Consider the following 72,089-nt stretch of genomic DNA (forward strand, 5'->3'; position numbering starts at 1 on the left):
TGTGTCACTAGGGCACTGTGTCCCTGCAGTCAGCTGTGCTTCAGGTACCGGTCAGCATCTGTACCCGTGAATCTGTTGTGTGTTTCATCGGTGGGTCAATTGTTTACACAATGACTGAGATCTGACATGTGATCTGTGTGTGCCCTTGAGATGTGTACCAATTGCTGGTCTGACTCGCAACATGTGGCTGGGGTATGCCAAACAAACCCATGCAGCAGGGGACTCAAATTTTTGGGCCTCAGGAGTATGTATATCAAGTATGTCACACTTGCTTAGCCACCTGACTACTGTCCATGGCCAAACACTGTTTCACATAGTCCTGGCCAGTCATGCCCCTCAAGGGCATTTAGAAACACTTTGTAATCCCACTCCTGTGTATGAAATTGCAGGTTGTGCTTAGTGACATGTGCCCTCAGGTGTCTGCCTCTGTGTCATTAGGGTGTGGCTTGTTGTTATGTACAACTGGGGTGTCCATGATTCAGAGGGTCAGCATGACATCTTCGATGTGACTGTGAGAGACAAGACCTGTGTGACATATAGGTCTGTGATCATCTGACAGCGCACAATGGTGTATGCAACTGTGTCCTTCATGCAGCTGGGTTACATGCCTGGCAGACTGTGATGTGTTAATGTACAGGGATTTGTGTTTGCTGAGACTCATATGTATGATTTGCATGATGTGGGGTCTTCTGGGTCCTGGATATGTTGTTTGCATGGGATGGGCAAGCGCGCCGGTCATCTGCAGAGTTAGCTTTACCCCTGAGCTAGGATTGTGAGTCAGTGCATATTGTTGTTGTCTGGATGCCCTGCCCCTGTGACAGGAGACAGTGTTGACTGACTTTCAGGGCATCCCAGTGCCGTGGCATTTAACTTGCTATGAGTGAGCCTGCATTGTGTTCAAGTGTGCACCAAGCACTCCATTGTGGCATTGCCCATCAGGACATGAGTACATCATAGTGTGTGTTGCTGGCATGCATCCCAAGCATGAGAAATTAGTCTCTGCCCATCCCTTCATCCGGACACCTGTACTGAGTCAGTAGCAAGAGATGTGCTGTGTGTAGTGACATACTCCTACATGTTCACTTGCATGTACAACTAATGTGTGGGTGGTGCATGTTGGCACATTGGGGTGTTGGCATCCAACATGCAACGGACATATGTGTGAAAGTCAAGGAGGGATATGTGTGCCATGGTTGATGTTGAGAATGACAAATGTCTTGTCCTAAACAGTGTTGGCACTTTGAGCTGTGTTCAGCTGATAATGCCAGGGCTTGCCCTGTGATGTGATGTTCTTACTGTGGTGTGTGCAGTCGGTGCAGGTGACTGATGTTGTTCTCTTACTTCCTATTCCTATCCAGAGACATCCACGGCCACAGGAGGGGACAGCTCCACGGACCAGGAGGAGCCACAGAGCCTTACAGGGACAGAAGGAGAGGAGTCGGTGGACCCAGTGGCACGGAGGGCGAGTAGAGTCACACAGAGGAGTTGTCAGCACCATCACCCCCAGCTGAGGGCCACAGCAGCTCTGAGGATGACTCCCTTGTGGAGGTGGGTGTCAGCAGCCACCAAACCCCAGCTAGTGAGGCTGTCCCCGCCCCCGCCACCGCCACCACCACCACCCCTCTCCCATCGGCTCCCATCCCAGAGGTCCCTGTGGGCTCCCGTGTTCGTGAGCATGTCTCCTTTGTGCCAGGCACCGCACCCCCTGCCCCTGTGTCCCCTGCTGCCCTGAGTGAGCAGTCTGTGGACTTACTTCGACAGATCCATGTAGGACCGACATCGATGCTGAAGGTCCTCCATGCACACACAGGTCTGTTGACACAACTGGTGTTATTCATGGAGGGCATATCCTCGGTCATGTCTGCCCTACAGAGGACCAATCAGCCCGTGGCCTCCTCCCTGACGGCAGCAGTGTTCCTCCTCCAACAGTCCTGCACCCCTCCTACCCCTGCACCACCCACGATTCCTAGCACCCTACCTGTCCCAAGCACAGAAACCCCCAAACCAAGGTCTAGACGTGCACACAAGCAAGCGCAGTGGACTGATTCCACACTCACAGGGGCTGGTTTGCAGACACACACACAGTCATCCACAGCCACTCTGCAGTCCTCCGAGACCTCTCTCTCCCAGCCCCCTTCCCTTGCTTCACCTGCAACCCCATCCCCCCAGAAGCTCTTCCTCTGTGACCTTGGCCTCTTCCCCACTGACCCTGTAGATCCTGATTACAAGGGGAAGAGGAAGTCCCCACACACAGAAGGGAGTGCCCCTCACACCCAGACACCCTCCCCCAGGTGCAGTCAGACAGAGACCCCCACCCGCAAGTCCCCCCGGCGCCAGAAGAGCAAGACCCCCCCGCCACCACGCAGCTCCAAGGCAAAGTCTCAGTCCTCCATCCCCCAGGCCACCACTCCAGAGTTTCCTCCGCCACTCCCTGCCCCGGGTTCCCCCACCCATAGATACACCATACCCAAAATGCTAAGGCCATCCCCCCGGCACATGCTCCTCCACACCTGGACAGACAGTTAGTGCCACTGATGTGGTGACCGTGTCCCCCCCTGCCCTGCCTACCTCACCTGTCCCCCATTCCACTCCCATGGATGTAGGCACTGCTTCGGTGTCCACGACCACCCCGTCTGACTTGGGCACTGCAGTGGTGAGCCAATCCACTCCATCTGACCTGCCCACTGGAGTTGTGCCAGCACCCCCACCATCTGATTTGTGCCCCACAGTTGTGACAGCACCCACCACTTCAGTCAGCTCCACTGCAGTTGCAAGTGTCTCACCTGCATCCCCCACCTCTTCACTGCCTCCTTCTGCTGTGCCCTGATCCTGTCCCTGCGGTGCCTGGCCTGCCCCCATGTATGCCCCTCCTGGGGGATGACCCCGGTCCTTAACAGTGCAGGCAAGCAAGGTGTGACAGTTGTCACTCTACTTCACTCCTTGGCATTTGGACATGGACTGGCCATTGGCCTTTTGTTTGCACAGATGTTTAACTTTTAAAATGCTGAATAAAGCTTTTTTCTTTCTCCCTGGGAACTAGATTTCGCTGTACATTATGTTGATGATGTTTAACATGACCTTGCACCTGTGATGCTTTGTTTACAGTGTTGAATTCTGATGTGTTACTGTGAGGTACTCCCTGTGGTCCATGAGATATGTATCCTATTCTGGTGGGTATCCATGTCATCCTTTGCAGCTACCTGGGTGTGTCAGGATCAAATATGTGTGGACATCTCTCTGTGAGCATTTCATTTGCATGGTCACATCTGTGGCTTGCACCCCTGCACATATGATGTGCTTCACATTGTCCAATTTGTCACTTCCACATACTTTGTGCTCATCAACACTGGACCTAAAGGTGTGGGCATCATTGTAATAGGAGCAACTGGGTCCTCTGTGCAACTTGCTAGACATGTGTTTTGTGTATGTGCAGATGACTTAGGGGACACTCACGTACCCAGGCTGTTGTGACCAGAGCCTTCATTGTGTGGTAACTGATGGCTGACTGACCAAGTGTTCTGTAGACATGAGTGGGACTTGCGGTGAATATGTTTGGCACAGCTGGGCTCCCACAGGAGTTGGGTCCCCTCAAGTGTGTTGTCCAGTGACATGACCTTGGCCCATGGTGTGTGTGGTATGAGCATGTGTGTGTGTCCACATCCCTGTTAATACACAGACAGTATTCCCTTGATACGTTCCTGTTGTTGATGCTTGCTGAGTGGTACTGGGTTCATCCCACTACTTTTCCAATGGGCTACCAGATGTGTGGGTGCATGACACACTACTGTTAATTGATGTATCATCATTGGGATTTGTCAGTTCTGAGTGGTGATGATTTTGTCAGACACAGATGGGACACAGTCAGGGTTCCTCAAGGCACCTGTCTATTTGCTAAATCATGTAGTTGTCCCTAGGTGGTAGTTTTCAGTGATTGAGACATTTGTATGTGTGTGTGACTGCTCCCACTTGTCGGGTTCATGGCTGCGATGCTGGCAGGTGTCAGCATGTGTGCCTTGTGGTTCTCCCTGGCATCTGCATTGTCCTGGGGCTGTGGCAGGGATTCTGAAGGTTACGTGAGCTTTGAGGTCATGGCCATGTACTGCATACTGCGTAGTGTGTCTGCCATTCCCCAGGGTTGTGAACTGTCCTTGTGTGATGTGTCTGTGCACCTTGGTTCCTCCCAACATTCCTGGGTTTGTCATGGGTGCATGTGCAATGTCACCTGTCCATGTGAGCTTCACAGATGCACATTGTTGCAGTTCAGGGTGTGTGGTGTTGAGGGTGGACTGATGTGAATGTTTGCATGGGTGGTCCCCTAGCTCCTGTTTGTCCATGGATGAGGGACCATGCTGAGTGATTTGTGTTTGTGTATGTGTGATGTACGTTTGTGGCACAGGACACATGTCTGGGTTTCCCAGTTTGTACGACATCTGCCTTTGTCATCACAGTGGAGGTGCCATGCATGCTTGTGTCACCCCAATGTCTGTTCCCTGGGGGTAGTGGTGTTGTGTGTCAGTCTCTTGCTGTGTTAGTTGGTGTTCATTCCAGCTTGTGTCACATGTGTCTGTTGTGCTCCCTCTCATCTCCCAATGCCTGATTGCCCACTGAGGGTGTCCCATTGATGGTTTACTTTTGTATGGCACTGTGTCCACATCTGTGTCACTGTGGTTCAGCCCCCCTCATTTGCTGTGTAGTTGCCTGGGGATACTGTGACACACACACACACATGCTGTGTCAGATGTGCAGTGTGAGTTTGCCTGTTTGTGTTTGTGCATCTGCACCAGTGCATTGGTATTGCTGTTGTGGGCCTTTGTCTGGATGCTGTTTCTGTGATTTTGCATGCTGTCCCTGTGAGTCATATCACATCATTGTGCACATTCATCCTGGTTGTTAGGTGCCATTGCTGGCATGGAATGTGAGTTTGGGATCTGACAGCTACAGTCTACACATGTTGTTTTGATTGGTGTGTCTATTTTCGAGATGTGTGCATGCTTGGTGATGGTCACTTCTGCTGTTGTGTCATTGTACGCTGTATGCATTGTCAGCCCCCATGTGTGGTGCTTGTCTGCATATGGCCGAGAGTGTGTTATGTTTTTACAGCACTGTTAGCCTCACCACATCTCTGTGTGTATGGGACACAACCACTAGTTTGCCCCAGAAGTGTTTGATGTGTTGGGAGCAGGGATCATGCATGCTGTTTGTTATTTGCAGCTTTGACCATGATAACACTTACCTTTTGGTCACTGTGATGAGGGGGGTTTAGTCCCCATCACCACAATGCTCAACATCTGCTGCATTTTGGAAGCCCCCACTTAACTTCTGTTCTACACAGTGAGGGGCTGTTCTTTTTACATTGCCACAGTGCTATGGTGATGCTTGACTTGTGTATGTCACACTCATGTGTTGGTCACACATGTGCTGTTACTTACATTGTATGCTCGTAGCCATAATCACTGTTGTGGATATTTGTCGCAGACTACACACTGTTGACATGATGTTAGGGGGGATGTATTTTGCGGACATACCTGATGTTGGAGTATGCTGGATGTGTTGTGCATCACTCATCCTATGTGTGGGGGTGGCAGGGGTGATGGGCAACATCAGCCATACGGGTGGGGGCGGCAGGGGTGATGGGCAACATAAGCCCTATGGGTGGGGGTGGCAGTAGTGATGGGCAACATAAGCCCTATGGGGGGGGGCAGGGGTGATGGGCAACAGGTCCCCTGTGAGTGGGGGTGGCAGGGGTGATGGCCAACATAAGCCCTATGGGTGGGGGTGGCAGGGGTGATGGGCAACATAATCCCTATGGGTGGGGTTGTCAGGAGTGATGGGCAACATCAGCCCTATGTGTGGGGGTGGCAGGGGTGATGGGCAACATCAGCCATATGGGTGGGGGTGGCAGGGGTGATGGGCAACATGAGCCCTATGGGTGGGGGTGTTAGTGGTGCTGGCCATGCAACCCCTATGGTGGGCTGTTGTTAGTGGCCAGGATGTGGATCCCCTTTGTGTGTGTGCCATTTTGCGGGTACGTGTCGTTTGTTTATGTGGTAGGTGTCTGACTTACCGCCTGCGCCGTCGGCGTCGGTTCCTGATCTGGTCATAGATGTAGAGTACTGGTATGACCTGCACGATGGGATTCATGATGTGTTCGTGTCGTACACGCTGCTTGTTGCTCCGTCTCGTACCCGCTGCAAGCTGCTCCGTCTCGTAGCCGTGGATTGAGTTATGGCGCGAATGGTAGCTGATATGCTTGTTTTCCGGATGCTGTGACGTGCCGTATGTGACGACCCGTCCAGCACGTGGGAAGTACGCATCATACTTGTTATGCCGGAAACTGCTATGGATACTGCTTCCAGGCGACTCGGGTCATCGTTAGGAGTTACGGCTCGGACGGAGAATGGAGCTTGATTCACAGCCTACGTGTCGGTCGTGTTTTTGTCATTTATGCACATCGTACTTACTCTACAGGACGGACCAGCTCCGGGTACGTGTCGGTTGCACGGTAAGGCTACAGACAGCTGTCCGACCGGCTATCGGAATCGGCCCCTCTGTATAACGTTCCATTGAAGCCTTCATGGCATCTTTTATGCTGTATGTTAGACCTGGCACCATTGGCGTGGGTCTCCCCTGCATTTTTTGCCTTTTCCTCCTGTGTTTTTGCTGTGTGTTGGACTCTGTTTTGCTGGTCTAGATGCCTTGAGCACTGTGCCACTGCTGTTCAGTCCCAAAGTGCAAGTACTCCCTTTGTAAATTGTTCTTATGGATTGGTGTTTCCATGATTGGCTGATTTGATTTACTGGTCAGTCCCTTTTTTACAGTGCACTGTGTGTGCCCAGGGCCTGTAAATCAAATGCTGCAAGTGGGCTGCAGCACTGATTGTGCCACCCACATAAGCAGCGTGTAAATGCAACTCTGTCCAGCCATTGCAGAGCCTGTGTGCAGTCTGGTGGTACCGCCATGTTGACCTGGCAAGTGCACCCACTTGCCAGGTCCTTACCTCTCCCTTTCTTACATGTTAGTCACCCCTAAGGTAGGGCTTAGGTACCCAATTTAGTTTTTTACTATTGCAAGGCTACCTGTTCCCATAGGATAGAATGGGGAGTTTGTTTATAACATCCTATAAATATAACTACCCCTGGGAACAAGGTGGGAAAGTAAAGTTTGATTTGCCTGAACTCAGAATGTTAAAATGCATCCTTTAGTGAGGGTGATTTTGAAATTCTGGGGCCGATTCCGATCCAGGTCGGAAAGCAATCCGACCGAGTTGAATCCGGAGTGTTTTCTGACCGAGCCGGACCCCTACAGTCCGACCGAGCGAGTACGATGCGCACGTATGCTGTTGGACTCGGTTTGGTCGGACTCCCATAGAAGTCAATGGGAGCCGGTCGTATGACGCGTACATGGGCTCTCATTGACTGAATGGTTATGTCTCGAACAAGTGCGCCCCCTACAGTGGGTACGCATCTGTGCCATCCGCACCGTACATGTCTGTGTTGGGGAGACCCATAGGTCTCCCCCTGTGTCTGAGTCGTAGGGCTGCGGGTGTTAGGGGGCCCGACGCGGACCCCCGAAGTCCGACTCCAGGAGCTTTTGCGAGCCAGACACTCCGGCTCGCACAGGCTGTCTGACGCATGCATCATACTGGCTCGGTTGTAAATCGCATCCATTGCACGCCACGGTTAGCTTTCGACTTTCATGTAGCTTACATCGTACTTGCTCGCTCAATACAGCTGTACGAGTCGGCCGGAAAACACGCGTACGGCTCGTAGTTTTTCTGGCCAGATCGCGTTCGGTGCCCTTCCGACCTGGATCGGAATCGGAATCGGCCCCTCTGTGTTTGAAAATACCACTTTTAAAAAGTAGGTGTTTTCTTGCTGAGCTATCCAGTGTGCCTCTGCTAGGTTTGTGTATTGCATGTCTGGCTTTTGGATGACAAGGGCTGGGGAGTAGCAGTGGCTCCAGAGAGCCTGATGAGTCAGGGCTGGGCTGAATAGACCTGGCTTGCATTTAGAGTAGGGGGGAGGAGATTTCCTTTCACCTGAATGGGCCTGGTCTGCCTTTCACAATACTGTCTCCACCTCCTGCCGGGCAGCTGCACCAGAGAGGACAGAACTGGTTTTGACTGAGCACAGATCTTCTCTGCCACCAGAGAACAAAGGATTTTGTAGTATAAATATTGGGGCCCAGACCCCAGAACTTTAGATCGGTGAAGCTGAGGAGGAATACTGACCCTCTGCTGTTTGCAGTGTGGGGTTGGCCTGCAGTGTCTACTTGCTGCCAAGGAAAGGAGAAAATGACTTTGCTGTTTGCTGTTTCCCCTGCTTGAAGAAGTTCTCCAAGGGCTTGAAACTGAGCTTGCCTCCTGTTCTGAAGTCTCAGGGACACAAAGACTTCACCACCAGCTCCCCTGAACTGCCTTGCTGGGAGTTTTGACCTGCAAACAGGGGCCTGCTGTTGTTGTGGACCTCTAGAGACTGTTTTCCGCTGGGAGCTGAAAAATCAATGCAACATCGAGAAGCGTGACGCATTCATACCTGTTTCGATGCATTGCCGAAGAAACCGTCGCAGCGCCTGCCGCGGCTCAAGAAATCGCCACATGCTGCATTGAGTGCAGAGATCTTCGAAGTCTGAGATCACCGCACCTATTCCGATGCAAGCCTTGCTGTGGGGCTGCAAGAATCCACTCATCGTTCCAGATTGTGGCATCGCATCGAGGCACCAAGTCTGTCGCATCGTTGGGGGACGCAGTAAGAAACCGACGCATCACCTCCCCACGCAGTAGGAAACCGACGCATCACCTCACCCAGGGAGCAAGGAACCCACGCATCACCTACCCTGAGTGTAGGGAACCGATGCATCACCTTTCCTGCGGCCCGTTTTGTTTGTTTGCGTGACGCACCCAAGGTACTTTGTGTGAAAAGCATTGCATCTGCAATTTACTTTGAACTGAACTATTTCTACCATCTGAAAGTCATATTTTTGTTACTGTATTGTGGATTTTTGTAATTTGGTCTTGTTTTGGTTTAGATAAAGAATACTTATTTTTCTAAACTGGTGTGGTGTCCATTTGTAGTGTTTTCACTGTATTACTGTATGTGTTCACAAATGTTTTACACACTGCCTCTGAGATAAGCCTGTCTGCTTGTGCCAAGCTACCAAGGGGGTGTGCAGGGGTTATTGTAGAAGTATATCCCCCTTACCCTGACTAGAAGCAAGGGTGCCTCTTTGGACAAAGGTACCTACCTCTGCTAACTAGAAACCCCCATTTCTAACACTGTACCACATAACTTCTTAGATTATTTTTAAATAAATCTTTTTAACTTTCCCTTGATCTAGAGGTCAATTATTGAGTGGTCTAAATTATTTATTTCTATTATTCTGCTGAGTTAATGTTGGCGATTGTGCCTCTTCGTGCCTGGGGGAGAACCATCTGAAGTGAAATTTGGGTAATCTGATTTTTGGTGTGTGCCAAATATTGGGATAGGATTATCCTCCCACCTGGTGTGCCAAAAAAATCGGGGAACAAAATACATTGAGATGCATCCACCCTTTCTAGGTGCTGCCATTTTGTGCCAAATACAAGAGATGACCTTAGAGGAAGAGACTCTAACACTTTTTAGATTGGGAAGTTCACAAGATTTTCACAGGTAAGACCAACATATTGGATTTTACTCTTTATATGGTTAAGCTCCGCTGTCCCATAGGAACACATGGCGTCAATGATCCCAAAAAGAGAATGTCCAATAGGCAGTCGCGATTACTTGGGCTGAGTGGATTTAAATGACGATATTTTGTCATGGATTAAAAGAGATCAATAATAAGTTAGTCTATACTCAATTCCCACCTCATTTCTGAACTAGCCCAATTCATTAACCAGCGACTCCAAGAGAGATGCAAGAAAGGATAGAAATATTAAGGCTTTTTTTCAGACTCAATTAAAACCAACCCCCTTCAAAATTAATAAAATAACTGTGATTTTTCACCTCAAGAGAAACCTTTGAAATTAGAGGCAGTAAGGAGCCCTTTGACAGAGAATGAAAAAGAACAACTCAGACAGGCATGTGCCTTTACTGCAGTGAGTCTGGACATTACATCCTTGCTTCCTGTTCGGCCTCAAAACTATTAAACTCCAAACTTTAAATAAGACCCAATGCTCTTCAAAGGAGGGAAAGCTAGGGACCTTGGCAATACATGGTGGAAGGTAAAAACCCTATTCTGTTGCTCAATTGTGTGCAAAAGTCTTCGAGGTGCATTCAAACATCTAAAGATTTAAGTGAAAAAAGTACACACACTCGATCAGAGAAGAGAGCAGGATATCTAAGAAAAAAAGGAGTTGTGGCAAGCAAGATTAGTAAACACAAAGTGAGTCAGAAAAAAAGTGTATGAAAGTGAGTCAGAAAAAGCGCCAATAAGAGAATGTAAGTATGAATAATTTTAAATAAGTTTGAGAGAATGAGTAAAGGAGAGTAAGTTAGAATCAATGAATGAGTGACGGTAAGAGTGTGATAGTGAGCAGGAGTGAGTCAGAGGCATAGATATCAATGGTGCTGTAGGTGCAAATGCACCAGTTATCAGAGACCTGAGAGGTCTACTGAACTCTGTTTATTAAAGCAGAGACCCTGTACACCAAGAGTTCAAATCAGAGGCCCTGTAACCAGAGCCAGTGAGTGTGAAGAATTTATTTTTTTTATTTTTATTTTAGCGATTTCTAGAGCGCCTGGTGACCCAAGGGCATCCCCGCGCTATGTGACTTGAAGTCCTGTAGAGGGGAAGGAGAGGGAGGGGAGAGCAACAGAAGGAATTTATTTAGGAAATAGGTGAGTCTTTAGTTTCTTGCGGAAGACCAGATAGTTGGGTTCTAGTCTGAGGGAGCGGGGGAGTGCGTTCCAGCCCTTCGCCGCTTGAACGGAGAATTGTCGACCTCCTGTACGGGTTCTTTTGAATCTAGGGGTGCTGGCAAGGTTCTCATTCTGCGATCGTAGGGATCTGGTTGCTATGTAGGGAGTGATCATTTTACTAAGGATCGCTGGACCAGATCCGTTGAACAGCTTGTGTGTTGTACACATCGCTTTGAATTGCACCCTCTGGCGCACCGGGAGCCAGTGCAGGGCTTTGAGGGCCGGCTTGGCGGACGTTCTGGAAGGGGTGTTAGTGAGCATGCGTGCCGCCGCGTTCTGTGTCCGCTGGAGTTTCGTGATGGTGGACTCGGGGGCTCCCAGATAAACCAGGTTGCTGTAGTCCAGGCGGGACAGCACTAGTCCCTGGATGAGTAGCTTCCTGGAAGTAGGTGACAGTAAGGGCAGGATTTTGCGGGTCGTGCGCATGAGCCCGAAGCAGGTGCCAGAGATTTTAGTGGCTTGAGTTTTCATCGTGAGCTGTGGTTCGAGCCACACCCCGAGTGTCTTGATTTCACGTTTTGGGGGGGGGATTTCTCCGAACACATCGGGCCAGAGTGTTGGAGGGATGGTCGTCCATTGCTTTCCTAGCAGCATCACTTCCGTCTTTGTCCCGTTCAGTTTTAGTGATGAGTTATTCATCCAGTTATGAATTCCTATGAGGCAGTTAGTCAGATTTTCTGGATGGTCAGTCAACTGGGACAAGGAGACGACTAGTTGGGTATCGTCAGCGTAGCTCACCATTTTTATGTTAAATGGTGTTACCACGTCCTCGAGTGGGGCCATATAGACGTTAAAAAGCGTCGGGCTAAGGGAGGAGCCCTGGGGGACGCCGCTAGTGAGTGGGAGGGTAGATGAATGATGATTGTCATCCCACACTTGGAAAGTGCGCCCTGAAAGGAAGGATTCAACCCATTTGATTGCTGTCCCGGTAAGTCCTGCAACGGCCAGTCTATGCAGAAGGATACGGTGGTTGACCGTATCAAAGGCTGCGCTCAGGTCCAGGAGGATCACTGCCACTGATCCTCCTGAATCCAGTATGCCCCTTGCCTCCTCGATGACTGCGAGGAGTGCAGTGTCTGTTCCATGGCCCGGGCGAAATCCGGTTTGGGATTGTCGAAGCAGGTGGTTGGTTTCAAGGAACTGGGATAATTGGGTGTTTACCAGTTTCTCAGTGACTTTGCTGATACCAGGGAGTAGAGATATTGGTCTGTAGTTAGACAGGTCCGATGGGTCTAGCTGAGGTTTTTTTAAGAGTGCTTTAACCACAGCACTCTTCCAGCTGTCGGGAACGGTTCCGTGGGCGAACGAGCTGTTGATGAGATCCGTAACAGTGGGTACGATTACTGAAGCAATGGTCTTGAGGAACCTGATTGGTGCTGGGTCCAAGGGAGACCCACTTTTCATTTTCATTAGGGTTTGCTCAACCTCTAGGGGGGTGACTGGTCGGAATGTTGGTAGAGTGGGGCGTAGGTTACTTTCAGCCTGGTTGAAGAGTATACGGCTTTCCGTATGACTGGGGGGTCCGGGGGGTGGGAGGGAGACCAGGATGCGGGTGATTTTATCGTTGAAGAAGTTCGCTAGCTCATTGCTTCTATCAACTTTAGGGGTGTTCGAGGGGGAGGTGATGGGGACCTTGGTCAGCTCCTTTACGATTAAAAAGGATTCTCGGGCTGAGTTAGATGCTTCTTGTATCCTCGAATCAAAGTATGAAGCTTTAGCTAGTTTGATGGCCTTTTTATAGAGTTTGACCGTAGACTGGTAGGCCTCTTTGTTGGCGTGTTGCCAGTTTTTTCTCCATAGGCGTTCGGCTTTTTTACAATTTTTACGGTGTATTCTGAGATCCGCTGTATACCATGGAGCTGAGCCGGGTTTACCGTTTTTGTCTTCCCTAGTTCTAAGTGGGAGTACTAAGTCTAGGGAGGAGGTGATCCAGTCCCTGAATCTTCTATCCGCCGTGTCCGGGTCCTCTGCGTGTGCAGGGGTGGTGCTTTCAAGGGTCTTGGCCCATTCTTCCGTGGGGAGTCTGGACCAGGTCCTGTCCTTACTGTAGGTGGGGGGTATTCGGTGTTTCCTGAAGATACCAGGTAATTGGAAGGGGACAAGGAAGTGGTCTGTCCAAGGGAGGGGAAGGGCCTCCTTCGCTAGCATCGAGGGAGAGCTGGTAAACACCGGGTCCAATAGATGGCCCTTGATGTGGGTGGTTCCGGAATTTAGTAGGCGGATGTCGAGGGCCGCTAGGTCTTGGATCAGATCATTGGCTACCGAGTTTGTCGGGTCTTCTAGATGGATGTTCAGGTCCCCAACTATCATAAAATTTGATAGGGAATGGGCCTGGGTTGTAACTAAGTCTAGAAGGGAACAGGTGAAGGGACCTGGGAGGCCGGGAGGGCGGTAAACAAGGAGTCCTGTTAGTGAATTGGTTGGGTTGAGTTTAAAGGCGAAATGCATACTTTCTGCATCGATAATCTGCGCATCGTGGGTTTTGCAGAGGAGATGTTCTCGGTGGATAATGGCTACACCGCCACCTCTGCCTAGAGGGCGGGGTAGGGACTGAATACAGTAGCCCCGTGGTGTTGCTAGAACCATGTCTGATTGAGAGTGTGGACCGAGCCACGTTTCCGTGAGGAAGAGTATATCTATCTCCTGATCTTCTAGGAGATGGGTAATCTGTGTCGCATGTTTCGGAAGTGAGCGACAGTTCAGTGAGGCTAGTTTAAGGGTGGCAGGTTTGATGGGTTTTGTATGGAGCGTGAGCTGGGCTGGCTTGCATAGCGAGCAGCGAGTGAAAGGTCCATTAAAGTCATGGATGTAATCACAGGAAGGGGTGGGGGGTCTAAGGCTTAGTAGTTCTCTACGAGAGTAGCTTGCATAAGGGTAGGATGTTACAGGCAGGGGTTCTGGCCCTGGGCCCGGTCGTGCGCGGACGGGCGCAGACGGGCTTGGCTTTGGCGCGGCTTCGGCGCGCAAACGGCGCTCCCGCTGCGCTCATCCTCTGCGCTGGTATGGCCGGCCCATTTGTAGTCTCTGTGGGTGGGCGTGGCCTCGCAGTGGGCGTGGCTACCGCCTTTGGGCGTTTCCTGAGTCAGCGCTGGTCGCTGTGTCAGGGGTGGTCGGGGAGGGCTGTGAGAGCGCGTTTCAGGTCGGCGCTTCCAAGCAGGTGAGCTCTAAGTTATATTTTTAAAATTAACACAAGTGAAAACAGTGCAGTTTTAAAAAATCAGTGGGAACACAGTCCTCCGGCTTCCGCCTCAGAGGATACACAAGTCAGATGTCCAGTCCGCTTGTGATTCGCGTATTTTGTAGTCTCTGTGGGTGGGCGTGGCCTCGCAGTGGGCGTGGCTACCGCCTTTGGGCGTTTCCTGAGTCAGCGCTGGTCGCTGTGTCAGGGGTGGTCGGGGAGGGCTGTGAGAGCGCGTTTCAGGTCGGCGCTTCCAAGCAGGTGAGCTCTAAGTTATATTTTTAAAATTAACACAAGTGAAAACAGTGCAGTTTTAAAAATCAGTGTGAACACAGTCCTCCGGCTTCCGCCTCAGAGGATACACAAGTCAGATGTCCAGTCCGCTTGTGATTCGCGTATTTTGTAGTCTCTGTGGGTGGGCGTGGCCTCGCAGTGGGCGTGGCTACCGCCTTTGGGCGTTTCCTGAGTCAGCGCTGGTCGCTGTGTCAGGGGTGGTCGGGGAGGGCTGTGAGAGCGCGTTTCAGGTCGGCGCTTCCAAGCAGGTGAGCTCTAAGTTATATTTTTAAAATTAACACAAGTGAAAACCGTGCAGTTTTAAAAAATCAGTGGGAACACAGTCCTCCGGCTTCCGCCTCAGAGGATACACAAGTCAGATGTCCAGTCCGCTTGTGATTCGCGTATTTTGTAGTCTCTGTGGGTGGGCGTGGCCTCGCAGTGGGCGTGGCTACCGCCTTTGGGCGTTTCCTGAGTCAGCGCTGGTCGCTGTGTCAGGGGTGGTCGGGGAGGGCTGTGAGAGCGCGTTTCAGGTCGGCGCTTCCAAGCAGGTGAGCTCTAAGTTATATTTTTAAAATTAACACAAGTGAAAACAGTGCAGTTTTAAAAATCAGTGGGAACACAGTCCTCCGGCTTCCGCCTCAGAGGATACACAAGTCAGATGTCCAGTCCGCTTGTGATTCGCGTATTTTGTAGTCTCTGTGGGTGGGCGTGGCCTCGCAGTGGGCGTGGCTACCGCCTTTGGGCGTTTCCTGAGTCAGCGCTGGTCGCTGTGTCAGGGGTGGTCGGGGAGTGCTGTGAGAGCGCGTTTCAGGTCGGCGCTTCCAAGCAGGTGAGCTCTAAGTTATATTTTTAAAATTAACACAAGTGAAAACAGTGCAGTTTTAAAAAATCAGTGGGAACACAGTCCTCCGGCTTCCGCCTCAGAGGATACACAAGTCAGATGTCCAGTCCGCTTGTGATTCGCGTATTTTGTAGTCTCTGTGGGTGGGCGTGGCCTCGCAGTGGGCGTGGCTACCGCCTTTGGGCGTTTCCTGAGTCAGCGCTGGTCGCTGTGTCAGGGGTGGTCGGGGAGGGCTGTGAGAGCGCGTTTCAGGTCGGCGCTTCCAAGCAGGTGAGCTCTAAGTTATATTTTTAAAATTAACACAAGTGAAAACAGTGCAGTTTTAAAAAATCAGTGGGAACACAGTCCTCCGGCTTCCGCCTCAGAGGATACACAAGTCAGATGCGTGTGTATTTGTGATTGTGAGTGTGTGAGTGAGTGAAAATTAGTGAGTGTCAGTACGTTTCTGTGTGTGACAGTGAGTGGGAGTAAATATGAGTGTGTGAGTGAGGGGGCATGAGTCAGTTAAAGTGAAGAGAAAGTCAGTGAATGAGAAAGGGAGAGAGAGTAAATGAGAGTGAGACAGAGTAAGAATGTGTTTTTTCTAGTGTGTAGTATGTTTCAGAGTCTACGGTTGGCCCTGTCATTCTCGGGAGAATTCTTGGCTTATGGGGATACCCAAGATAACATGCTGTTACTGCATATTGGAGGTAAGTCTGGGATAAAGGAGGACAACTATGGAAAAATGGAGGTCCTAACATACTGGAAGTAATTCTTGGTATTTGGGGGCACGAGGTAAAGTCCTGATACTGGCATGCTGCAGGTAATTCTTGGCCTCGGGGAGGGAAATCATGGGGTTTTGGTGTGGGAAGTTGGTTTAGGGGAAGCAAGCCATGAGAAAATGCTAGCTCTGACATTCTGAAGGTAGATTTCGACATATGGGTCACCCATGGTATGTGGCAGTATAGAGGCAAAATTCTGGCACTCGCATACTGTATGTACCCCTTTGTCATGGGACCCATGATGAAATGCTGGCATTGGCACACTAGTGTAAATTCCTAACCTACATGTTGTATCCAAGGCAATTTTCTTTTCATAAATGGGTGGAACTCGTGGTAAGTATCCTCCTCCTGGTATTGCTTTCATTAAGATTACTAAATTAAATAAATAGCCATGTGTAAGAGGCCAACGGTATTGTGTGGTGGCTCACAGGTAGCAGGGCACTGCACGATTGCCCCGTCGGTAAACCAGTAATTTTAGGTGCCTTTTAGAGGCTATGATTTTTAGCAGCTTTATGTGAAAATTATAGCATAATGCACAATTTGACCCCTTTTTAGAAAATGTTTCTCATGGAGAGAACTATCTTGAACGATCCCATATGAAGTTGGGCTCGCTTCGTTTGCTGGAATTACAGCTAAGTATTATGCCTGACCGCTTTCAGAGATCACCAGCCACCACTGGCGAAAAGACAAGGACTCTCGGCCCTAAGACCCTCGCAGGGGCCACCACTCATATTTCCCCAAATTGAGCATCAAAACGTGAAAATTTCCTGTTTGTTACTGATGAGATTTGCATTACGGTCTACAAATGCATACCTCGATGATCTGTGATGCTGACTATCAGAAACTAATTGATGTGAAATTCGCACATTGTATTGCTACAGTAAGCATGCCATTTGAGATATTATTGTCTAAAGGATGATATGGGAACTCTGCTCTTGCAAAACTCTAACAGTGAGGACAATATACCCCATTATATAAACTGCACAATGATTGCTTTGTTCTCTGTTATCTCGATGGTAGATGCCAAAGCCACAGGTCACTCAGTATGTATGAACATCCTCCCTATGGTATCATATCCTTTGCAATTAATCTGTCGCGCTAGTGTAGTCAATTTCCATATTAATCACCCAACAGAGGCTGCATCAGGAGCACTAGGAAATGAGCTGGTCATCCTCGGGTCATATTTCTAATAGTCTTGGTGGATGTTATTGAGAATTGCCCTAGGGCGGAGTCACCATCTGGTTGGGCTTTAAGGAGCTTGATTGGTCCCCTCAGCTCAGATGTAATGCAATATTTTACACCACCTCGCAGCTCTACTTTATGTGGCAGAACCCTGATTGCAGTGCCCTTTCGTGATGTCATTCCCCTGTCTGCTTCTATAATATACTGCACCCCAAAGTGACAGGCCCCTAACAGTAGCACGTGCCAGGTTTGGGAAATACCCGTTCACAGTTGTCAGTAGCAATACTTGCTGGCTTCATGTGCTTGAAATTCAGGTAGGAGGAAATACTGCATCATGGGCTGCAACAATCTGTGTGTGGTTAGCAGTAGTGTTGTTCAGCCACACTGGAATTCCTTACTAAAGACAAAACAAAAGAGAAACAGTCTGGTGTGGCATTCATTTCAACAACTAAGCTGTTTCCTCATGCTCATTACAGAGCGGCTGACCACGTCTGCTTGTTCAGGAAGTTATTATGAGAGAATGATACATGGCGTTTACCTTTACCTAAGCAAATTAAAAACCACATGATACACAACACCTCTTTACACATGCTTCGAAATTGCTTCTGCCCGACCCCGACGATATATTTGTGTCACCGACCGATGGCCAAACAGAAAATACCGAGCACAGCGGTGCTCACTTTCTATTGGGAAGAATGCACACAGATCTGCGTGCAGGAGAGCACTGTGGTCGTAAATGTTTTTACAGTGCATATACCTCAGGAACCATGTACAAAACATAATTACCAAAATTATGTCAGACTGCACGGTAATACGTTTTACGGACTTTTTAAATGAAAGCACTTTTGATGGCAATTTTTCAAACTAATTATTATTGTAGCTATGCAAGTACAATCTGAGAGGAAGTTAGTGTACTATGGAGAAACGTTAGCTTCTTTTAGCTGCATGTACTATGCCCCCTTTTTTAAATTGAATACATTTTTGATGCATTCAACATGGTGCCATTGTGTTCCAAGCTGCCAATCGTGGGCCTCTGGCAATTAAAGACAATCCCAGCAGTGTGAGGCCAACGTGGGCAACACCTTTCCCGCGTTTCATATTATCAGCCAATGCTGTTTTCATATTTATAAAGTCTGGGAAACCTAAGCGAAATTTAGCAAGACTCAAATTTATGGGTCTCGGTTGGCACAGGTGTTTTTAAATCCAATAATGCATCATACGGTGTGAAAAGAACGCATGGTATTAGGATGGATGTGCACTAGCTGCGTCTACCGTGTCTCCATGCTGGTCCTCGAAACAGGGTGTTTCTTAGGAGGATGTCTGAGGCCAATGAGGATCGAATCAGAGTGGCAGGGACAGGATCACAAGCACAGTCATAGCTTCTGATACGTCTGTGCTTCATTTGCAGTGAAAATGGTGCACTGTAAACAATTACATAAAGTTATATATACTCATTTATATGGCTATAAAAACAAGTACAGATTTTAGTTAAAGGGTCTTACCTCAAACGTTGGCAATGATATATGAAGAAAATTCTGGATTCTTTCGACAGCTGCTGTTTTTAGTTTAAACCCTAAAACAGCACAGCTGTCTGCTTTGCTAACAATATCTTGGAGCATTCTGAAAGTTTTTCATGGAATGCATTCTGCCCATTGCTTACCATTGGCTTTGGGGCTTGTAACTCACATTTGTTTGCTTTCTATTTGCTTGCTTTATTTGTTTTAATCTGTCCAGCTTGAGTTCATCCCTCCCGTGGATCATAGCCTAGTTATTGTATCCTTCCACCAGTGCTCGAGTTCTTTATACAGGCCTTTAAATCGTGCATTCAAAGACAGAGGTCAAATGTCAAGCTCTGTCTTCCAAGGGAGTTGACGTTTACTTTTCTTTCTCTGACTTCAAAGTGAGAGAATTTATATGACACTCTTGCTGTGAAAGCAAAGGCTTTTTTAATGTCTGAAAATGAACTGTGCATATATTTCAGATTATATCAGAATGAGGAAAACACAAATGAAGCAGATAATTTTTAATTTGTGATGGAAACAAATATTTTAATACGATCAATACAAATCAATACATTGGTGATGACATCTCCAAACATTATCAGTTTTGTCTCTGCAAATGTAATGTTAATTTCAATTGAAAATGTGGTGTATGTAATGGCAGTGAGCTACCACACCATGCATACACCACACTATGCCACCCCACACTACACCACTCCACTCTACACCACTCCACTCTACACCACTCCACTATGCACCTCCAGTCTACAACACTCTACGACAGCCCACTCCACTCTACGACACTACTCTCCACTCAACATGCCACTCCACTCTACGCCACTACACTACACAACACGTCACTTCACTCTACAACACACTACTCCACCCTATGACATGCCAGTCCACTGTAGGCCACTCCACTCTAAGCCCCTCCAGTCTAAGATACTCTATGACATGCCATTCTATTACATGCCACTCCACTCTATCCCACGACACGCCACTCCAATCTCACCACTCCACTCTATGACACTCTACTCTATGCCACTTCACTCTGCCACTATACGACACGCCCCTCCACTCTACGGCCCTCCACTCTCTGCCCATTCATTCTACACCCCTCTACTCTATGCCGCACCACTCTATGGCACAACACACTACGACACTCCACTCTACAACACTCTACTCTACTATAAGACACTTTACTCCACTCTGTGCTATTGCACTCCACTCTACTTAACTCCATTCCACTCACCTCCAATCCACTCTACGGCACTCCACTCTGTGCCACTCCATTCCACTCTATGCACTCTATGAGACTTGACTCCAGTATACAGAACTCTACACAACTCCCTCTATGCCACTCCACGCCACTTCACTCGACTCTACTCTATGACACAAAAGTCCACTCTACTCCACTATGCCAATTTACACCACTCTACTCGACTCCACTCTATGCCACTCCACTCTACAGAACTCTACTCCACTCTATGCCACTCCACTGTACGATATTCCACTCGACGACATTCAACTCGACTCTCCACGACACTCCACACTATGACACTCTACACCACGACACTCTACTCCACTGGATGATACTCCACTCTACAAGAATCTACTCCACTCTACTCTGTCAACTCTACGCAACTCCCTCAATGCCACTCCATGCCACTTTACTCCACTCTATGCCACTCCACTCTATTCCACTCAATTCTATTACACTCGACTCCATTCTATGCCACTCAACACCACTGTACTGCACTCTGTGTCCCTACACTCTATGCCCCTTCTCTCTACTCCACTCTACAACACTCAACTCCCTCCATGACACTCCACAACACTTTGTGCCACTCTGACCTACTCTACGTCATTCTTCTCCACTGCATGCTACTCCAAAACACTCCTCCACTCTACTTTGCTCCACTGTATACATTCTACTCCACTCTATGCCCCTCCACTCTACTCCACTCCAATCCCTCCAAGACACGCCATGCCACTTTGTGCCACTCCTTTATATGCCACTCTACGCCACTCAGCGACACTGTGCGCCACTCCTCTCTACTCTACTCCACTCTACTCTATTCCATGCCACTCCACAACACAGTGTGCCACTCTACAACACTCTATGCCACTCTACACTATGCCACACCTACTCCACTCCATGCCACTTCACTCTACAACAATCTACTACACTGTACGGCAAGACATTCTACTTCACTCTTCGCAACTCCCTCTATGCCTCTCAACAACACTTTACTCCACTCTATGCCACTCCACTCTACTCTACGACACACTACTCCACTCTACACCACTTCACTGTACAACACTGCACAACACTCTACTCCCCTCCACTCTATTCCCTTCCACTTTACTCCACTCCACTTCCTCCATACCACTCTACTCTATGCCACTCCATGACACTCCACTCTACGCCACTCCACTCTACTCCTCTAAACTTTACACCACTCCATTCCACTCTAGGCACCTTCATGCCTTTTCACTCTACTCTACTCCCCACTACTGAATTCTACTCTATTCTACTCCACTTTACAGCACTCCACGGAACTCTACGCCACTCCATGAGACTCCACAACACTCCACTCTAGACCACTAACTTTTAGCCATGCTAAACAGCAGCCACGCTAATGGGCAACTTGGCTAAAGCACATTGGCAAAGCCAATAGCTCTTGAATAGGCAAGACCATTTGGATTTACCAATGCTTGTTTCCTTTGTATCCTGACGTTACCTCTGCATATTTATTTTTGGCAATAATTTGAGGGTCCCCCAAATTCCTAAGAACATCCTACACTGCAGAATGCTGCTCCAGAGTTCACCTTTTTGGTGGACCATGAGAGGGGACTCTCCGTTAGTCTCTCCAACCGATACTATCAAGGATCTAGCCATCCTTGACCATCTCTTCTCAAGCTATGACTATTGCCAGTTTAGTATGTTTTTTTGGATGTCTTAGTGTAACCATGGATACCAGCCTGAAAGTTGTTAATGCTGTGTCTGTTCAGTTCCTATGACCAGCATGTTCACCACCCAATACTTTAACGACCGAGAGAATACTGAATCTTCAAAATCAATCACAATGCTTAGAATGTAGAGATGCCAGAATTCCAGGTATAGGGCAGAAACAAAACTGGAGGTGGATTCGCCATCACCCACAAATCCACATGGCTTGAAGTATGTCAGTAACATCAATCACGGTAGAGTTAACATCACAGGATAGGACCATAACTCTTCTCAATGTGACTTCAAGACTTGGACTATACGGGAGTTGAGAACTTGGATTCCAATAAAAATCCCACACGGATACACCTCGAGAGAGAACAACAATGGGTATACTGCCTCAAAACTAACACGATTGGACGGAACTATGACATTCCCTGAAATTAGCTTAATTCCATGAATTGTTAACTGGATTTTCACAAAAGGGTATAAGTACACCGGCCCACTTACCATACAATTGCCTCAAATTTGTAACTTGCATTATCAGTTCCTTATTCAATACATTTTATTTGTTGCAGAACAAAATCCTACATAGTAATATGACGCAACCGCCCAATCGTTCCCGCGTGTCTGCAGCGCAACATGACCCATAATTATGGGAAGAAATGTGTGACATCACACGCAGCTCTGTGATACATATGCTATGCGAGGGGTACTTCTGGCACTCGTGACCCATCACGTCAGGCGCAGTAAGTTTAGCAGGCGAGAGGCTGACCATGAGTGAGGCCAGCAATACAGAAGACCGGGACACTGCATTGGTAGGTTGCAGCATGACACCCCTGAGGACATAATTGACATTGATGAGTGGTTCTGCGCAGGAATCTTTGTGCATATTCAAACTCCAAATACAGCCAAGAATGTTCCATCTAGTATCACCGTTCTTCAATAAAACTGAAATATGGTCATAAGAAGCCGAAAGTCAGAATCTGAATTTATGCAGTGTGAATTTGGCAACATCTGAAAGCAAAGCATCTGGTGAATCCTCTTAAGCATCTCAACATGTAAGACATGTATTGAGATTGTTTAATGCTTAGGTACTATGGGTTCAGGAAACTAGATTATGATGAACCAATTGTTCAGAATTTCACAAAAAACTGGTTTTATTTTAACTTACTAAAAACATACATTTGATATAACAAAACCAAACAGCAGGGCTTGTATTGACAAAACTGACTTATGAAAAGCTGCAGCTATTTTATTCATGACCCATTGTAGCGTCATGCAAGTCACAAATTTCCTGCTGACCTTCAGAAAAAATCACCCATTTCCTAAAAGATTGTGAAGGGTTGAGCTAGCCAAAGTAGATTTTTCTAGATAATCAATGAGGCAACCGCTTGAGTAAAAAATAAATTTATATAATTGATTGCTGAACCCCAAAAAGCTCTTATATCACATAGCTTCTGCCTTTGAGCCTGATTTATGGTTTAACGGATGTTACAAAATCCATACAGGAGGAGGAGGACATTACCTCTCTCATTCTGACAGACTGCTGTCTGCCAAATAAAAAAAAACACTAGCCCCACTGTCATCTCTGTACATTGAAGGGAACCACCTTCATGGCAAGTCCCTTAGGTGAAAAATAATATTGTGGAGGACAGCTGCTGGTGGTTTTGACGGCTGTTCGTCAAACGTTTTCAAAGTTTTTGCTATTCGCAAACAAACTCCCAAAGCATGAGTTTTTTTGCTGAAAAAAAACAAGAATGAACCCCCACGCCATGATAGTTTTTCCCAGTATGTGGGGGTTCATTCATTTGTTTCCTTCACCTTACTACCAGGCATGTCCTGGTGGTGATGGACAGAAAAAAGACATTACATCATCCACCCTAAATAGGACAGTTTGTGTAATGTCCTTCCTCCGATCACCTCTACTCCGTAAGGCACTCCGTAAGAGCAAGTTTTCCATCGATAGAGCCAATGGGGGCCTCCGTCGACAGAAAACATAATTTGCGCCGTCTCTAAAAGATTTGGTGGAAAGGTTACTCTGTCTCCCAAACTGTAAATTGGGCTATTAGGTTCTTATTTTGTAGCCCTAATATATTTTAAAGGGGCTGAAAATGGTGAAGAGAGAGATCTTCACAAACAACCATCATCCCCTTTCCTTATCCATTTACTCACGCTATCCATCTTCTCTGACACTTGATACCACCCTAATTTTAAAATAGCAACATTTTGGTATATGGAGAAGGTTTTCTAAATCTTCCTTTAAGTTTATATGAATAGGTTTTTTTGATGTGCAAGCAGATCTCATATTTAAAATTATTCATGCTCCAGGGGCATTGAGACCCTTCAAAGGAATTGTTGTTTGGAGTTTGAATTTTTTCTTTTTCTTTTTTCCTTCATCCTCCTGTCAATGTCACATTTTCTAGATGAATGTGCACTGATTTAAAAATATTTCTTATTATGAGCTAAACAGAAGGATATGATATTAAACATTTAAAAACGTGATATATCGTATATGAAGATCTTTCACTCCAAACCTTGTAAATGGTTAATTAAAACATTTTAAAATAAGTAACATTGTAAATCAGTCAGAACAAAGCTGCTATGAAAACTAAAAGGATAGCACAATTTTCTGACGGAATATTTCAACTGTTTAAAGCAAACATTATAGAAGCAACGGTGTGAAACATTTTCATGTACATATTTAGCTTTCTGCACAGGAAAATTATTGATTCCGTAGCTGGCTTCTCCAGCATATTTCTCTGCGCAGGCACATTCTATAAGCTAGGTCAGCTTTCTAGTTCTTTATTAGAACTCTGATCTTCACAGGCAGCGGTTATAGGTAGAAGGTGCAGTGATGTATGAGTTCATACTGTAATGAGGCTTGTCACAGGGATTAGCTGTGGCTCTACAGAGTAGATATCAACTGGTTAGGAGCCAATCAAAATACAACATTTTTGGCAGTGTACAACTGATTTACAATACCTACTACCTACCCCTTCAGTGAGAATTACTCGTTTGCAATTGGACACTGTCATGACATACAACTACAATGGTTTTAAATAGTCTGGTTATCCTTTTGCTAATATTTAGCTGATGAAATCCAGCCATTTCACTTTTGGCCATACACTAATGTTTCCGACCAACCCATGCTTTGTGAATTAGGCCCAGTGCTTCCAACCCTGGGAATCACAGTTTTCTTGAAAGATCAGTGAAGGAGTTTGGAAGAAATTGGGTTATTGGTTTGATGAGGGTGGAAATCCCACTCAGGCAACAACCACAATCCTTGTCAAGGTGACCAACAAAAGGCACTAAATTAGCCTGCGCTTATGCAGTCAGGCTTAGCTTAGAGACAATGTGTAAAGTATTTTTGCAGCACTCAAAAAAGTGAAAACACAATACAAGAAAAATCCCAAACCAATTTAAAAAAAATAGAGTAAACTTTAATGAATAAATTGACATCACAATGAATTAAATCAAATCAGTTCAACCAGAGGTTAAAGTTTTTAGTGAAATCTAGCGCCTAAAAGATCAAAGCGCCAACCACAGACATCTGGTCACACGATACGGGGGAAAAGTCAAAGCGTTAAAGCTGACTGCAATAGAGCACGGGTTAGATACACAAGGTGGATTGGACCTGGTCTTGGCTTACCATCGGACTTAGAAGAAATGTTAAAGGAAAGTTCTGGAGAAAATAGAGTTCAGCGGGGCAAGGCAGCAGGCTGTGTCCAAGGAGGAGTCTTCGTCACAGGGGAGCACTGGACGAGGTCTCGGTGAAGCCGTTGATGAGTGAGAAAAAGCTCTGAGCGGGAAAAGCTAGATTTCCAGGCTGAGGAGGTCATCGTCCCCAAGGAAGGGGGGGACCTTGTCACCGTCGAGCCTGGTGAAGATAGCCTGGTGAAGATTTTTAAGTTCGGACTTTGAACATTTTTTGGGAGTCAAGAACTTCCAGTGGGGCAAAGCTGCAAGCAATAGCTAAAAGGCCAGATACCGGCACTGGTAGCTTCAGCTGGACAGGATTTGCTGCTGTGATGAAGAAGCAGCAAAACACACAAGATGATGGACGGAATGTTGCACATTAGCAAAACATTCACCCCCAGTCACAGATCTGGGTTCAATCCATCGTTATTTTGCTCACCACACCACCCCAGTTCAGACATGGCCATAAGCAAATCAGTCTTGACCCTGTGCCTCATGGGAACAGTCCAGCACGAACTGCCAAGCCATGTCTTCCCTGGACCGGAATCAAGCATCCTAGGACCGGTTTCGGGGTTTCACCCCTCTTCAGCCAGAATAGCTTGACTCCAGTGGCGTAGTGAGCACGAGACCCATGTCTGGGCATACCCTTCCCACATAGGGTGAACAGCAAAACACACAAGATGATGGACGAAATGTTGCACATTAGCAAAACGGATGTATGACGTTACAACGCACACTTTTACAACGCATGCACTTACAACGCATTTTTTACAACGCATAATCCATTACAACGCATGACATTACAACGCAGGACACTACAACGCATTTTTAAAAAATACCTTTACAACGCATTACCATTACAACGCATACTACCTTTACAACGCATACCATTACAACGCATAATATTAAATTACATTTAAGGTAAGTATTAGATAGTATAGGGGTAAAAATTACTATTCTAACTCCAGGGGGTGCAACAGTAGGGTAAGTGTTGGATAGTGTAGGGGTAAAAATTACTATTCTAACTCCAGGGGGTGCAACAGTAGGGTAAGTGTTGGATAGTGTAGGGGTAAAAATTACTATTCTAACTCCAGGGGGTGCAACAGTAGGGTAAGTGTTGGATAGTGTAGGGGTAAAAATTACTATTCTAACTCCAGGGGGTGCAACAGTAGGGTAAGTGTTGGATAGTGTAGGGGTAAAAATTACTATTCTAACTCCAGGGGGTGCAACAGTAGGGTAAGTGTTGGATAGTGTAGGGGTAAAAATTACTATTCTAACTCCAGGGGGTGCAACAGTAGGGTAAGTGTTGGATAGTATAGGGGTAAAAATTACTATTCTAACTCCAGGGGGTGCATCAGTAGGGTAAGTGTTGGATAGTATAGGGGTAAAAATTACTATTCTAACTCCAGGGGGTGCATCAGTAGGGTAAGTGTTGGATAGTATAGGGGTAAAAATTACTATTCTAACTCCAGGGGGTGCATCAGTAGGGTAAGTGTTGGATAGTATAGGGGTAAAAATTACTATTCTAACTCCAGGGGGTGCAACAGTAGGGTAAGTGTTGGATAGTATAGGGGTAAAAATTACTATTCTAACTCCAGGGGGTGCAACAGTAGGGTAAGTGTTGGATAGTATAGGGGTAAAAATTACTATTCTAACTCCAGGGGGTGCATCAGTAGGGTAAGTGTTGGATAGTATAGGGGTAAAAATTACTATTCTAACTCCAGGGGGTGCATCAGTAGGGTAAGTGTTGGATAGTATAGGGGTAAAAATTACTATTCTAACTCCAGGGGGTGCAACAGTAGGGTAAGTGTTGGATAGTATAGGGGTAAAAATTACTATTCTAACTCCAGGGGGTGCAACAGTAGGGTAAGTGTTGGATAGTGTAGGGGTAAAAATTACTATTCTAACTCCAGGGGGTGCAACAGTAGGGTAAGTGTTGGATAGTGTAGGGGTAAAAATTACTATTCTAACTCCAGGGGGTGCAACAGTAGGGTAAGTGTTGGATAGTGTAGGGGTAAAAATTACTATTCTAACTCCAGGGGGTGCAACAGTAGGGTAAGTGTTGGATAGTGTAGGGGTAAAAATTACTATTCTAACTCCAGGGGGTGCAACAGTAGGGTAAGTGTTGGATAGTATAGGGGTAAAAATTACTATTCTAACTCCAGGGGGTGCATCAGTAGGGTAAGTGTTGGATAGTATAGGGGTAAAAATTACTATTCTAACTCCAGGGGGTGCATCAGTAGGGTAAGTGTTGGATAGTATAGGGGTAAAAATTACTATTCTAACTCCAGGGGGTGCAACAGTAGGGTAAGTGTTGGATAGTGTAGGGGTAAAAATTACTATTCTAACTCCAGGGGGTGCAACAGTAGGGTAAGTGTTGGATAGTGTAGGGGTAAAAATTACTATTCTAACTCCAGGGGGTGCAACAGTAGGGTAAGTGTTGGATAGTGTAGTGTAATATTATGCGTTGTAATGGTATGCGTTGTAATGGTAGTATGCGTTGTAATGGAATGCGTTGTAAAGGTAGTTTTTAAAAATGCGTTGTAGTGTCATGCGTTGTAATGTCATGCGTTGTAATGGATTATGCGTTGTAAAAAATGCGTTGTAATGGTAGTGCGTTGTAAAAGTTGCGTTGTAAAGGTTGTTCCCCTAGCAAAACATTCACCCCCATTCACAGATCTGGGTTTAATCCATCGTTATTTTGCTCACCACGCCACCCCAGTTCAGACATGGCCATATGCAAATCAGTCTTGACCCTGTGCCTCATGGGAACAGTCCAGCCCGAACTGCCAAGCCATGTCTTCCCTGGACCGGAATCAAGCATCCTAGGACCGGTTTCAGGGTTTCACCCCTCTTCAGCCAGGATAGCTTGACTCCAGTGGCGTAGTGAGCACGGGACTCATGTCTGGGCATACCCTTCCCACATAGGGTGAACCGCAAAACACACAAGATGATGGACGGAATGTTGCACATTAGCAAAACATTCACCCCCAGTCACAGATCTGGGTTTAATCCATCGTTATTTTGCTCACCACGCCACCCCAGTTCAGACATGGCCATATGCAAATCAGTCTTGACCCTGTGCCTCATGGGAACAGTCCAGCCCGAACTACAAAGCCATGTCTTCACTGGACCGGAATCAGGCATCCTAGGACCGGTTTCGGGGTTTCACCCCTCTTCAGCCAGGATAGCTTGACTCCAGTGGCGTAGTGAGCACGGGACCCACATCTGGGCATACCCTTCCCACATATGGTGAACAGCAAAACACACAAGATGATGTTCGGGCTGGACTGTTCCCATGATGCACAGGGTCAAGACTGATTTGCATATGGCTGGTTTCAAACTGGAATGACATGGTGAGCAAACAAACAATGGATTTAGGCCCAGATCTCTGTACTGGGGTGAATGTAAGACATTGTCCTGCATTCTGTCCATCAACTATTGTTTTTGCATTTGTCACCCCGAGTGGGACGGGTATGCTCAGACGTGAGTCCCGTGCTCTCCATGCCACTGCAATCAAGCTATCCTGGTTGAAGAGGGGTGAAACCCCGAAACCGGTCCTTGGATGCTTGGTTCCAGTTCAGGGAGGACCTGGCTTGGCAGTTCGGGCTGGACTGTTCCCATGAGGCACAGGGTCAAGACTGATTTGCATATGGCTGGGTTCAAACTGTAATGGCATGGTGAGCAAAACAACAATGGATTTAGGCCCAGATCTCTGTACTGGGGTGAATGTAAGACATTCTTCTGCATTCTGTCCATCAACTGTTGTTTTTGCACGTGATGAAGAATGTAGCAGGAGGTAATGCAACATATGGTCATCGGGCAATGTACCTAGGGGGGATCTGCTAACAGCTCGGTCCTGATCTTCTATCTGTTTTTCTGTCACTACATCCAAACTTTTAGGGTTAGGCAGGAGCAGCACCTCTACCACCACTTCCAAGGGTCTAGGACCTGGCGGCACCACTTGGAAGTTAGGACTCACTCCAGCAGAGGCCAGGTGCCATGTTCAAGGTCTCTGGAGCTTGTTATGTCCCTGTAGCTCCCACAAAAGGCCAGCCAACTAGTCCTTGAAATACCCTGGTAGTCCTGGGTTCAAGCAGCAAGGCAGGCCTCTAGCAGCAGGGCAATCATCTAGGGAGCAAGGCAGGCCTCAATCATCAGGGCATTTCTCTGGGGGTCCAAAACTTAATTTGTGATGCCATCCTTCCTAGGCTACCCCCACATCTGGTTCTGGAAGGCTCTTCCCTTTCCCACTCCAGGCTCTAAGAAGTCTAGAGTGACAAAAGATTAGTGTCAGGTTCCTTTGTGTGTGTTGGAGGCAAGTCCTTTGGAAAGTCCATGAGACAAGAAACAGCTCTGGCCAACACCTAATCCCCCTTTGTCTCACTGTGTGGGAGAAATACACAAAGCCCAACAGCTAAGCTATTCACAGAACACTGGCAACAAGCGCCAAATGGTTAGGCCTTCCAGTAGTTGAAAACAAATGTAGGAGTTTTTCACTACCAGGACACGTAAAACTTGAAAACACATGTTCTACCCTTTAAATATAATGCACGCTGCCCAATGGGCTTGTTCAGGCCTACAGTAGGGTGACTTCCATGTATTAAAAAGGAAATATTAGGCCTTTCAAAAAGGTTTATTTTGGCAGGTTGAATTGGTGGTTTTAAAACTGCACTACAGGCTGCAATGGCATTACTGGGACATGTTTTAAAGTGCTACTTAGGTGGGCTGCACAATGAGTGCTGCAGTCCCACTAGTAGCATTTAATTTACTGGCCCTGGGTATATGTAGTACTATGTACTAGGGACTTGTAAGTAAATTAAATGTGCCAATCAAGTGTCAGCCAATTGTACCATGTTTTAGGGAGAGAGCACATGCACTTTAGCACTGGCTAGCAGTGGTAAAGTGCACAGAGTCCAAACGACAAAAGGATGGGTGAAGGCAAAACATTTGGGAGTGACCCTGCAGAGATGCCACGTCCAACAGAGTTACTGCATAAAAGGTGTACAGAAGTGTAATATTTCTATTTGTTTATTGCGAGAATATGTCCCTTTTTTGGGTGGTTCCCGTCCGGTTTTTTTACTGATTTCTAGTGCTGGTTTTTAGACTCTGAACACTGGGGCACAGCTGTCCACTGTCCAGTCTATGTACTATGACCCTCAAAACATACTGATATTGACTAATCCCCTGATTGGCTTATTTGACTTACTTATAAGACCATACTATATGGTGAAGAAAATACACAAAATATACCTATGACATATAATGTTAAATGTCACCTGTGGACTGCAGCATCTATTGTGTCATCTACTAATGTGATAGAAAAACATGGCTTCAAGTCTACCAGCGTTGCCTGACTACTGCAGTTTAAACCAGTTTAAACCAGCAGCCAGACCTGTCAAAATAACTTTTTCGACAGTTAAAGTGCATTGCCTTTATAAATCAAACAAGTATACATTTAAGGTCACCCTCTCCCTGTACTGAGAAGCCCCCTAAAGCTATTTCACTATGAAAGGCCCTGGCTGTCATATAAGAAACTAAGAGTACAGTTTACCATATTAATTCTGCTATCTTGAGTTTGGAACCCGCTAGAAAAATAATTGAACCATGTTTTTCATATTTAATAAAAGCCCAATGTAATTGTAACGTTTTTCTTTTTAATATTTAGGAAAAGTGACTTTTAGAAAATTACATTTTCCCTTCCTGCAGCTCCTTCAGGCTAATTTTCACTAGCTCTCCAGCAGCTGTCAATCAAGTACTTGATCTTAATGATATGTGACTGCAAAGGAACGAGTCAATGGCCTTAAAGTGGGGAGGTGCTTTCTTACCATGGCAGGAAGACAAGTTGGGGTGGACCCAGGAACTTATTTAACTTCAAAAGGGCATGTCCTGTCATAAGTAAATGTCAGGTGACACCTGGAAATGCCCCAGCCTTTGTCCCTGCAGCACAGCTGGCACCAATCCCAATGGGAGGAAAGATGCCCTCAGAACTGGTTTTGAGGAGGAGGCTGCTCATTATCCTAGTCACAACTCGGGGTGGTCACAAAGGCTCTGCACAAGGGGAGAATGATTTTCCCATCTTCTATTTTGATACTGAAGTGTGCTGATGTGATTTTCTTCAGTGCACAGACTGGCACACAGTGGTGCAGAGAAAATGCTTTAAAAGTGGGTAGGGTTGCCTCTTGGACTCCTTACCCCATTGGTTAGGGAAGAGGTTGGAGTCATCTCCTGGTAATAGGAATGAATGTGGCACCCAAAGGCACCATTCTCAGAACACTTTCTGTACCTGCAGTAGATTAGAAGAGGACTGAACATGCTGACTGTGACTGGAGAGGAGCCCACAAGGACCTACTCCTTTTTGCAGCAAGGACATTGAAGTGGAATCCAAGGTTCCGCTGGTGATCTCCTGTGTTTCTAAAGGGTCACAAAAAAGTGTCAAGAGGTCATTTCACTGAAGTACCTCAATGGCCAGCGGCAACTGTACCTGGGCTAGATCCTTCAGCCTGACACCCTGAGAGAATCTACATGTCTCCCCTGAGGTTCTGAAGGCCTTATAAGCATATACCTATGGGTGTTTGGGCACCAGAAGAAAGTTTGGAAACTATTTCTTCAGAACACCAGAGGAACCTTTCGGGAAAAGTATCCAACCTGCAGCTCCATGCCATCAGATTGAAGTTCAGCTTCATCCACACTCAGAAAAAATTATTTCGTCTCATACTATGTTCGTCTTGAAAATCTTTCAGGGACAAATCTCCAATACTCTAGAGCACCAGTGGGACCAACCTGCTTCAGGTACTAGATCTGCGGTTTATGAGTTTCAGAAATGACCTAAACCGGTAAGATTTTACTTCTCAAAAAGTGATTGAGTCCCATTCTGCATTGGGACTTAGAAGAAATTTCAATGTTTTGAATCAAAAGAGTGACGAAGTCCCTTTCTGAAGTGGGAATTAGAAGCTTTTTTGAACATTTTGACTTCCAAATTTTCACAGAAGCCAATCCACTTGACGTACCTGACCCGGGATCCATCGAGATCCACCTCAAATTGCGCCTATGTTTCGGTCCACAGCGACCATTGACTACTAATGGCTTTATGCGCTTTTTGATGCAATTGCCACTTAAATCTTTAAAAATTCATATGTCCCATTGTTGGATTTTTTTTAATTTTCTTGGCATTTTCCTTATTAAGATTTTCTCTGTTTTCATAAATTGGAGTGGAATATTTAATGTATGTGTCTTTGACTTTTTAACCATTGTGGTACTTTTAAATGAACTTCACATTTTGGTTAAGTTAAGCTTGTCTCCTCTGTGCCATCCATACCAGGAGTTGAGCTCTGGTTTAATTTATTGAAACCTTTGATTGTCCCTAACAGATTAGTGACGTTAATACTTGTGATGGAATACCTTTCACCCCAATTCATAATTCACCTTCTTACATAAAGTAAGAAGATTTTGGCACTGTATCATTGGTACTGAATACAAACTATTGATTGCTGGGAGCTACCTAAGAAAGCTATTGGAAAAAAATAATTAATGGGGCCTATTAACCAAGGAATTTTCATGAGTAAATGTTGAATTTGTTCTAGAATGGGAAAGTGAATGGATCAACCCCAGATTTGCTAGAGGTGTTTATGAACGTAATAGCAACAAGGGGTTTGGCCCTAGGCAGCTGGACGAGGCCGTATTAAACTAAGAGCAAGAAGTGTCCTAGCCGTCACCTTTCAAATGCTGCTACATTAATTTAACAGACTATGAACCAACAATTCAATTGGTATTGGCTTAAGGCATTTATTTGCTGCTCATTTCTCTGTACTTTACTTCACATTTGCATCATGGGTCAGAGAAGTTAGATACATTTCAGTCTAGAACAAATTACACTTACTTATGCCAAAGATCAAACAAAAACATACCAACTTTGTGGTGAAGTAGTGTGATGTAAAAAATAATACATGAAGAAGTGATACAAAACAACAAATTCTACAAACATTATGTCACCAGTCTTAATTCACAAACAAAGCAGCTACTTGATATCCTTTAACATTCACATTGTATAACTGAGTTAAGTAGCTGCTATCACGGGGTAAAAAACAATCAAAAATATTTCCACTGGGCGGAAAAATATAATAAAGTACAACAGTCCCCGTGTTGTGTAATGCCAACGCGTTTCGATTCCCAAGGTGGCTTATGGGATTCTCTTTAGGGCGTGGACTGGTTTATCTGATCGATTTGAGCAAGCAATTCGCATGTTGCAGGCGAAAAGATGCAAGTTAAAATGTAAGTATCACGACTTGCGCCAATCGGGCGATACTTCTACCAATGCAGTAGGTATGCTTGTTGGCGGTAAATGGAAGCCCAGTTGAGCTTTCATGGGGTGATTTTTGCCATGCCGGCGATGTTGGATATTTTGTTTGAGGCCATTCCGCAGCTTGTTTTGTCAGTGGTGGCTCAGATCAGCAAATCTTCTAGTGGTGCCTCATTCCCAGTTTCAATCACTGCTACTTAACTCAGTTATACAATGTGGATGTTAAAGGATATCCAAGAAGATGCTTTGTTTGTGAATTAAGACTGGTGACATAATGTTTGTATAATTTGTTGTTTTGTAGCACTTGTTCATGTATTATTTTTTACATCACACTACTTCGCCACGAAGTTTGTATGTTTTTGTTTGATCTGCGGCATAAATAAGTGTAATTTGTTCTAGAGGGACATGTATCTAACTTCTCTGACCCGTGATTCAAATGTGGAGTAAAGTACATAGAAATGAGCAGCAAATAAATGCCTTAAGACAATATCAATTGAATTGTTGGTTCATGGTCTGTTAAATTAATGTAGCAGGATTTGAAAGGTGACAACTAGGGCACTTCTTGCTCTTATAAGTGTTTATGAAGCACAGAGAAAAATGTTTTGCCCCTTAACAAAAAGTAAAAATCTTACATTTGAACAGTGTGCTCCAAACACCCTGTGCAGACTTTGTGATGTAAAATTTAGCAGTGAGAATAGGAGCATATAACATCCCAAATAGGATACCTGGAAAGCTGCGCCTGGCACAGCTTTTTAAATGTGCGTCTGGAAATGTTGATGAATAGGAAAGTCAGTTAAGGAAATGCTAATATGGGAAGGGAGGCTTAAAAAAAGTCTGTGAGTTTTCTGAAGAAGTGAAGGAACTAGTTTGATTGCCACTCCCACATTCCCACCTAGGTTAAATTAACTGACAGGAAGGGAGAGACAATAGTTCATTGATAATACCTGTTGGTAACTCTGCCAGACAATTAGCTCTAAACAGAAATTACTTTAATTTGTATATAAATAAACTGACTTTTATGTCGGTGCTAAACAGACATAATTAAGCACCACACATGTCCTTATCTAGAGAACTACTTAAACCTGTGTGAGGACCATTAAGATGTACTTCAGTTGCTTTTTGCGGTGTTTGTTCAGCCTTGGAAAATGACTAAATTAAAAGCAACATGCTGTTTCTCCAAACAGCAATAATCACTACTATTACTAACATGAAGGCTTTCAACATAATGTTATTTTACTTGAGTGTCATGTAGCGTTCTTAAAAATCTACTTTTTAGTCACACACTGTGAAATTAACCTACACTTAGCCTTTCGCATCTAAACTATTTGCACTGGTGCCAAGCTCAATTGATTTTTACTGCTGCCCTAATTTTCTCTCTACTAAATTGCTGGTCTTTAATCTTTGCCTTTCAAAGTCCTGGAGATGTATTCGGTAAAGCCTAACAAATTGTAGACTTAAAAGTACTGCACCACAAGAAGTCGACTATTTTCACAGGAAATAAAAAACTTCATTTTATTTAACACAGACTTGGCAGAACTACATGCATATATCATGCATGGCATTTTTTAACCATGACATTTACTGCTACCCCTAACTCCTCCTTCATACATTCAGCCATCCTAACTGCCTGCCCCTCTATTGCTGAGCCTTTTTATGAAAGACAAACAAAGCCATCCCATCAGTCGACGAGCAAATGATCATAGCATCTCTGACCTTCATTATATAAGCTGCTAAGGAGAAAGGTTCCTAGTGATTCCAATGAAGACAGGAACTGCATATCACTTGTACCAAAGAAAGGGTGTGAGGCCATTTGTCTTGGTTTGGGCCAGTCAATGTTACTGCATATCCAATATGGTACTGTTACCGGTGCCCCTAGGTCTCAGGTCCTAGTAGACACCAATCATAATACTAAACTACATCCTTTGCATATTTGAGCACTCAAGCTTTATTAACACATGATTACAAGTGATTACACGAAATAAAATAAATGTTAAGTTCTAGCTATATTTATTAAAAGAAAGGTTTTTTTTTACGTAGACATAGCAAAATAGGCAAATCAAAATAAGGAAGCACATTGAAAAGCCAAAAGTCAATGGCAGGACCCTAAACTCAATGATAGAGCTTATAAGATGAGATACTATAAAACAATATATTGGGTCTTGGCCAGTGTTATCCTATGGGGAAAGGTTTGGGTGTCCTTCATTGGGGCAAAGGTGTCGGTATGGGTGTCACATGATTTGAGTTGAGTATGATATGTCTATTAGTCTGCTGCAGTGGCATAACAGAAAATCACTGGGCCCCCTGCAGAATGTGATGTGGGCCCCTATGTCTCACGTATTTCACAGATATTCATTGTCCTTGAGATAAATGCAGGCATCTGCAGGGTTGGGGCCTCTATGCGCTGAAGGATGGATCTGCAGTGGCCTATTTTAAGCCTTAGGTATACACCAGCTTCTACAGGTATGGCCGGCACCGTTCGGAGGTAGGGGTGTCGGGGCAGGAGGGGGGACGCATGGAGAAGGGTTGAGGATGCGGGGGAAGGGGTTATGTAAAAATTAAACAAAAAATGTAAATCTTACCTTTTTGCTGCTTCCTGGCCCATCTCTCCTCTGTAGTCCTGCCACACTCGGCCACAGGAAGCACACCCAGCCTCCCAGTCATCCAATCACAACGCTGCCTTAGCAGCATTGTGATTGGTCTGAGCATCGTTTCTCGGTGCTCAGACGCTGACGGGAGGCCTTGGCATGGTCTTCACATAGGCTGTAATGCAGCCTGCATGGAGAACATGCGAAGTGCGCAAGACTGTTTTGAGCTGCCGGAGAGGGCTGTCCAAGCAGTCATTGCGCACTTTAGGACGGTGCTACCACTCCTTTCCTTCCCCCATCCCCTCATGCAAAGCTGTGGGAAGAAGCAGGAGGAACTAAAATAATAATAACACGCGTTATTATCATTTTATTTTTCTCTGTCTTTCACTGCAAAATAGCAGTGAAGTGACGCTCCACCACCTTAGCGAAGCAACTGCCACTGAGCTTCTTAGTGACCCTGGGTGCAAGACTACAAGATCACAGGTGGAGGAGGATCACCAAAATTCTAAACCTAATATTTTTAAAGTGGCAGAGAGAACGAGTCGCAGCGGCCTATTTATGATCCAGTTTGTGTCGCTCTTGAAACACGCAATGTGGTGCAAGTGCGACGCAAACCGTAAGTCAAATTTTTACATCTACGTGAGTGTTCTACTTGTGTTCTACTTCCTGTAGAATGTTGGGTGATTCTGTATTTTTGAGGCGACGGTTGTTTGAACCAGTTGTCTCCTCATTGTAGTTGTTAAAGCTGCCTTCGTTGTGGATTAAATCTACATTTTCCTACCTCTATGTGTGCCACTTCATCTCTACGCTACGCAAGGCCACTCTGCATGGCCCTGAGTGGCTCCATAAATCTGGAGTAAGGCAACGCAGTGCAAATCGCTACACTGACTCTGCCCTGGGAAGGTGTTTAATGGTTACTGCATGGGTGTTCCCATGCAAGTCCCATGGTTTTTGACGCAGTCCCAGATTAACCAGAACCAGAAAATCTGTAAATACGCCAAAAAGATACACCTTTCCAGGAGAGACATAACAGGGACAAATATATTTATTTCTCCTTGTTACTTCCTCTTTCTATTTGTGCTGTATTCTGCAGCACATATAGATAGAGGAATATGCCTCTCAGGATTGTTTTTGTGCAGGAAAGTGTCCCTTCCTCCACAAAAACAATCCTGCATGCACTCTTGCACCATGGTGCAAGGGGGCCTGCTTTGGCGCTCGGTTGTCAAATGGGTGCCAGCACAGAGGAGAAGTTAGGAATGCAATATTCCTTAAATGTGATGCATTCCTACCTTTTCCTTGTCATGGAGTGCAGCGCAGCAAGGTGACTTGCTGTGCTGCACTGTATGACTTTTTCGTAAATAGGCCCCTCACTGTCTAGTTAACATGGCTACGAGGCATCCAGAAGTTGGGATACAGGTCAGTAGGAATCCAGTTTGAGGTTAAATGCACAATTTAGAGTTTGCCCACTAAACCCTTGGTCCTCGTACCTCATTTAGAGATAGGCAGATCTTGAGTATTCCATCGATGGAGTCCCCATTGACCCCCATCGATAGAATACTTCCTCCCATGGCTTGATGGAATAGGGGCTATCAGAGGAATTACATTACACTGCCAACCCTTTTAAGGGAAGGCAGTGTAACATCTTTTTTTCTCTGTCTTCGTTGCCAAGAAAAAACTGGCAGTGATAGACAGAAAAAACAATAATGACACCAAACCCTGGGGAAAAAAACTGGGCGTGAGGATCATTGTTTTCGTTTTTGTTTATTCAGAAACGAACTTCCAGTTTGGAAGTTTGTTTTTGAAAAAACAAATAAAATCTGAAAAGTTTGGGGAACAGCCATCAAAACCGTTGGTGGCCACCTGTCAAACATTTAGTACATTGAAAGGAACCACCACAGGGACAGCGGCTTCTGTCAATATACAGAGATGGCCACTGGGCCAATGTTTATCTCTAAATTTGGCAGACAGAGTACCATGGGGATGGTGGAGGTGATGTCCTCCACCATCCTGTTGAATACTACTCCATCCATAAAAGTCTAAATCAGGCCCTCAGACTGGTAAAAACTGGGGAACTACTAGTCCTGTGTTTTGTTTAACATCCAAATTACATTCCTTAGGGACACCATAATTTTAATGTCTGATGTTCCAGAAGTGGCTAATTTTGGTCAGGACTATTTTTTAGTAAATTAACTTAGTGATTCTGGGGTACCCACTGTATCCACTGGTTCCCTGGATGGAAGTGAAGTGGGATTTTCAGGCTAGGATCTAACTGTGAGTTGAAACTATGACATCTCTGAAAATGTAAATACTAGAAGGATAATTCAAATGCTTAGAGAATTAGGACAACTATCTGCACCAATTAGTAAAATCATCTGTGTCCCTCTTTTGCTGGAAAGGGAAGATATATTCTCCCTCAAAATCAAAAAAGACATGGGTAAACACAGTGCAGGCCCACTACACTTGCAGTCCTGCAATGCTCTCTGTAAGTCCTCAATCCCCTTTAATTTCAGTTCTGGGCAGCTAAGCTGCAATGTCCCGGTCTGGGACCTGCTCAACTCCACTCTAGACAATACAAGATATTATTCTTCCAGGTCAAAGAAGCAGGACACACAGAGTAAAGTTATTGGTCTTTTCCTCAACCTGCTGGTGTAGCAAAGTCCAAACAGAACACAAGTTACTCACTCAAGGAGGTCATAGTTTATACTGTCTTGTGGTACTTACTGGAAAGTTAATGGTAATCAAAGTCCAAGTATTCTTTAAAATGTAAGTTCTCCTCCAATCTAATGAGAGTGCATCCTGCCATGCTTTGGCTTGGGCTTTGCGGAAGTTAAAGGCTGATTTCAAGTGTTTAGCCAAATTACATTCACCTGACCCACATCAAGCTCTGTCAGCCAAGGTCTCTCGGTTCCTAGGCAAGGTTTAGCACAAGACAAAAGGGGACATGAGAGTTTAGGTACTGTTACTGGGTATATTCTGCCCAGGCAGTAACAGGAACAAGACGTTTACTCTGCCACTTTGAATTGAAAAGAATCCCCAGATACCATAGTCTTTAGTAATGTGAAAGAAGAGCTTCCCAGGTATTGAGGAAAGATTAAGGATAATATCTTGAACTCAGAATCTCTGATTACTTGAATCTCACTGTTGATACCTGTCATTCATAGAAAGTTTGCCTTCAACCAGTGAAACTTAAAGTCCGAGAACAAGGTAATGCATGTAGGATTCTCTGAAATGATTTCCACACAAAAATGGATTTGGTGTGTGGGAACAATACATTTGGCACTCATCAAGAAGCTGTGCCAAGGCATACATAGATGAAAAGAAGACACAAAAGGAACAATCTTTTATAATTGCCATGCAGCAAAGCACATGTGATCGATTTTACTGAGCAAATTCTTTCTTTTTCGGTGATGGTGAGAAATTATTGGACCCAGTACAGCACAGGCCTGAATTTAATTTCCCAACTTTCAGGCATTTTCAGTGATATTCTGGTATTTACAGAGTCATATGCAACATCAAATGTCAAGGCGAATTAGCTCATTCTATTGTCCTTGCCCGAGAAAAGCATAGGTTTTCCACTAACGTTGACAAAGGCAAAGTCGGTACCCCACAGAGGTTGGAAGCCAGGTTGATTTCCATGTAGAATCTGCCAAACACAAAATGATGAACGGAGTGCTGAACCTTTTCAATCACTCATCCCCAGTCAAGAGATCTGGGTTTAATTCCATTGTTCTTTTATTCATTATGCCACCCAAGTTTGGACCCAGCCATATGCAAATCAGTCTTGACACTGCTCCTCATCGGAAAGGAACAGCTCAAACTGTCTGGCCACGTTCTCCCTAGACCAGAAACAAGCATCCTGTGATCAGTTTTGGGGTATCACCACTCACTAATCAGGCTAGCTTGAGTCCAGTTCCACAGGGAGCAAAGGATCCACATCTGGGCATACCCTTGGCCACTTAGGGTGAACATAGCAGACACAACAAGATGATGGATGAGTGCTGAACCTTTTCAACCACTCACCCCTTGTCAAGAGAATCTGTTTCTGTTCCACAAACTTTTACACAATTTTTCAGGGTAGCATGGAGTCTGAAATCAGTTTGCGAATACCCAAAAATATGTACTTTGCTGGAACCAGGAACCACCTCTGTGACTGCATTTAAATTAAATACTTTTTTAGCAAGTGCAGCCCATTTTCCTTAAAGGAAACAGGTTGCATTAAAAAGTAAAGTCTAATTTATTTTTAGTTTGTTTGAGAGTTGCCAGTGGTCCCCTAGACCACTGCCTACTCCCTAACAAACTTTTTTTTACATTCACACGTTTGCAAATGTCTTACCATCCCATCTTGGGAGTCAGTAACTTTTCAATATTTTGTGACCGGATTTCAGTGCAAAACAATAATAACTACCATTAATCGTTATTTAGAAGGGATGCCCAAAATGCACCCCTATTACTGATTGACAAAATGGATTTACTGGCACATGCATCAACAATGCCATTTGCGATTCCTTATTAGCGAAAAATAAGGATTCGCTAATAAGGAAGAGCAAAAGGCTATGCATGTAGAAATCGCTTACAAAATAGCGATTTCTAAACATTCCTTAATTGCGACTCGCAAATTGCGAGTCGCAATTAAGGAATACCTCCCCATATATTACTATGGGCCTAGAGGCTTGATAGGAATGAATGGGAAGACTTTCTCAATTTGCGATTCTTAATTAGAGAATCGCAAATTGCTCATGCAATTTCAAGGGTGCCAGGGTGTCAAAAGGACACCCTGTTGCACCCCTAAAATCTGCATATGAGTACATCTTGCACACACACACGCCCAAGGGCATGTGTGTGTGTAAAATGGAACTTTGAAAAATGCACTTTAGTGCATGTTTCAAAGTTTTAGCAAATTACCATGAAGTTCAACTTCATGGAAATTTGCTCCCCCTATTAGCGAAATCGCTAATATTTTTACTTTAATGCATTTCATTTAAGGAATCTCATTTTGAGATTCCTTAAATGCAATCGCAATTTAAGTATTCGCAATTTAGAGATTACTTAAATTACGATTTTTGCATTTGGGATGATGCATCCCAAATGCAAAAATACCGGTCGCAAAGGGGCAGATTCTGAGAATCTGCCCGTTTGCGACTGGTTTTTGCTTTGATGCATGTGGGCCAAAGTACATTAAAATGCTATTTTGGGGCGGCAAACCATGTGAATTTGCGAATTGCAGGCTTTGCAACCACTAAATGGCTTTATATATCTGACCGTAGGTTTTTTCCTAATTGCCGCCATCATTTACAAAAGAACAATACATGATAAATCGTTCTCTGTTTTCTTTCACATGGATTTATGATATTTTTGTTTACTTTGTTTTAATTCCACTGCTTCACAAATGTTAAAACTGGTCTTAGCAAATAGTCATCTTTTCTTAGAGTTATTCAGATGTATTATCCAATTTTGAATAAAGTCCAGATTTCCAATGATGTCCTTTTCGGGACAGGTGTCTAATTGTATCCTATTTCTATTCCCACAATTCTTTCTGGAATTGTGAATATGCTTCTGAGAATGACAGGGAAGGAGTAATTTAATGTTTTCTTGAAAAATTAATTGCTTTAGGTCCTTTTCTTTGCAATTAGGTCTTGCTTAAGGCTGCTGTACCTGTCTGCCAAACCTTATGACAGGTCAAAAAAAACATATGCAGAGAGGCCCCTTGGGTCAGCCCTTTTAGCTTTTGGTAACTTTGTATCAATCCCCTTCAGCCATTGCTTGATGAAAGTACCATTCACATGTTGAATCAGCCCACAGGAGTATTCCAATCTTCTTGGGTTATATTAGGTGTATGATTTCAGCTTTGGAGTCCTCCTGTTATAATGCATGTGTGTGATTCATCTTGCAGTAATGGCATATTTTGTTGAAGCATTATGCTCGAAACTTATACCATGCTGACTCTCCTCACAGTCCAGCGAGTTCAGCAAGACAGAAGGAATAGTAGCACATCCTCCTGCCACAACACCATTGTTGTGAGGAGCACACTATTGGCAGGAAGCTGCTGGTGAAATGTCAGAAGGGGCAATGTTATCAGCAGGATGGGAGCGTACTGCCTGAGCTGAATGTGCTAGTGGGTACCTAATTTAGTTTATTTACAGTATTTTATAATGATTATTGAGTACATGGCCTCAGAACCTGCTTGAAAGACTATATTTAACTTCATTTTTTTCCAGAGTGCCTGTGCTAATATTATTTAATCATGAAATTCTCTGGAAAGCCAATGAAAAGTGACCACATGGGTTATTATCAAAACTTGCACAACCAAATGCTTATGTTTTAGGCATTCCGGCGTGTGTTTGGCACAGATGTTGGAATAGCTATTTTATTAGTGAATCATGTGTTCATGGTGTTTATAATGAATTGTGTTTACTGCAATGGACATCGGTATGCTTTATAGATAACTATTGGAAATTGGGTCTCTAGTTGGTAGAGGTATGCATCCTGTCCAAGTAGGGACCAAAATCCTAGTCAGAGTGAGTCAAGCACACACCTCAAATTATCCTGTGCCCAACCTTTGGTAGCTTGGAACCAAGCAGACAGGCCTACCCTAGGAGGCAATGTGGAAGTATTTGTGCAACACAACACACAGTAACACAAGGAAAATATCATAATAAAACTCCACGCCAGGTTAGAGAAATAGGTGTGATTTTTATAAATAAAACAAGACCAAAACGACAAAAATCCAACGAGTAGAAGTCGAGATATGATTTTTTAAAGACTACAAATGTCTATAGCGCTCAGAAGAAATAAGCGAGAATGGGGGCTATCTGGACACGCTGGGCCAGGGCAGAGTCAAGAGTTCAGGCTGCTCACAATGGAGTATCGGCTAGATGCAGGAGCCAAACTGGCCTGCTGAGCAAAGTACTTTGATCTTGGTCACAACAGCGAAATGTTGGTTGCAGCCGAGCAATGCGTCAGTGTCCATCCTACCATCGAGGTAATGTGTCAATATTCTTCACGCAGTGGCCATTGATGCATCAGTTACAAAGACAATGTGCAGAGCCAAGAGGCATTGATTTTGTAGTTGATCTCTGTGCAGTCAAGGGGGTGAGTCGATCTTCCCACACCTCAGCTGTGGCAATGTGTTGGTTCTAATGCGTCGGTTTTAAGGCGGTGCACTGGTTCCAAGTGTGATGCGCTCATTCCACTCCCACAACAGCGTCGCTGGGTGTGTTCTGTTACACACAGACAGGAGATGCGCCGGTTCAACTGGTGCAAGCACCTGGATCCACTTCCAATTGACCAGGCACAGAAGCAGGTTGTGAGACTTTCATATCCCTGAGACTCAGAAAACAGGAGGCAAGCTAACAAGCACTTCAAGACAATTGTGGTTTCAAGGCAGAGTCAAGCTCTTCTCAGCAGGGTCAGAGGGCAGCAGGCAGCAGGGCAGCACAGCTAGCCCTGGCACCAGACTCACTACAGGGGGTAATCAGCACTTTGTGTGGGGACAGGACATTGCCTATTCAGGTGTGTCAGCTCCTCCCTCCCATCCTGCCTAGGATGAGCCATCAGGATGCAGATTGGCACTCAGGCATTCCTAATCTTCCTTTGTGTGTGGCTGTCTAGAGCGAATGGACAAAGTCAAGCTGTCACCCACCCCAGGCATATATTGGAGACAGGATGTCGGCACACAGAGCTTTAAGAGCAGAGAAATGTCCTCTTTCTAAAATAGTAATGTTAAATCGAACTTTACCAGTAAAGAGTATTAATCATTACCATTTATAGGAAACATGACAGAGCTACTCCTTTCCAATCAAGAATTACACCTGAAAAGTATAATAAGGAATTCCCAATGTTAACCTATGAGAGAAGTAGACCTCACAGTAGTAAAAAACATATTTGGGCGTTTACACTACCAGGAAATGCAAAACTTAAAAGTACATGTCCTACATTTCACTTACACAGCACCCTGCTCTATGGGAAACCTAGGGCCTACTTTGGCGGTCACTTATGTGTAATAAAGGAGAGTTTAAGGCTTGGGAAAGGCTTTTAAATGCTGAGTCAACGGGCAGCAAAACTTCACAAACAGGCTCTATAGTGGCAAGCCTGAGACATGTTGAAAGGACTACTTGCGTGGGTGGCACAATCAGTGCTAGTAGCATTTAATTCACAGGCCCTGGGCAAAGGTAGTGCACTCTACTAGGGTATTACAAATAAATTAAATGTCCCAATTGTGGATATTCCAAATGTAACAACGTTTAAGGGAGAAGCACATGCTTTTTATCACTGGCCAGCAGTGGTAAAGTGCTCAGAGTCCTAAGGCAAATAAAAAGAGGAGGTAAGCAGGCAAAAGGTTTGGGGTAAGACCACCTTAAGACTGACAGGTATAACAATAACAACTAAAGAGACCAGAACTTCTAGATAATAAAAAGACCAATGAAGAGAATAACCAGCAATATAATCTAGAAACTCTGAAAGCAATATATGATATGAGATAAAATAAAGAACTGGAGAAGACAGAGGCATATTTGGGTCAAAGTATAGGAAGCGAGTTGATTCTGAAAAAAGCAATTTGAACATTCGTCATGTGTTGAAGAGGGAAATGGGGTGGGTAAGAAGGGTATTTAAAAGATTAGGTTGCAGGAGAATAAAAGAGTCGTCAATTGCTTACATCATGGATCAATTCTTTGGTATCTCAGATTGTCAGGTAAAGAGTTACGCAAGGCGGGGTTAGGAACAAAGAAGGATTTGTTAGCGGCAGAACAGGATTTTACTAATTTTGATTCTAAGACCTAACTTGCGTCTTTGTATTTTTGCACCTCTAAATATCTTTAGGACAGTTCAGAGATATGCTGATTGTTGATGGATTAGAGATTTGAATATAAGACATGCAAGCTTTACTGTAATTTCTGCCTGCAGGGATAGACAGTAAATGTCTCTTGAAACTGGATATATATGGCATACCTGTTGATGGCAAAGACAAGTGTGGCTGCTGAGTGAAGTAATACTAATAGTGTATTATAACAGACATTGTTGGACATTATCCTCGGTGTAGTCCAGACTCCTATATGTTTTCACATTGCGATCTCTATAATTGTTTGGCTACGGGTGATTTTGGAGATGTAGTCATTTTGGGTAAAGATAAAAAGGTATTATATAGGAATGAATAGTTCCATTAGACAGTTTTATTGATTTCGTAGGTAGCATTGGGCCATATGTATCAAGCCTTTTCCCATTTGCAAAAGGGCAGATTCTCAGAATCGTCCCGTTTGCAAATTGGAAAAAGCCTTTTGGGATGTATCATCCCAAAAGGCCATCGCCAAATAGAGAATTGCAAAATTTGCGATTCTCTATTTTGCGAATGCAATTAAGGAATTGCAAATTGTGGTTCCTTAAATGCAATTCTGGAAGCACCAGAAATTTGCTATTTTGCCTTAAGGAATTGCAAATTACCACCAACTTCAAGTTGGTGGTAATTTGCGATTTTCTTTTATTTTTTGAAAGTGCCATATGTCGCACATACGTATATGCGCAAAACGTGCACACATGCATATTTCAGGGGTGCAATAGGGTGTCCTTTTGGCACCCTTGCAACCTTGAAATTACATTCTCAATTTGCGATTCTCTAATTGGTAATCGCAAATTGAGAATGTCTTCCCATTCATTCCTATGGGCCATAGGAATGAATGGGAAGGTATTCGTTATTTGCGATTCGCAAATAAGGAATATGTAGGATTCACTATCCTACATACATTGCATTTTGCGATTCTCTAATTGCGATTCGCTAAAAATTGCAATTTGAGAATCGCAAAACTCTTTTTTGATACATATGGCCCATTGTATTTTATTTCACTAGCCCTTGGTGACCTGTGCCTTATTTGAATGCTGTCACTCCCATTGAAAGGAGATGCAGAAAAACATATATAGGTATGAGGACTGTTGTAGAAATACATTTTGGACACTTACAAAGTAGATTCAGATTCCTTCAAAAGAGTGGTGGAGCTTTACAAGGTTCACATGAAAAGTCCTGTGAAATTAGTGCATGTTATGCAATGCTACATTATGTAACTCCCCAAAATATTGACACTGAAGACGATGAGGAGGAACTCCACTTTCCCCAAGGCAGGATGTAATAAGGGCAGCTGAAGGATGCCTAAGGAAGACAATTACAACCAACACTTATTTTCTATGGTAAGATTATTTTTAATCCAAATAAGAAAAAAACAAGAAGTTGCTTCTTTAATCAAAAATGTATTTTCAAGTTATTCACAAATAACGTCAAAAGGAAGAAATCTTGTCTTTCAATTTTGACATTTACATATTACAAATACTTTTTTGCAACATCAAAATATAAAAATGAGTAAACCATTGGTGTTTTTCTTGCCCCAGGTAAATATGGGCTGTTAGAGGCGGAACCAGCCACTTCATTTCAATTCTACCTCTTGTAATAAACAACGGTTGTATACCAGGCTTTTCGAAAAAACAGTACTTAAACTTAATGCCTCCTCATTTTCATGTGGTATGTATGTTAGTTAAATTGTGCACGCTTGCAATGTATGTACTAACACAAATATTATTATTTACAAAATGCTTTATTAAAAGTGAAATGTGTAGAATTTACATTTAAAATTGAAGTGTGTTAAACGCCAAAAGGTGTCATGATTTCACATGGAGGCCCATTAATATTGAAATGCTTATTATTCACTTCAAATTACCATTGTGCAAGTTGTTTTTCCTCTGTTTGCTGCAGACATTGCAACTCCGGAAGTACTGTTTATTAGTTAATGAATAGGTATTTATTGTATGGATGACTGATAGTGAGGTTCTCACTGCAAAAGCTGTAGATGGCAGGGAAGATTCATGGGAAGAAGACTTGTGAAACAAGAAAGGATGTGCCTTAACATTCAAGGACACATGGTTAAAAGGCGATTGTTCTCTCCCTAGGAGATGGAAAGTTGACCTGTTCACAGGAGCGTGATGATGCCTTATTATTCAACATGAAGAGGAAAGAATATTAATGTTGCAACATAAAAAAACATGTGTTTATATTAGTGTGTGCTCCTAGCTTAGAGCACATTTGATGTGCCCCTGTCCCAGACTCGCTGAGAGAAGACTCTGTACTGAGTTTTCTTTTTTTTTTTTTTTTTTTTTTTTTATAAAACCTTTATTTTCAAAAATCTGGACACAGCTATTCAGCCGACAACCCGGAGGTTCGGCAGCTTCGATAAAGAGGAACAGAGACGCGTCCACAGTACAATGAAGGAGGAGTGCAAAGATTCCATTTTTTTAAATAAACACAAAACACACAACAACCCCCAGCAAGGCAAGAACACTGAATGCCCATGGTGATAGCCCCCCAGGGGAGGCAGGACCCCAATCATCTACCATTTACAGTACTGTGAAAAGAGGAAGAAGGGGGACAGCAGAGGCCAAAGAAGTCCATTAACCATACTGAGCTGGAAAGAAGGTTAGGAGGAAAGCTGTTCCTCGGGGGGATCCAAATCAGGGGCAAGACAAATTCCCCCCCTGTATTGATTCCACCGCCCCCAGATGGCGTGCCACTTCCGAGGGCGGCCTCTAGCGCAATATACCGTCTTCTCCCTTAGCATACTCCAGTCCATATTTTCTTTCCACGCGGTCAATGTGGGGGGCCCCACGGATCCCCACAATCGCGCTATATCTCTCTTAGCGACCATGTTCCCCAGAGTCACCCATTGGGTCTGCGCCGCATTATGATCAGTGGGCCCCCAGACATTCAGGAGACAACACCGCACTTCCGGCTGCATGGCAATGCCCGTCACCTCCCCCATCACTGCATGGACTCTCCTCCGGAATTCCGTGATGACACCACATTCCCAAATGATATGCAGGAAAGTACCTACCATACCACATCCCCTCCTGCATAGGCCGTCCTCCGAGAATCCCATGTGAACCAGCCTTGGCCCCGTCACATACACTCGATGCAGTATTTTAAGCTGCACCAGCCTCAGACGCGACGGGATCGCAACCTCCTTAGGAGAGGAAACAGCAGACTGCCAATCCTCATCATCCAACTCGAGGCCATCCCTAGACCACTGGTCCCTCAACCCCAGAAGCATATCCGCCCGGACGTTGATCAGTTTCTTATAGATGAGCGAGATCGTGCTCTCGGGCATATGGCCCGGTCCTCCAAAGGAGAGGACTCAGGCACCTTCTCACCCTCTATGAGGACTGATCGGAGGGCGTGACGCACCTGAATATAGCGGAAAAACTCAGATGGCCCCAGCTCATACTCCTTCTGCAACTCTTCAAAGGACTTCACCCTCCCCTTAATCAGGACATCTCCGACCCTGGAGATGCCGATCAAGTCCCATTTGTCAAAGCCTTTTGTGTGCCAACGCCTACCCAGTCTCTCAGATTCAAACAGCGGGGTAGCGAGGGTGAGCCTATCCTTCCAGCCCAGCGAGTCAGTTGCCATCTTCCACACACGCACCGCCACCCCCGTGGGCCCCGTGAGGGACGAGTCCAGGGACCGCGAATACAACGCCCTGTAATAGTTACCACCACGCAGCAGCCACCTGTCCATGGCATACCCAGGGCTGAGGGCAGGGCCATAAAACCCATGATTAATCGCACTCAGCTGGGTGGCCCAATAGTACCGTCGGATGTCTGGAAGCGCAATACCCCCGTCATACCATGGAAGCGTCAACTTTGCAATAGCTATTCGCGGCTGCCCGTCCCACAGCAACGTTCGTTGGAGGCCTTCGACCTCCCCAAAGTAGTTGGCCGGTACCCAATCCAAAGTATTCTGCAGTGCGTAGAGGAACCGGGGAAGAGACATCATTTTGAACAGGGCCGCGCGCCCAACGAGGGAGAGCGGCAGCCTCCGCCAGCCCTCCACATCCCGCCTCAGGCGCGCTAGGGGGGGGAGCAGGTTCCTCTCATATCGCACGGCAGAGTCCATGGAGATAAAGATCCTCAGATACACGAAGCCCTGCTGAGCAACCTGGATCGAACAAGTTCGAGGGATCGGTGGAACCTCGCCACTAAGAACCTATAAGTACGATTTACTCCAGTTGATAACGAGACCCGAGTTCCTACCGAAAGATGTGAGTACGTCACAGACCACTATAAGTGATTTCTTGGGTGAGGCAAGATACAACAGGATGTCATCAGCATAGAGCGATATACGGTCCTCGTGCTCAGGCGACCATCTAAGTCCCCGTATATCCGGGTGCCAGCGTATCCACGCAGCCAGCGGCTCAAGGGCGAGGGCAAACAACAATGGCGACAGGGGACAACCTTGCCGAGTACCCCTCCCAAGCTGAAACGGAGTCGACGCCCGGCCATTTACCACCACACTCGCAAGAGGGCCCTCATACAGCAACCTCACCCAGCTCACAAAACCGTGGCCAAAGCCGAACTTGGTCAACACGGCCCACAAATATGCCCATTCCACCGTGTCAAAGGCCATCGTGGCATCGAGAGACGCCACAATAGCTGGTTCACGCAGCGTGCCCGCCCTGGCGATTACACCATGAAGGCGCCGAAGATTTAACGCTGTGTTACGGTGCGGGATGAATCCGGATTGATCCGGGTGGACCAAGTCACCGAGTACCCTAATCAACCGGGCCGCCAGGATTTTAGCCAGAATTTTCGGCTCTGCGTTAAGGAGTGAGATAGGCCTATATGAGGCGCACTTATCTCGGGGTTTGCCCTCTTTGTGTATAACCACAATCGTCGCCAGTCGCTGATCCAACGGGAGGGCCCCACTCCCCCGCGCCTCCACGAACATGGCGCGCAAGTGAGGGGCAACCCTATCCGGAAACAGCTTGTACAGGTCGACCGGCAAGCCGTTCGGACCCGAGGCCTTGCCCGAGTTCAACGCGCGGATAGCCCCCGCCACCTCATCGACCGTTATGTCACCATCTAGATCGTCCCTATCTATATCAGAGAGACAGGGCAATGCGATATCACGCAGGAGGTCACGCGAGTCCTCGGGCGGCCTGTCCGACACTGAGGCATAAACCATACGGAAATAGTCCGAGAAACACTGCACAATCCTCTCAGGTTCCACAATCACCTCTCCCCCCTCTCCCGTCAACTCCGGCACTACTCTATTGACCCGTTCTTTTTTGTCCAGCCAAGCCAGGAGTTTCCCGGCCTTGTCACCAACATCATACAGACGGCCCTGCTGTTCCCTACCGAGGGTCTTAGCGGCATTCGTCACCAGGTCCTTATACTCGGATTGCTTCAAGCACAGCTCATGCAGTGAGGCCTCTGTAACCTCCTCCTCCAGCGCTCCCTCCAAAGCCGCGATCTCTTCCTCAACCTGCAAAACCTCGCCATCTCTCCGCCGCTTGGCAGCCACTACAAGGGAGAGGGCTTCCCCTCGCAGCACGGTCTTAAATGCTTCCCACAGCGACACTGCCGAGTCCACGGATCCCTGATTGTCCTTGAAAAAATTATCTACTGTCTTTACCAGCGCGCTGCGCATCTTGGGGTCTCGGAAATACCAAGGGTTGATAGGGGCCACCCTTCCCCCTCCCTCTCGACCCAGATCCAGCCTGACCCACACCGGCGAATGGTCAGATATACCACGCGCCATGTGCCTGGCCTCAGACACCAATGAGGCATGCGCAGCCAGAGTGAGTAGGTAGTCAATCCTGGAAAGGCTACCATGCGCCCCGGAGTGGAAAGTGTATTGGCTCTGTGTGGGGTGCCGGAGCCTCCAGCAGTCTATCAGGCCAAGCGTATCTAGAAAGTCTGGAAGCCACTTCTGAGCCCCCCCAGTGTCTCTGGGCGGGTATCTATCCAGCAGGCCGGAGCCAACAGCGTTGAAATCACCTCCCACTAGAAGCATACCCCCCGGGAGATCCAGCAGGGCCCTACCCAGATCTGTGAACGTGGAGGCCTGCAGGGCCGGCGGGACATATACCGAAACTAAAACCAAAGTTCTTCCTTCCCACCGCCCCGCCACCGCCACAAACCTCCCCCTATCATCAACAATGGTGGAGTCCACCTCAAATGGTAGCGAGGCTCTGACTAGGATGCCCACACCCCTGGACCCAGAGGAGAATCCCGAATGAGCTATGAATTTATAACCCTTCCTATTCAGGGCATAGCACGTATTACCTATAAGATGCGTCTCCTGCAGCAGGGCAACATCCGGCAATGACAGTTTCAAGAATTGCAAAACAATCCCACGCTTAATGCGATCCCCCAAACCATTAACATTCCAGCTTATAACACTTAAACCCCTACCCCCCATCCCCAAACGTAAAGAGGCCCACCCCACACCCGAAGAGCCACCATGGAACAGTCCTGGAAATAATCACTATGCCTTGCGAAAACAAACCCCCCAACAACAAACCCAAAATCCCGGAAACCCCCCCCACCCTGCACCCCTGCTGCAGCTTACAAAGCCCCCCCAACTTGCAGTGTGCCTGTCGCCCTACCAAACCCAAAATCTACAAAAAGTACCCTAAGGGAGGAAAGAGCTCCCCTCGTCCTCCCACAACCTCCGTATTTACTGCAAGTCATTATCTAAAGTCAGTCCGAGTCAGCCCGGTTCCGAAAACATCAACCTTGTTCATTCCGGCCACTGTCCCCGTCTACGGCAGTGTCCTCTTCCGTGCGTCGTTGAGGCAGAGCGTCCAGCCATTCATCCGCCATGGCAGGCGACTCAAAGAAGAATGTTCGGTCTTCAAACACCACACGTAGTCTGGCAGGGAAGAGCATGGCGTATTTCAGTTCCCTCTCCCGAAGCCTCCTCTTCACCCCCAGGAAGCCCTGCCGCTGCCTCTGCACCTGCTGGGTGAAGTCAGGATAGAAATTCACCGACGCGTTCTGGAAGGGGACCGGGCCCGTTACCCTCGAGGCCTGCAGGATAGCGTCCCGGTCTCGAAAATGAAAGAGCCGGGCGACGATCGGCCTCGGTGTGGCTCCCACCTTGGGCCACCCACCCGGCACTCTATGGGCCCGCTCAACTGCGAAGAACTTCCCTAGACCCTTAGGCTGCAGATGATTGAGCACCAAGTCCTCCACGAGCAGGTCCACTGAAGTCTCGTCCGAGGACTCCGGGACCCCGATAACGCGCACGTTGTTGCGCCTGGCCCGGCTCTTGAAGTCCTCCAGCCGAGGGCGGCGAGATCACTCTCGGTCCGCAACTTACGGACCTCGGTCTGCAGGTCCGAGACATCATCGGCGAGGCCCGTGGTCTTGATGTCCAGGGATTTGACCCGTTCATTTGTTTTGCCCAAATCCGCGCGGATCAGATTAACATCCACCAAGATGGTATCCACTTTGTGCGCCAGGGCATCAAACTGTCTCCCAATCGAAGTCTGCAGCCCGTCGAGTGCACCCATGACATCCTGCAGTGAGAGCTCCGGGGCCAAGGGTGAGGCAGTCTTCTGTGTGTCCGGGGACTGGCTCGGTGCACCCGGTGACCCCTTCTGCTGGGCATAGCGGTCCATGTTATTGGCTTGAGTGTAGGCTCCCCGCCTGGTGGCCTTGGGCTTCGGCCGGTCCACCTCCGCTTTGCCCGACATGGTGGGCTCAAGCAAGTCGGTTCAAACAGGACTGCCCTCTCTCAGCGAGAGAGATCAGGAGTGCTCCGTCTTACGATGGGTCGCCGGTGTGGCATGCAGAGCGTCCAAATGATAATAAAGCAGATGCGAGCACTCCCTGGGCTAGGCAGACCAAGGGCGAGAAAGTGAAAGTGAAAGGATAGGGACCTCCGTCCGGCAGTTCACACCTCGCCTGGCCGCTGTTGTTCAATTAGAGGTCGGGCATCCTGCCAACTCGAGCCCCTGGCATCCCTCGGAGATGGGCCTCTATCTTCCGCCATGCATAACTCCGGTTCCCGGTGGGCGATTCGACCTCGGGTGGCATCGATCGCCTCCCTGACAAGTCATCTACACGATGCCATGCATACAAACAGGATTATATACAGGATAGACGACGGAGGGCACGAGGGTCTCGGGAGCTCAAAGCTCACGCGGCCATCTTGGTCAAGCGCTAGGCTCCTCCCCCACTGAGTTTTCTTAGACATCTCTTTCTGAGAAGTCTTAGTGTATTTCTTGATCTGCTATTATTTGAACTGAGAGTACTTTCCAGCTTGTTCTGCTAAAGCTTCATGCTTATGCTTGACTCTGTCATCAGAACCCTTCAAAGGAATCTGAACTGACACCTTTAATTCTTCAAACATTTATCTTGACTTTACTTAGAATAGGGAAGTTTTCTTATGGAATGCACTTGATTTGAATTTGCTAAAATGACTTACCTTATTACTTTAAATTGATTTAGTGATTATGTTAACCTTTAATGATGAAAACCTGGAAAAAAATACTTTAATTAAAAAATGAGATACTAAAAGATTTGAAAATAAAACCCTATAACTCAACGTAACTGTCTTTATCGACTGAACTAAAAGAGATGATAGTTGATAACTATTCATAGTGATTCCAGCTCCCTATATCTCTGCTGGTTCCTCGAAACATGTAGACTCTGTTTTGTGATGTGAGTGTGTATTTACAGTTCTTCTTTTAATGGCACTAGTAGCAATTGCCATTGTTTATATATATCTTAAATGTCTATCTACCATTTCAAGAACACTTCTTGTATGACCTATTTGATTATTGCTTTCATCATGAATTGTACCTAGTAATGTTGCTGAGATTTAGGTAAGGTACAAAGAACAGTGGCTCCCAATGGAATCAATACCCTGTATCAACAACAAATTGTTGCCAATGTAAAACAACGGATAGTGGGATAATTTAAATCAATTACAAAAGGCTCAATCAATATGGTATAATGTTTTTTGATTCAATAATTTAAATAAGTGATGGTAACCATTATATCAGCCCAAAAGTTTACCATTTAATTGATTGTGACAGAGTCCGTGCTCAAGTGATCACATAGTGTACACAGAAGTGTCTAACAAAATAGAAGGAAGCAATGGACACCAAAGTTAAACTATGTTTGTGCAGAATCTCAATATCAAAACATTTGTGTATTTAATCTGAAAGGTTCTATTGTCACAACATTGACAGCATTTCAAACCATAATTAGTCAAAAGTCATCATTAGGACTGAGACATTTTGAACAGAAGCAATCTGTGAATGTCAGAAAAATGGATTAGAGTGTCATGTCACTAAGGGCATTGAAAAGTACTTACACGGTCCAGTTGTCTTAAGGATCAAGAAGGGCATGCAGATTAAAAAATGTTAAAAGGTGGGGGGGCTGATTATTGAAAGTAGGAATGGAAGGCCACTTCCGAAGTAGGATGTTACTCACTGGGTAGATCTGAATAAGGGAATAGAACCACATCGTATTGATCACCTATCTAGCAAGACAAATGTATATCAGTTAAAAACATTTCAGCAAAAAATAAAGTAGTGCTGGGCGATATTCTTGTGGTAAACTGATTACCTCAATGTATGTACATATTAAATGAATTGTGGCAGGCATAATTCAAGGTGCTCCAAAATATGTCTTTAAATAACAGCTGTTAAACTATAAGCAAAGGATTATGTGCAAAAGAAACTAGTGAGGCCTCGGTTAGTCTAAGGTCATTCTTGCCCATTCTTGAGGTTTATTTTATCTCCATATGTTGGGGTGCTAGCATGATGGTAGAATGTAATTACACCACTTGGTTAGTCTTTTAGCACCAAGTGACTATGAGTACAATGTATGCTATACAATGACCACCAGCACTACGCATTACTCAGTGTATTTTCTCAGAAGTATCGCAGTGTTGCAATGCAGCAAAAATAGTAACGCTGTAGGTTGGGTGTCTGTATGGCTGTCTGATGACCACACTCACAATAAACATAACACCCAGCCCCATGGCAAGAACGGCCAATGGCCGTATGTAGCAGAAGGTTCGCTGTCTTTGGGGAGTTATCAGCCCGCAGGTGGCTGAACGTAGTCTGGGTGTCGGTCTCCCACAGAGGGGGTGGGAATGAGAATAACATATTACTTTAGGAAACACAAAAAACTAGAAATTCACAGTAAAAATGGTTAAAGTGGTGTAGTTAGGTATGGTAAACATATATTAATTTACATTTTAAAAAACTCACAAACTCAACAAAAGAGGTTAAAGTGGCATCATAATTAGGTCAAAATGTTAGTTAAAAAAGTAACTTTATAAACTCTAAAAACCACAGAAATTCACCAGTTATAGTTTACAGGAGTAACTCCAACTCGCATCATCGCCATGCACTGCTTATGATCTTATATATTACATCACTCATGACATGTTCTCTGACATCATTAATAACATCACTGATGACATCTGAAATTAAATGATAGATAACAATACAGTGGATGGTGGGGGTAATGAGTTATAGTTACTTCAGTTAAATATAATTGGTGAATTTCAGTTGTTTTTTGAAAGTTCAAAATGTTAAGTTTTCACTGATATTTTCATCAAACTATAATGCTGCCTCTGTGGCCCTTCAAGCTTCTATCCCCTCAACTGCCCATTTATCTATATTTAATACAGACCCTGTACAAAAATGTTGTAAACAAGTAAGTGGGAAAACTCTGAGCCCCCCCCAAAAAAACTCAGTGGGAAACTGCAATGATGCAATATTGGGAAGCCGAAAGAGTGGTTTATAAGGGAAGGGATTGTCAGAGGAAATTTCAGAAAGTGTGGGGACAGTGGCAAACTTACTATGGGAATGGAAAATCACACCGCCATTGTGACAATGAGCATAGTGGGCAGGAAGCGGGAGGGTGAGATTGGAAGGGAAAGCTGACTGTGCTCACTGTAGCCAAACGTCCCTCATATTTAATGTAACAGACTACTCGATAGGCCTGGTGAATCATACATGTGTCACAATGGCATGTGTTGTCTCACTGTTTTTGTAAAAATGAAAAACAATAAAAGAGATATCAAAAGAATAGTTGTTGTTCTAATCTTTATTCTGATTTATAAATAAAAGAGCAGCAACAAATGAATCATAATTTCATAAATTTTAAAAATTCAATAAAACCATGAATCACACATTATTTATCTAAAAACATACTTATTTACAAGTTAACAAATCAACAATTCAGAATAAATAAATAAACTCATATTTCCTTCTCCCTTTTATAAAACTCTACAAGTATTTCCAAGCATCCTATTGATTTCAACCTGTGACTTTTTGTTTGCAAAAAGACAATGCAAAAAATTCTCAAAGATTTTCATGACTTTCTTCAAAACGCAAATCATCCAAGTAGGATAAAGAGTGTTGTCTGCGAAGGGCCTTTTGGATGTAATCAAGAATAACGCAACATTTGTGTAAGTTTGAGAGGTTTTTCAGTAAGTTAAGTGCTGCCTCATGATAAATAATACCTTGAGATTAAAAGAGGGGGTGCAATGTCAATGACCTAATATCCTTATGTAATCAGCAAAACAATAAAAATAAATGCATAGTTTTCTGTCCTACCTGCCCATTACACGGGCACCTAGGTAAAATCTGGTGCCATGCATGTAACTAGTCAGCAAAAATCTGTCATAAGTATTGTTCACCTCAATCAAATAACCCTCTATCTCCTCTTGATTTGATATGTAGCCACAGTAAATTTATTTTAATCTTCTTAATGCCCTTTTTTCCAACAGAATTAATTTAATTTCTCTTTCACTAAATTGCAGAATACTGTGTGGTTCTAGGGGGTTAAGATTTATACCCACCTCTAATAACAAAGATCTTATATACTGAAGCCAATGTATTTTTCCAGAGTTGTCCAGGCCCAAATAATCCTTGATAATTTCCCCTGGGCACTTAACACCCTGTTTTGACCAGATACTGTACCATTTTGTTAGTGTATTAAGGTCAATGGTATCCTCCATAAACCATAGTCCCAGTTCTTTATGAGCGATAAATGGTGGCATTGATTTAGGCAGTGCCAATAGCCTACGTAAGTAATTGTTTTCTTGCAACTGTAGAAGTTAGTCTTTTTTCCACCCCATACTGGGGAACCATAAAGAGCCACTGGGAGACCTTTATAACAATAGAGTTTAGTAATCTCTCTCAAAGGTTTATTCCCAACATTTTCGCAAAGCTGGATATTGCCGAAATAGCCATTATACATTTTAATTTGTCTGCTTTCAGGTGTGGGGACCAGTCACCTCTCTGAGAGAATAAAATTCCCAAGTAGCTAAAAGTAGGCCCTCCTCGGTGCTTTTGGCACTTTACATAATGTCTAAAGCTCTTTTTTGGCTTTTCCCACATACCATGGTGAAAGTCTTAGCCAAATTCAATTTAGATCCCTATTCCCGATAAAGATGATGAAGTTTGTTAGTAGTAACTGAATGCCAATTGCCATCCTAGATATCAATACCGCGTCATCTGCATAAAGTAGGATTGCAGTGACCAGGGGTCCCAATTTAGGGGCGTCTGCATTTATATTTTGAAAACACTATCCACACAATACATATACAATGAAAATAATAGTAGTGCGAGTACGCACCCCTGCCTAACCCCCAGGTCACTGGAAAACCACTTACTCTTTCCCTGTTTTTCCCATAGCACACACAGGCAGGTAGGGAGGCATATAGAAGGGAGACATGACTTGCAATATTGATTGGAGCACCCATTATTTATAAGCACCTGCTATATCTCTAAACAAGTCAGCAAAACATAAATGAACATGACCTTCCCTGGCCTTAGTGTATTTGTTCACAGTAAGGTTTAAGTTGATTCCCTGTTCTATAATCCCAATTTCCTTCCTTCCTGAAACCTTATTGGGAATCCATTATTATATTCTTTTCCTGGGCCCAGGATTCCAGCTTTGCCAAAATCACCCTCCCCATGACTTTACCGGTGGAGTCCAGGAGGGATTTAGGGCAATAGCCCCTAGCATCACACCATCACCTTTTCTTTTTTTAAATAAAGGGACAATCACGCTTTCACTCCACGATTTCAGGAAATAGCCATGAGCTGCTGGATTAAAAATATGGGTCAATATCGGGACCCATAGGAGGGATGGGTTATATAGATATCCACAGGGAACCCATCGGGCCCTGGTGCTTTTCCTTGGGCACTCACTTGTAAAGCTTGACTGACCTCCTCCAGTGTTACTACTTCCAGAGGGCCAGGCTTAATTATGTTTGGGCAGCTCACTGGCTCTCCAATTACTAAATTGTATGGGTTAAAAATACTTCCAAAGTGCATAATGCAGGCATCAGGCGAAACCGATGAGTCCACAGTAGGGGTAGTACTCTCTTTAAGAATGGGGTAATTTTTGGTTTTCCAGAAGAAACTATCATTTCCAGTTTCAGCTGCCTGTTCCAATTCTGCCTGGGCTTGCTCCAGTAATTACTTTCTTCTTCTGTCTAATGTAGTTCTATAATCCTTCCTTAATTTCTTTATTTTCGTCCCATCTCTAGGTGATTCTGGTATGACCCTTTGAAGGGCCAGATTAGCTTGGATACAATGAGAATCAAACCACCCATGTACAAAACCTCTGCTTACCCTAATTTTAATTGGTCTGTGTAAATGTTATGCTATTGCCAATGCTATAAGGTGAAATGCATCAACCAACTTATCGTGGTCCACCCCACATTCTATACAAGTAACAAAGGAGTTCCATTGCTCTGTAATGATAGCCTTAAGTATTTTGGGCTGATTTACCTCTGCCAATTTAAGGGAGAACCCATTTTTCCCAGAAACAGTCATTAAAGGCCCAACTTTCAATTGTTCACTATTTTTTTGGAGGACAATATTCAGCGAAAAAGTTAATGGAGCATGGTCACTCAACACTGTGCATATTACTTTAAAGGAAATATTCAAAAATGAATCCTTAACTGACACCACAATATGAACAATGGTGGACATAATGGCCATTTCCAAAATGGGGTGTTTTCATCTACCTCTTGATCTATAATTTCAAGGTTCAATTTATATCCGAGTTCATTTAAATCATCCCCATCAGAATCATGTATAAAATGGGGTTTTTCTGCCCCAAAACAATCCAGAAGACCACATACATTATGACTTTTAGTTTGCCATTTACCCGTTAATAAAATCCCCTAGCCAATGAAGAAACTGATTTGCATCCATTCTGGCTACAAAGGCCTCCAGATCATTTCACAAATCAGTGATAATTTGGCCACATGAGTTAATAAAAATGTTATTATAATAATTTATTAAAATAACCTCATACCTTTTTCTAGGTAAATCATCTGATAATAAGGGGAAGCGGTCAGAGTTTTCTTCACAGCGATAGGGAAATGATTAGAAATAAGTATTGACAAACCTCCTGTAGTTTGCCCATTTACTGAAGTAGTAGCTGGAGTTAGTCTTTAGTGAAAAGTGTGAGAAGTTAGCCTTGTATATGATGTCCACTAATTAAAGTGGGCACCTTGCACCAGTCCAAACAGCCCTTATGGTGATTTAAGAGGTCAAAGATAACCTTAGAAAGCTATCCAAGTGGTAGCTGTGAAGAGCAGCCTTCAGGCTTCGTCTTGAAGGAATGTTAAGCAGCTTGTTTTACCAGAATGGAACCTCATTGTATTGGTTAAATGAAAGGAGAACCACACAGTAGTTATAAAAATATGTATTTCTTATTATAACACACCTTAAATACCTCATCGTATCTGCTACACTCAGATAAACACAAAGCCCACAATACAGCAGCACAGAAACAATCGTAAGTGGCACTAATACACAGGGGGCTCCAGGGAGAAACCAAACCATATACTAAAATAGTGGTATAAGAACCACGACTCGGGTCAAGAAAGTGTCTAGAGGTTGTAGAATCGCTGGGACCCCAAGGAACCACCCAAGGTTAGTAAAGGAGGACCCCATGGAGGACGGGTGCAGTGTGAGAACACGACCGCGTGCTACGTACAATTCAATGGGAGAGTCGCGGTTGCAGTTTTAGTGTTTAAGGACCCTTCCCAGTGGATTACGAAGAAACCCTTTGGAACCTAGAAGATTGGTGAGCCAACCCACCCGTGGATCCCGAAGTACCAGAGTTACCTACCCCAGGGAAGCCGGGTGCATAGGGTCGAAGTGGCGTCGGAACCCGCTGTTGTTCTCAATGGGAGTCTTCAGAGAAATGCCGCTGCTGGAAAAAAGAATACTGTCTGGTTGAACCCACAGGTCGATTCTTGAAGGAAGGAACCTGAAAGCAGAGGGGACAGAGTCTGGGTCACTCAGCAGTGACCAGGGGCTCAGTGGACGACTGCCCACCGATGTCAGGTGCTTCAGATGTGAAGAGGGAGAAATTCACTCTGCAGCCACAGGGACCAGGAGACGTCGATGACAACCTGGTGCCGGATACGAGCTGTCCCATGCAGGATGTTGATTGCTGAGGGGTCGGTGTCCAGCGGGAGCACCAACAAGCCTTGGCAGCGGCAACCCACAAAGAAGGTCAAGGAAGGTCACGATCTGGCCCAGCAAGGACCAGAAGACTCACCACAGCAAGGAGAGTCAGGGCAGACCTGGAGAAACCCGGGAGCCCAAGAAAAGCAGTGTTTTCCCTCAAATGGCCCCACAGGCCGAAGGCACAGGAGACGCAAGAGGACCTCTAGCTATTTCACAAAACAACAGCTTGAAGGGCACAGAGTGTGAGGAGGCCAAAGTTCTTTGTATTAAATGGGCACAGAGATTGGGGCTATCGATAGCCCAATGCACTTAGTTGGGGAATGCCAACAAGCATATGCACTTGCAAATGTATTTGGTGCATAGGGGTTCAGGTTATGCATTCCCCATGAGGGATCTTGGCCTCAAACTCGGTGAGAGGGCAGCTCAACCTCAAGGAACATAGGAACCCACCTCCTGTGTTGCTGGAGCCTTCGGAGACTGCAGAAGCTCAGGATCAGCAGACCAGTCAGTTGGGTTATGGTGCCGGCGAATGCAGGGGAGGGACTCCTTCACCCTAAAGGAAATACTTCAGATGTCCTTGATGCTCCACAGGTCGTGCACGGAGCCTGTATGGTGCACGGGCACAGACAATGCTTGGGACGGAGAGGGAGACGAAGTCAGGCCCAGTTAAAGTTCAGCAAAGTCCAGATTGTCCATATGGTCGAAGGTCAGTGGTTTCTTGATCAGAATCTTGTCTACGTCAAATCTACGGTCCTACAGCCAGGTAAGCCCTTTTGTACCCACGAGAGAGGGTTGGACAGATTCTGGGGAGGGTCATGACAGTGGGGAGTATACTCACATGTCCTTTGTCCAGTTTCATGCCAGAGCAGAAGTCAACGGTTTCTAGGGCTGGTTTGAACTGGACTATGCACAGGGACACCAAGTGTGCCCCAGATGCAGACTTTCAGGCACTTTTGGAAGTGCACCCACCCAGCCCCAATACACTAGATCTGTCTGGGAGGTGGTCACACCTCCCTGTGACAGGATGTCTATTGTACTGCTTTCCCCTGCTCAAGCTTGGCTCAGCAGCAGGAGGGTAAAAAATGTGTTTCTGGTCGACAGCAACCATTTTGTGCTGCCCGTGTCGAGAAGGCTGGTACCAGGAAGACCAGTGACCCCACGAAGCTTGCTTCAGAAGGGCGGAATCATACCTCGCACAACGATTACCGGTGTGGAGGTATGATTCCAAGGTGTTTGATACCAAACACAACATGTTTTGTTGCAGCCGTTTTCAAGGTAGCATTTTACGTGAGCATATAATGCACCTCTACCTATATGTCTGGCTGCATCACCGACAACCCGGGGGAATGGTCTCTGAAGGCTGCAGAGGTGCTCTACTCATGCAGGGGCACCCTCTCAAGTAAAAACCAGCACCCTGCCTTCAAGCTTGTCAAGGCATGCTAGACGGGTGACTGGTGATGCCATTAAGCTGTTTCAAATGAAAGAGGCCAAAGGAGCTCCATTAAGTGTGCGGGATCAAAGTTCAGAAGCTCAGTGTTTCCCACATCTTTTTCCTACTGGATTAGGTGGCAAGTAGGAGGAGCAGCCTGTGCAATTAAGTGGAGTGACCTATAGATATAGTAAACCTATATCTAAAATAAGTGGTGCATGCACCATCTTACACAGGCTGCAATGGCAGGCCTGTAGATCCATTTTGCGTGGCCTCTCATGGGTGGAATAATACATGCTTCAGTCCATGGGAGGCCTCTGGAGTACCTATGCCCTTGGTACATGTATACCATATACTAGGGACTGACAAGGGTACCCCAGTATCCAATATGGAGTGTACCTAAGTACAGACATAACATTTTATGGAGAAAGCAGATAGACTGGGGTCCTGATTAGCAGGATCCCAGTCAGACTAGTCATAAACAGTGCAACATCCAGCAAAAAGTGGGGGTAACCCTAAGAAGCAGATCCTACTTTCCTACAAAAAGCATCTATATGAAAGTCCTCCTTGCTCCAGGTCTCCTGTAAATATGTTATCTAAGCAGATGTAACAAGTTTTAACCAATGTGGATTTTCTAATTTCACTCTTACCCCTACCACATTGCAAAAATTGATAATTAGATGTTGATTTAAAGCATCTGTAAATTCTAACCCTACTTTATGGCTCTTTTTTAATGTATATGGCTCAGGAGTCCTTAGACCTTCAGTCCCCCTATCTAATGAAACAATCTGTTTCTGCCAATCCTGATTGTCTAATTGCAATAACGGAGTGTATCTTTTAGATATGTAAGTGGGGCAAAGGGCTTACATAGTAAAACTAACTGACCTCTGATTTTTCCATGTTCTAGTACTGGTCCCTGTAAAGGGACATGAAGCCAGATTTTTCATTCCGTTATGCCTAAAAGGTCTATAGAAATTTCCTAAGGGGAGAGCTTCAATCTTACTTCTTCCAGAAGGTCTTTGCGCTAAACGATAAAATATGTTTGCAACAATATGTGGTCTTCTAAAGTTAACAATCATGCAATCACCTGTGTTTTCTTTTGGGTTGGCTCCAAGCCTGGGCATTCTCTTTGCATGTATCACCTCCTGCGCCAAGGCCAACACCCAGCCCGTATTTGATGCTAACCAGTACACAGTTTTATTTTGCAAAGTAAGGTATTCTTCCCTACCCTCTTTTCAAAGTGTTGAAACGTCATTTAAGACAATGGTGTATGGGGTACACTCAGTGGGGAGGCGAGCGTAGCTTTTATCAAAATTTTGGTCCCTCCCATCTACTTTTCCTTGTTGTTCTTTCTTTTCTTTGGGCATATCGTTGTTACAGGTCCTGGATATGGACACTGTGCAACCATAGGATTAAAAGAAGCTGATGTTTCTCATGTATTCAGGGCATCTACATTCCTCTATTCCTATATCCTTTTATATAGCACTATTTTGGGGGAGGACAAAGGCTTTCAGATAAGGCTCGGCTTGCTTTCTTGGACGTTCGGGGACGGGCAGAGAAGGAATAGGACAAGTTGCATCACTCCCTTCAAGATTACTCGAAAAAGCAAGTGAAGATGCCTGTCAAACAAGACAAGCAGGAAGTGGGATAAGGGAGGGGGTGGCAAATGGCGTGTACATTTCGCGGGCGCTTTGATGTTCGCGGTGGCCGCGCGGCTCACTGAGAACATCAAAGCGCCCGCGAAATGTACACGCAGGCTGCCAAATGGTGCGCCTGCCCAGAGCACATGCACTGTGTGAAAGTGATCGTGATCGCGATCAAACATCAAAGCGGCCGTGTGGCCCGCGAAAGTGAAAGCAAACGAGTGCTTTCAGGCCTCCAAATGGTGCGCGCGCCCAGCCGGCGCACATGCACTGTATTTGGAGGCTTGAAAGCACTCGTTTGCACTTCCAGATCCCCCATTTACAAAAGCTCTTGCGAGGGCAGCGCTAAAGCGCTGTCTCAGGCGAGACCTTAAAACTGACCAAGAAGACCTATCACCAATATTTAAGAACGCAGAACCAAGGGGGTGGCCCTGCCCTGTCTCCTTCTGTCGCCGACCGGCCCCAGATGGGACGGCCCTTGGCCTGGGCTTTTCCCGGGCACGGCAAAGAACTCGCACTTTTTAGCGCCAACAGGGATCAGCTGGTCAAGATGCAGGGACCGCCTCCTTGGGCCCTTGAATGTGCTGGTCGATGGAGTCCTGCCCAAAAGAACTGCCACAACCAGTGCTGCTGGCGAAGTACTCGTGCTTTGTTGTGCCGACAGGATTAGCTGGTCAAGATGCAGGGACCGCCTCCTGGGGCCCTGGTGTGTGCTGGGCAATTAAGTTGTTCCCAAAAGTACTGCCACAACCCAAAAATCTTGTAAACAGATTAATTTATGAAATAGAATGTTTTGTTTTAATTGCTGTGTACTTTTATGTATTGCTATTCATATTATATCAGAACAAACCTAACTCTGACATTCTTTTTGATTATTCCCTACACTTTAAGGTGAACTCCTTTATAGTCCCCAGAGCTGAAGTTGGGGGACGGCCTAGTGCACCCGCTCTCACTCATCTTGACCTTTGCATGCTTGCACGTCTCATCCCGATAATCATGCGTCTCGTCTGATTCAGTCTTCTGAGAGTACACCGACTTCGACAGTGGCTTCCTTCATGGAGTTGCATCCTTTTTCATTCACTCTACCCCTGGTATGAGGCTCCTGGCTGACCTTGGATTAATGAAGGACTAGCACATTTAATCTTCTCACAATCCTTTGTTTATAGCCTAACTGCTTTTCTTTACAGATAGATTTAGGAGCATTTTGAATTTCGCCCAGCAGTATTCATTTGGAAGTAACTAAACTAAGTTAGTCACTTTGCCCCTGAAATGCCACCCCGCACCGCTTCCTTTTCTGCTCAAATACCTTTAATTAATATACATTTTACTTGGTTGACACGAAGTCAATAAGAAGTGGTTCCGTCCCCATATTTTTTCAGATCATTTCAATGAGCAACATCCCAATCCTACTTTTTGGTGGCCTTCTATTCTTGCATTCATTAACTATGCCAACATTTTTCATTTTTTAATACACAGGTTCTTCTTGATCCTTTTGATACCTGACCCTTGTAGGTACTTTTTCAACACTCTTAGGGGCCGATTACAAGTCTGGCGCCGTTTCCTAGCTGTGGTGCGGCGGTCCACAGGCATCCATATGCTTGACGGAACCGCCGTGGTCCCACCAAGCATATTAAGAGTTTCCTCTCCGCCAGGGTTTTTATGGCTGTTCCTCCTCTATGAAAACCCTGGCGGAAACAAAACAATGGGTGCCATATAGGACCCTCTTGTGCCTCACACCCTGTGGATGCACAGAAGTGTGCACAACATGTGCATGCACAGAAGTTCCAGCACGGCATGGACTTTTCAGTCCATGCCATGCTGGAACTGTTTTTGACATTCCTATTGCGGTGCCTATTTTATAGGCACCGCCAAAGGAATCGCTTGCCAGTAAATAAAAATGTAATAATGTGGCAGGCGGTTCTCACGCGGGTTTGACGGTGCAGCAGCAGGGCTTTCCCACCACCACACCATCAAATGCGTAATCAGCTCCTCAATGACATGGAATTCTCGGTGGGGCGGGTGGGGGGAGTCGACAGACTGGAATGGGGAAAAATAAATAAATAATAATTTCTATTTCGTCATATCGACATCACCCCCGCCGGCTCCACCGTGCTTACTTGTATAGACCGGTGCTGCTTTTTTTCTTCTTACATTCACAGACTGCTTCTGCCCAAAATCATTCAGACCAGATGAATTAAATAATTATAGGTTAAAATGTTTTTTGACATTGGGGCAATTAGACTTTGTCCATTGCTTTCCTCTGTTTTTGCTATACATTTCTCTACGTTTCCCTTCTGTACACAGTGTGATCACTTGAGCACAGAGGTCTGTTGGGATCAATTAAATGGGGCATATTTTGGGATGATAAAATGGCTATTGTCACTTGTTTCATTTATTGAATCCAAAAACGTCATCATTTATTGATTGTGCCTTTCTTGTAAGTGATTTAAGTAACCCCACTATATATTGTTTCCGATTCTAAACTATTTGCTGGTAATACACGTTATTGATCCTATTAGGAACCCTTGTTCTTTTTACCTATTAATTCCTCTGGATCTGGGGAGATTAAAGGGCGTCAGTACTCTGTCACTGATTTAAAATCCTCATGAAAAGTATTTGCAAAGCAGCCACCTTCTTACCAAGAGCTTGCAAGGCAGATAATTGATGACGTACCAATCAGCATTGATGCCCCCAATTTGTAAAATGCTATTGCAATAGGAAAACCAACACCCACATCATGATCAGATATTGACCCAACTCCGACATCAAATTGGTGGCTCATTAAAAGTGTCTGTGGGTAAACAAAGTCTTGCAGTGCTTGATGGAGTAAACTGCTGTTCTGTTACTCCACATCAAGTCATTTCACAACAATTTGCTGAAAGGCTTGTTAGTAGGGGCACTAGTGGGGGCTGTTTCTGTCTGCCCTTATGTTTTGCCACACTGGATACTCTCTTCTTCTTCTTCACCTTCTTCACCTGCAAACCCTTCAATTACTTCAGTCAGCACATCCATGGTTTAAGTTCTTTTGCAAATGTATTCTTTTTTATTTCTTATAAATGCAGATATCATTAATTTATGTTGCACTAATGTCTTTGTTGTTCTGTGTAACTAGTTCTCAATATTTATCAGATTTAAAGTTTGAAAACAAATTTTTAATAATATATCTAGTGTTGTAATAAAAAAAAACTACAATACTCAGAATGCACTGTGCTGTTCTAAATGCGATGTGGAAATGTCCACATTTGTTAAAACTAAGCAATAAGTTTAGGGAAATATTTATTAACACTAACAATTAAAACATATTTATTAATGTATTCACGTTCTAGGTTGTGATTTTGTTGCCAAATATGTGTTAATGTTTTACACTCCATACGCTGCTTTTGGCAACAACATGCTTTGAATTACCTCTTTCATCCGGGTTGGTAGTGGCTCAGAGGATGGACCCCTAACCCCCTAGTGGCAATTACATCTTTTCTGCGTGTTGCCATTTTTAGCACAAAAGCGTAAATAGTAACATTATTTTTACATCTCATCATTACTTGAAGAGCTTTCTACCACAGCATTGATATGCTCTTGAATCAACTACCAACTAGATATTTTAGCAGCCCGTGGCACCGAAAGTGAATTTTGGCCAACCAGTTGATCATTACCTCCCCTGCATTTTCCAATTCCTAATCCCTGAATTTATTTTTCCAGTTACAGGTAACTTCCCCACTTTAAGAAACATTGGATGTCAGTTTTAACATTTGAAAAAGACATCTCATTTTCTGCTATTTGGAAATTGCAATTCAGTAAAATGTAGAATGTGACTGGTTTGCAACCTTCACATTTCGGATTTTAGTACATCTCTCTTTACGAAAGAGTAATTGTGATTTGTTATCATTTGCAATTTATGATTTAGGAATCTAAAGTACATTACATGTGGCCCAATGTTTCTTACTAAATGGTTTATGCCTAAACTCTTATCCTGTATGAGACTTTTTATTTATCAACCTCTGATCATGGAAGTTGTTAATCTTGAAAGAAAGGTCAGTTGATGGGCAATGTTATCAAAGACAAATTCCCCAAACCTATTCAAACGTTCTGATTGAATTCCACAAGGGATACAGGATGGGTGTTTATTTTAGAGCGCGATCAACATTGAATGTTGGGTGTGTTGACGTCGCAGCTCTTAAAAAAGTATGCCAGTTGAGCAGCCAGGGAGAGTTACAAGCTAATTAAACAATACTGGTTTACAACATTTATTATTGACTACAAAGTAAATTCATGCTTTTTATCGTTATGTACTTTTTCAAACCAGTATTTCCATTAAAATAATGTTTTAATTCCTGTTATAGCCTCTGTGAAGGTTACACTAGAACAACAAAATTAAGAAAATCCCAAAAGCAATACATCAGTTTCAGTGTCCCGTTTGATCACTGTCCAGAACAGATAATGACCTTGGATATGCTGTATATTTACAATCGAACTCTTCAAAAATATTATGAAGAGACAATTTTTTATAAAACCCCGACAGGTAAATTGAGGGTCAGTGCATCGAAAAGATGTTAATTGGTAAAAAGCTTTGTGAACTAATGACAAACTATATTGTGTCGAGCTTTGGTCTAATAAAAAGAATGTAAATTATGTTGTGATCAATTTTTTTTCTGTTTTATTTTAGCTTTGTGTTTCAGCATGATCCTGGTGTTTATAGAGCTGCAACAGCTATTTGACACCTTTTGAACTGTGTGTGCCTCCCACTTCTCAGTGTGGCAGACTTAGAATCTTCTGAGGTAATCTGAAACTCCTGGTAGTCTGATATTTTACACTCCAACATTTCTAGCTAAATGCTACTTCTTATGTCTGCAGAACCACCTTCCGAAAATAACTCATAGTGCTGAGCACCTTATAGAATTTTCTAATGTATACTTTTGTTGTGTGTTTCTCTGTCTTGCTTTGTATGTCATCAGAAATGTGGACACATCTGCACAACGAACTCTGACACATACGTTTTTCTTCTTATATGTCCCATCATTGCATACATTGCCATAAATAACTTTGCAATTAAGGGGTCGATTCCGATCCAGGTCGGACAGCTCTCCGAGAACTGTCCGTAGCCTTACCGTGCGACCGACACGTACCCGTAGCCGGTCCGTCCTGTTGATGAAGTACAGTGCGCATAACTGGCAAAAACCCGACCGACACGTAGGCTGTGATTCAAGCTTCATTCTCCGTCCGAGCCGTACCTCCGAACGCCGAACGGAGTCGCCTGGAAGCAGTATCCATAGCAGTTTCTGCCCTGACAAGTACGATGCGTAATTCCTACGCGCCTGACAGGTCGCCACGTACGGCACGTCACAGCATCCGGAAAAGAAGCATATCAGCTACGATTCGCGCCACAACTCAATCCACGGCTACGAGACGGACCAGCTTGCAACAGGTACGAGACGGAGCAACAAGCAGCGTGTACGAGACGAACACATCATGAATCCCATTGCGCAGGTCATACCAGTACTCTACATCTATGACCGGATCAGGAACAGACGCGGACGGCGCAGACGGTAAGTCAAACACCAACCACACAAACAAACGACATGTACCCACAAAATGGCACACACAACCAGGGGATCCACATCCTGGTCAATAACAACAGGCCACCATAGGGGTTGTATGGCCAGCACCACTACTCCCCCACCCATAGGGGACCTGTTGGCCATCACTACTGCCACCCCCACCCATAGGGCTTATGTTGCCCATCACCCCTGCCACCCCCACTCATAAGGGACCTGTTGCCCATCACTACTTCCACCCCCACCCATAGGGGACCTGTTGCCCATCACCCCTGCCACCCCCACTCATAGGGGACCTGTTGCCCATCACACCTGCCACCCCCACTCATAGGGCTTATGTTGCCCATCACCCCTGCCACCCCCACTCATAGGGCTTATGTTGCCCATCACCCCTGCTACCCCCACTCATAGGGGACCTGTTGCCAATCACCCCTGCCACCCCCACTCATAGGGCTTATGTTGCCCGTCACCCCTGCCACCCCCACTCCTAGGGGACCTGTTGCCCATCACCCCTGCCACCCCCACTCATGGGGCTTATGTTGCCCATCACACCTGCCACCCCCACTCATAGGGCTTATTTTGCCCATCAGCCCTGCCACCCCCACTCATAGGGGACCTGTTGCCCATCACTCCTGCCACCCCCACTCATAGGGCTTATGCTGCCCATCACCCCTGCCACCCCCACTCATAGGTTGGGTGATGCACCACACATCCATCATACTCCAACATTAGGTATGTCAGCAAAATACATCCCCCCTAACATCATGACAACCGTGTGTAGTCTGTGTCAAATGCCCACAACAGTGATTATGACTTTGAACATACAATGTAACTAACAGCACATGTGTGACCAACAAATGAGTGTGGCCTACACAAGGCAAGCATCACTATAGCACTGTGTCAATGTAAAAATAACACCCCCTTACTGAGTAGAACAAAAGTTAAGTGTGGGGTTCCAAACTGCAGCAAATGTCGAGCATTGTGGTGATGGGGTCTAAACCCCCCCTCATCACAGTGACCAAAAGGTAAGTGTCTTCATGGTCAAAGCTGCAAATGCCAAACAGCATGTATGATTCCTGCTCCCAACACATGAAACACTTTTGGGCCAAAGTCGTGGCTGTGTCCCATACCCACAGAGATGTGGTGAGGCTAACAGTGCAGTGAAAATAAAACATACTCTCGGCCATGTGCAGACACGCACCACACATGGGGGCTGACAATGCATACAGTGTACAACGACACAAGAGCAGAAGTGACAATCACAAAGCATACACACATCTCGAAAATAGACACATTAATCAAAGCAACCTGTGTAGACTGTAGATGTCAGGTCACAAACTCTCATTCCATGCCAGCAATGGCACCTAACAACCAGGATGAATGTGCAGAATGATGTGATATGACTCACAGGGACAGCAGGGAAAATCACAGAAACAGCATCCAGACAATGGCCCACAACAGCAATACCAATGCACTGATGCAGATGCACACACACAAATAGGCAACCTCACACTGCACATCTGACACAACATGTGTGTGTGTGTGTCTCAGTATCCCCAGGTAACTACACAACACATGAGGGGGCTGAACCACAGTGACACAGATGTGTACACAGTGCCATACAAAAGTAAACAATCATTGGGACACCCTTAGTGGGCAATCAGGCATTGTGAGATGAGAGGGAGCACAACAGACACATGTGACACAAGCTGGAATGAACACAAACTAACACAGCAAGAGACTGACACACAACAGCACTACCCCCAGGGACCTGACATTGGGGTGACACAAGCATGCATGACACCTCCACTGTGATGACAAAGGTAGATGTCTTACAAACTGTGAAAACCAGACATGTGTCCTGTGCCACAAACATACATCACATCTACACAAATACAAATCACTTAGCATGGCCAGTCATCCATGGACAAACGGGAGCTAGGGGCCCATCCATGCAAACATTTACATCAGTCCACCCTCAACAACACACACCCTGAACTGCAACAATGTGCATCTGTGAATCCCACATGGACAGGTGACATTGCACATGCACCCATGACAAACACAGGAATGTTGGGAGAAACTAAGGTGCACAGACTCATCACACAAGGACAGTTCACAACCCTGGTGAATGACAGACATACTGCACAGTATGCGGTACCTGGCCATGATGTCAAAGTTCACGTAACCTTCAGAATACCTCCCACAGTCCCAGGACAATGCAGAAGCCAAGGAGAACAACAAGGCACACATGCTGACACCTGCAAACATTGCAGCCCTGAACCCGACAAGTGGGAGCAGTCACCCACACATACACATGTCTCAATCACTGAAAGGTAGCACCTAGGGACAACTACATGATATTGCAAACTAACAAGTGCCTTGGGGACCCCTGACTGTGTCCCATCTGCATCTGACAACATCACCTCAACTCAGAACTGAAAAATCCCAATGATGAAACACCAATTAACAGTAGTGTGTCATGCACCCACACATCTGGTAGCCCATGGCAAAGTTGTGGGATGAACACAGTACCACTCAGCAAGCATAAACAACAGGAACATATCAAGGGAACACTGCCTGTGTATGAAAAGGGATGTGGACACACACACACATGCTCACACAACACACACCATGGGCCCAGGCTATGTCACAGAACTACACATCCGTGACATAGCCTGAGGGGACCCAACTCCTGTGGAAGCCCAGCTGTGCCAAACATAGTCACAGCACGTCTCACTCATGTCAGCAGAACACTTGGTCAGTCAGCCATCAGTTACCACACAATGAAGGCTCTGGTCACAACAGCCTGGGTACGTGAGTCTCCCCTAAGTCATCTGCACATACTCAACACATATGTACAGCACAGAGGACCCAGTTGCTCCTATACCAATGATGCCCACACCTGCAGGTCCAGTGGAGATGCGCCCAAAGTCAGGGAAATAGACAAATTGGAAAATGGGAAGCACATCATATGTGCATGGGTGCAAGCCACAGATGTGACCATGCAAATGAA

This window comes from Triturus cristatus, chromosome 6 (assembly GCF_964204655.1).
Source record: "Triturus cristatus chromosome 6, aTriCri1.1, whole genome shotgun sequence".
NCBI lineage: Eukaryota > Metazoa > Chordata > Amphibia > Caudata > Salamandridae > Triturus > Triturus cristatus.